The sequence below is a fragment of the Dasypus novemcinctus genome, chromosome 1 (genome assembly GCF_030445035.2).
Source record: "Dasypus novemcinctus isolate mDasNov1 chromosome 1, mDasNov1.1.hap2, whole genome shotgun sequence".
Lineage (NCBI taxonomy): Eukaryota > Metazoa > Chordata > Mammalia > Cingulata > Dasypodidae > Dasypus > Dasypus novemcinctus.
In genome coordinates, this window is record NC_080673.1 from 50,492,948 (window position 1) to 50,565,036 (window position 72,089).

The following is a 72,089-nucleotide window of genomic DNA, read 5'->3' on the forward strand; positions in this document are numbered from 1 at the left end:
CCTTCTTAGATTTCACTGAGTTATTGGATTTTCTTTCTTTTTTTTAAAGATTTACTTATTTACTTATTTTTCCACCTTCTCCTCCTCCCATTCTGATGTTTATGCTGTCTGTGTTGTATTCTCTTCTCATTTTCTCTCCTCTAGGATTCACTGGGATTTGATCCTGGAGACCACTGATTTGGAGAGAGGTTCCCTGTCAATTGTGCCACCTCACATCCTGGTTTCTGCTGCGCTTCACCTTGATTCTCCCCCTTGTCTCTCTTTTGATGAGTCATCATCTTGCTGTGTGACTCACTTGCATGGGGACTGGCTCACCACACAGGCACTCATGTGGGCACTGGCTCACCACATGGACACTAGCGTGAGCACTGGCTCACCACACGGGCACTCACACTCACCACACATGGGCACTTGTTCACCATGTGGGCCCTCATGCTCACCACATGGGCACTTGCACATGTACTGGCTTGCTGCACAAGCAGACTTTCTCTTCTTTTTCACCAGGAGGTTGCAGGGTCCTCCCATATGGTAGGCAAAAGCGCTATTACTTGAGCCACATCTGCTTCCTTGGATTTTCCATTTCTCTCTTCATTGTGTTCATGTTTTTCTTTACATTCTTTGTAAATGTGAATTTCATCATTTCCATAATTTCTAGATTTTTTTCTATTGATTGGTTTTTCTACAGGGTATGAGTTATATTTTTCTCCTTCTTTAAATGCCAAATAATTTTTTATTGGATAGGACACATTGTGAATTTTACTTTCTTCAGTGCTGGGTTCACTCCTTTAAAAAGTGTTAGACTTTGCCCTGCATGTAGTTAAAAGTTTTATAAATGGATTTGATCCTTCCAAGCCTTGCTTCTAAGATTTTTAGGGGTGGTTCAAGATTAGCCTTTAATCTAGGGCTAATTTAGGTCCACTACTAAGCCACAGCCCTTTAAGGACTCTTTCCAATAATCTACTTCCTGTGAGATCCCTTCAGTCAGCCTGGAGTGAATGTGAGCTATTCCCAGCTCCGTGGGATCTCTTGGAATTGTCTGGACCCCTGCTTTCTGAAGGCTATTTTCCCTGCCTTACAGATTTTTACCTCACACATGTACAGATAAATCCTCAGTTAAAGACTTAAGAGAATCCTACACTCTGCAGTTCTCCAGCTCTCTACCTTTCCCTTCTCTCCCTCTGTCTTTATTTTTGCAGTTTCTTCCACTCAGGCACTCTGTCATACAAATTCCAGTCACCTCAATTTCCCTAAACCCTAATCTCTCTCTCCTCAACTGGTGAAACTGCCAGGCTCTGTTTGGGTTTCCTTGTCTGTGCTGTGGGCTGGAAATTGTCTTCAGGCAGTAAGCTTAGTTAATCATAAAGCCCACAGAGTTTGTTTTATTTCTTCTGGGGATAACTTTTCTGCAGTATATCTTGTTGATTGTTGAAACATTTGTTTCATATACTTTATCTAGTTTTCTAGTTGTTTAAAGTAAGAAAAAAATTCCCATCATAGTTATTCTTTTGTGGGAGGAAGCAGATCTCTTTTTATGATTTTCTTTGTGTTTATTCTGCTTTGGGTTCACTGAGTTTATTGGGCCTGTGGATTTATAAATGTCATCAAATTTGGAAACTATTTGGCCATATTTTCTTTAAAAATTTTAAAATTAATTTTAAGTTTTATTGAGATATAATTCACATATAAAAAATGTCATTGCTGTATTCAATGGTTTTAAAATATATTCACAGATATGTACAAACATTACCAGAGTTGATATTAGAACAGTCCCATCTCAAGAAGAAATCCATATTATTTAGCTATCATCCTTCTGCATCCATTCCTCTTCCTCCCAGCTCTAAGCAACCACTAATCTACTTTATGTCTTTATAGCTTTCTTTCTTTTGGAGTTTCATATGAGTGGAATCATACAGTATTTGGTCTTTTGTGACTGGCGTCTTTCACTTAGCATAATGTTTTCAAGGTTCATCCATGCAGTAGCATGTCTTTTTATGGTTGAATAATAATAATTATATCACATTTTATTTAGCTATTCATCCACTGATAGACATTTGGGTTCTTACCACCTTTTGGCTGCTACAAATATTTTGAATGCACGTTTCTGTGTGGACATGTGTTTTCACTTCTCTTGAGTATATGCTTAAGAGTAGAATTGCTGGCTCGTATGGTAACTCTATGTTTAGTCACTGCAGCACCTGCCAGACTGGTTTCCAAAGTGGTTGCATCATTGTACAATCCTACAGTGTACAAGGGTTCAGGTTCTATGTTCTCACCCTCACTTCTTTTCTGTCTCTGATTCTAGCCATCCTAGTGGGTATGAAGTGGTTATCTCACTGTGGTTTTGATTTGCATTTCCCTTAAGATTAATCACGTTGAGAAAATTTCCATGTGCTTATTGGCCATTTGCATATTTTCTTAGGAGAAGCATCTATTCAGATCCTTTATGAATTTAAAAATTGGTTATTTGCCCTTTTATTATTGAGTTGTGTTCTTTATGTATTCTATATATAAGAAATATAACTTTGTTGTCAAATACTTGCAAGCATTTTCTCCCATTCTGTGGTTTGTCTTTTCATTTTCTTGATGGTATCTTTTGAAACACAATGTGAAGTTAAGGCTTAAAATGTAGAGTTCCTATTTGAAAAGTGGAAATGTTTTGGTAATGGATGGTGGTGATGGCAGCCCAACATTGTGGACATAAGTAACAGCTTTGAAATATATATCTGAATGTGGTTAAAAGAGGAAATGTTAGGTTGTAAATATGGTAACAGAAAAAACTTTTTAAAAAAATCCATGGAAATGCACTACATAAACAGTGAACCCTAAGTCAAACTATTGACTATAGTTAATAGTACAATTATAAAAATGTGCTTTCAGCAATTGTAACAAAGGTAGCACACTAATGCAAGGTATTAGTAATAGGGTGGTATATGGGAAGCCTATATTTTATGCATGATTTTTCTATAAAACTACATCTTCTTTAATTAAAAAATGTTCAATTTTGATGAAGTCCAACTTAGATATCTATTTTTTTCTTTTGTACTTGTGCTTTGGATACAGCTAATAATTCTTGACAAATTAAAGTCATGAAGATTTACCTCTATGTTTTCTTCTAACACATTCATAATATTTGTTCTTCATTTAGGTCACTGTGACAGTTTCAGATTGTTTATGAATCCCCCAAATAGAAAGATTATGTTTGTAAACTAATCTCTTCCTCTGGGTGTGATATCCTTTGATTTTATTAAATTCAGTGAGGGGCTGAGAGCTGAGACTAATATAGGAAGTCAGAGAGGAAGGCTACAATGTGGCAGAGATTGTCCACCATCTTGCTTCAACAGGTAACAGCTGACTTTGGTGAGAAGTATCTCTTATGGTACCTTGAGTTGACTTTGCACAGCCTTGGGACTGTAAGGTTTGACCCCAAATAAATACCCTTTATAAAAGCCAGTAGATTTCTGGTACTTTGCAACAGCACACCTTTGGCAGACTAATACAACTAGTAACTTTTGATTGAATGATGGATATTATGATTTTATGTTACTGAGTTTCACATTTGCTCTCTTTCTTTAAAATGTGTTGAATATATATTTTTTTGAAGGCTAAGTAACTTGCAGATCATCTTTTCTTTTTCATCTTGATTCTTTTTAAGGCTTGTTGTTAAGCTTTGTTAGAGAAGGGTTAGAGTAGTTTTTATTCTTGGACTAGTTGAGCCATTCTATTAAGGCATGACCTTTCCATTAGAGTTCGATGATGTCTCTCTACTCTGTCCTTGCTTTGCCTGTATTTTGGGAATTGTTAGCTTATAGCTCCCTGATAGTTATTCTTTTTATGGTAATTGTTCTTTCTGCCACTGAGTATTTACATGATTTTTTTTTTTAAACACAGAAATAGCTATCACATGCTCTCTGCACTGACATATTCTGCAGAGATGCTGATCATCTTGACATCCCATAGAATGCCACTCTTGTCCACTACATTGATTACATTATGTAGATTGGACCTGATAAGCAGAAGTAGCTAGTACTATAGATACCTTAGTAAGATACTTGTGATAAAAATCCCCAAAAATTCAGAGCCTGCTAACTTAGAGAATTTCTAGTGTCTTAGAGCATGTTAGGGTATTTATACCAAGATGAAAGACAAGTTGCTACTTGTACAATGTTTGGTAACGCTTTTTTAAAAAAAAATTTTTCAGGCAACACATACCCCATTTGATTGTGCTACTCCAACCTTTACCAAGCCTGTAAAGCTGCCAATTTTGAGTAAGGTTCAAAGCAAGAAAGGGCTATGCAGCAAGACTAAATAGCAGTTAAAATTGCTTTGCCTCTTGGGCCTTATGACCCAAAAGATCCATTCATATTCAGAGTGTCTGTGGCAAATAATGATGCTGTATGAACATCTGGCAGTCTTCAGTAAGAGAATTACCGAGCAATAATGTACTTTTCTAAAAATAATTATTCTCTTTTTGAGAAAAGCTTTTGGTTTGCTCCTAGGCATTGATAGGGACTAAATGCTTGATTATGGTATCCAAGTGACTATGTGACCTGAACTGCTCATCCTGGATTTGGTATTATCCAAGTGCAGCAGTAATCCAATATCAAATGGACATGTGGGAGGCCAAGTTTGAAGAGGTCCAGAGGGCACAATTACTTTGTGTGTATAGGTGACTCATACTCCTTTGATCTCTCTCTGCGTCATCACATTTGGTTTCCTGGGGGGTGAGGGGGTTTCTTTTGGCATTTAACCAAAGAGGAAAAATCTTGGCCCTGATTTACAGAAGGTTTTATCACCAACTGGCAATGAACTGCTGCAGTATTGTAACTCCCAGTGGGCAGAACTTTGAGCAATTCATTTGACTGAGAAATAACCCAAAGATAACCCAATCTGGATTATGGGCCCTAGGCAATTGTTTGGGGTATGATAAGGATTGGAATATTGGTAACAAGGCCATCTGAGGAAGAGGTAGGTGAATGAATCTCTCTGAAAATGGGCACAGAGTATAAAGATAATTGAATCCTTTATGAATGCTCAACAAAGATCATCCTTTATAGAGAAGGATTTCAATACCCAGATGGATCAAAAACAGAAAAAGATGTCACAAGAACACTATGGACCAATAACTCTTATTAATATGAATGGAAACATCCTCAAGAACACTAGCAAACCATATACAACAACATATAAACCCACAGGAATGGATTAGCTTTAAAGACATGATCTTTTCTGGGATCCAAAAAAGCTTCAAATTGTCACATGGAAAGACACAATAATAATTATTTGGTAATGCTAAGATGAACTGTGCTGCTTTCATATTTCCCAAAACTTGAGGGTTATTATAATACGCAATTGTTTTAATTTTGTATTTTTTCATCCTTTTACTTAAAACAATAGCTACTAATTTGATGTCTGTTTATAACATGAAAAAACAAAGAGAGAATGGACAAAGAGGAGAAAAATGACTACTTAAAACATGGAAAAACTGAACAATATTTATACCTGAAATTCACCTCAAAAGTAATAAGCATAATTAAAAGTTTATTTTTTAACCTTCAAGATTAGGATGTTAGCTGATTTCAAAACTCTACTCTAATTTTTAAAATTGTATTGTGTATGGGAGCAGATGTGGCTCCTGCTTCCCACATAGGAGGACCAAGGTTTGGTTCCTGGTGCTTCCTAACAACAACAACAAAAACAAACCAAACAAAAAACAAACAAGCAAATGATAAAACCAACCAAGGGGAGCTGTTGTGGCTCAATGGCTGAGTGCCAAGCTTCGTACACACGAGATCCTGGGTTCAATCCCAGCCCCAGTACTTTATATGTGGAAGCAGGCATATGATTGTGTACAAGGGAAGAGGATGCCTAAAGAAAAGTTTTCATGATCTTTCCTTGTCCTTGGTCCTAATTTTGTCAGCAGTCAATGCCTACCTGGACTACTGGGTCTATCAGGGTGAGCAAAAATAATTCCCTAAAATTTAGGAAATAATGAGGACTTAGATGACATAAAGGAAGACTAATCAGTTTGGGAGGTTAGTATGAGAAGACTTGAACTTACTAAAAGGTGAGCAGGATTAGTCAAATGAAAGTTGGGAGGGGAAAGTGGGGTGAGGGAACTAGGTTTTTCTGAGGTCTGCATGTGCAAGTGCCTAGAGATGGAAAGTACATGATGTTAGCTAAGTAACAACTATGCAAGGTACAGTATAGCTGACGGAGGACAGAAATGAAAGAATGGAAGAGATGAGGCTAGTAATCAGACTAGATAAGTGCAGCAAATACATTTTCTAAAAGCACGTCTCACCTTTTTTTAGGATGCATGTTCGAATTGCTGAAGAATAAGCAAAACAGAATTTTCATAAAATTTATTGCAATTATGTAATTTCCTTAAACCTTTTGCTCACATTTTCCTCCTATTTGTTACTTTCCTTCCATTAAAGCATTGATTTGGAGTTCTGAAGACTTGGGTTAAAATCCCAGTTGATTTTACTAGTTGCATGATTTTAAGCAAGTTCTTTAACCTGAGTCTTTACTATTTTTTTATCCATAAAGTGGCGAGGGAGGGGATGGGTGTGAGCCACTTACAAGGCTGGTACAAGTTAAAACATAAAAATCTATCATTGTCTGGCATATGGTCAACACAACATTGCTAGTCTCCTTGGATAAAAACCCTTGAAAACAAAAGGTTTCCTTTTTAACCCAGAAGTTCTCAATCTAGGCTGCACATTAAAATCACCTGAAGCACTTCAAAACCTATTGCTGCCCAGTCCCCATTCACTTTAACTGCTCTTCAGTGGTGCCTGTAAAAAAAAAAAAAAAAAAATATATATATATATATTTAAAGCTCTCCAAGTGATTTTAATGTGAATTCAAGGTTGAGATACACTGATCTAGCCAGAGAATGCTAACCTCTCGTCTCTTTGAAGTCAAAATGTGTGTATGTGTGTGTCTAGGACATAAAGGCTAATATGAGGACACAAGATCGACAAAGAGAATAACAACTGCAGACCATAACACAGACACTGCAACATAGCTGGCAACCTACTTGGCTGACTTCTTACATTCTATTTTTAATGTTAAATCCACACTGATTATGTAACATTGGGGCTAAAGGTTTTATATAACAGCCTCCTTTTAATTTGTAAAACCAGATTGTTGATTTTATAAAAATTTTGATTCTCATTTCCTTAAAAAATTATTTTCATGGCAATTTCATTTGGAAATGATGCAGTTTACCAGTATAAATCAGCTTTTTTTTTAAAAACACTGTTTACTTTATATTCTTATTATGTTTAGCCCCCATTTAGAGGTTCACTCACTTCCAAAGAGGATTCTATCAGAAAATTAACTTAGTGAAATGAAATAAGGTCAACATTATGAAGATATGATAGTTTGTTAAATGCTTAAGAATACTTATATGGAAAAGCTTATATTTTAGACTTATTTTTTAAGCTTCATTGGGATGACTTTCATTCAAATTTCCTTGCTGTTGCACTTTAACCTCTTAGTTACAGGGTCATATTATTCAAGGCTTAGCCTCATTCCTCCAGATGATGTTACTAATAGCAGTCAGAAAACATTTCCTAATTAAGTGTGTACAAAATGTGAATAACATACCCATCCCCACGTCAAGGATATTTTGTTTTAGAAACCTAAATTCATTCAAAATAGAGGATGAAAGGGTATACAGAGTATAGCATACTTATAAGAAAAGATGCTATATATAAATGTACAGTATTATTTCCTCTGAAATATTCATTTAAAAAGCTCTTGGTATAGACTGTAATCATATCACCCCCATGACTCTCTTGTCTGTTTGCTCATTGTCTGCTCACTGCCTTTTCTTTTTTCTTTAGGAAGCATGGGGAACTGAACCTGGGACCTCCCATGTGGGAGGCAGGCACTCAACTGCTTGAGCCACATCTGCTCCCTGCTCATTTTTTGTTTTTGCTCATCTGCTTGTTGTTTGTCTTCTTTAGGAGGCATCAGAAACTAACTCAGGACCTCCCATGTGGGAGGTCATTTTGAAACAAATATGAAAAGAAGGTAACTACTTCTGTAAGTAACATTACCAGAAAAACAGAACTAAATAAGAAAAGAACATTATAGAATTTGAATTCAATATTTAGTTTTGAACTTGTGTTTTCTGGACTTGAATTAATATTATAGGCTTTTTCAAACTGTCACAAGGACTCCCAGTACCTCTAGGCATCATGAGGGATCTTGATTGCTACAGCCAAAGGATTCTGCTAGCATCTTAAGGTATTGAGACAAAAGTCAGGGATTTCTAGTTTAATGCTGCCCTGCTTCTCCAATTATTCAGCTAGAAAAGAGGCAGTACAAAGACACTAGAATGGAGAATGAGCTAGATTCTCTACTCCAACACGAGATATTGTAAATGTCACAAGTTGTAGTTGCACAGACACCTATTTAGTGGATAGGTTACTAGAGCCTGTATGACCATGTCACATAATTGCCTTCTTCATATATCTCTCTGAAAAAATTCTACTTTTCTCATTGTGCCAATAATGATCTTTGAAAGGAACAGACTTAAATTTATAGTTTTTCACTTCTGTTAACCAGTGAAGATAATGCACCTTTTTTTTAAAGTAGTGAGAACTTCATTTAAAATAATCACTTTGGCCTGAACTAAAGAGAAATAGTAATAGCACTCTATTACTATAGTCATAGACTATTACTATAGTAATAGTCAGCCTTAGCTCAGAAGACCTCATAACATTTGCAAGAGGCAAAGGAAAGTACTAAGGTTAGGAATCTGAGAGGAAAAAAGAGATCTAATATAACAATGAAATAAAGCTATAAACAAGTAAAAGGATGCTAATTATTAAGGAAAAAAATGGATCAGACTAATTGTTAGGTACTACCTTATTTTAAAAATTCAGTTGAATGAGTTCTGAATAAAGCTACTGATTACTCAGGTTTCAAGTCTTTCCTAGGTATAAATACTTTAAATTCATCAAATACTTAATACTACTATATTTTTTTATCTTAAAAGGTAGTTTTTAATTTCAAATTTTTGGTATTGGTAGCAAATTATAATTTAAAAAGTCTCAGTATTATTATGTAACTATAACTTAATCATTTTATCATTCTGAAAATTCAACACATATTACCTTGACATGTAAATCCTTGAATGACTTGATATTCATAATATAACTGTGTAAGTTTAATTGCCTTTAAGGAAGTTCCCAGTAGCATCTTAGCCTATTATCAATCCATTAAGTATTAAATGAATTCACCAATTTCAATAAATGCTAAAACTGATATAATCTGCTTAGAAATCATTATATAGCCAGTAGATAACTGGGTACATAGGGTAGCTTAGAAATTCACCATTAGGACAAAGAAAACAAAGCGTGCTAAAAAAATCCTTCTGTTTAATTCATTTATAAAGAAGACTCTTGATTAATTCTGCAAAGAATTCTCAGCTTTTAACTAATCCAATCAGTTTTTCTAATCTTTCTTAACCTGGAAACAGGTTAGGGAGTGGGAGGTGGTGGTGGAATGAAGGTGAAGAGTTCTGGTTTTAATCACCATCATAAAAGCTTGGGAAAAAGATAAACCCCAAATCACCAAAGAACATTCTTTCCTTAAAATGTTTTTAAAATAAATAGGAGACCAATTTTCAAAACAATGCATTGACCAAGGATAAGTTAAGACCTTTAGGAAAAAGGAAAATTGGGATAACTCCTGAATACTGTGTAATCAAGTCTCAGGAGAAATGACATGTTTCCAGTTTCCTGGCAAAAGAAAGAAAATAATGAATGGTAGGTCTGGTATTTTAACATTTTATCTAAAACTATGAAATAGAAACAACAGCGCAACACGTACGACTCAAACACACAAAAAAACAATGTACAAGTCTAAAAATATGCAGTCAATGTTTAATATTCTGAGGACTGTTTAACAAAATCAAAACGGGTTTTTACTCGACTGGGTTCATTTTCTCTGAATTTTTTTAAAGAGTTAAAAACGAACTATCACACTTATTGATATAGAACCATCAGATTTTACTTCTGGAAAATCTAATACCTTTCAAAAAGTTATAGTTAACACAAAAAAATTACCTCATAACATTTCGTTTTTAAAAAACTTTTCCACAGCCAAAAATTCCTATTTTTGAATTACAGTACTGCAAGGCACATACAGAACTCACCTCCTTCAAAACACAGAAAAGATATACTCCCTGAAATAGAATTTTAAAATTCTTAAACAATTAGAAATACTACAAAGTTAGCAATTTTTAGGTAAAAATGTTGCTCCTAAGGATCATGCACCTTTCTTAAAATCAAGTCAGCATATATGTATAAATAATCCTTTTTAAAAAAAATCATTTGTACTTGAAATGCAGATACAGTGATGCTGAAGACAGCACTAAACAAAAACCTGAAAATGACTATAGCTTGATACATTTTATATTATTGCCTTCATTAGAGACTGTATCACCTCTAGGTTTTTAAAAGATTTTAATTTAATAGTGGGGCAACTACACAGGAAAGAGGTTTTTCTTTTTTTTAAACAACATTTACCTTACCTTTAGCATCGATTCTTTTATAAAAGAATGCTAAATGAATTATATTTTTTGTTCATTAAAATTGAGGACAGACCATTTAAATGCCTCAACTAAATTTAATGCAGCTTAATTAGGGACCAGTACATATTTTCCTCTGAAAATGTTTTGGTCAAGCAAGTCTAACCATAAAACAAATGGAATTTTAAGAGGTAGATTTTTTTTCCCATGATGCATTTTGTTAATAAATGTATTTTCAAGAAAATAAAACAAACACTGAGTGTGTTTTCTTAAAGTGTAAGGGTCTAATAAAAAGAAAAATAAAGGATATTTGTTACAGCCTGACATTTTAACAGTCATCGTATCAGATGTTTGTGATCAGTGCATTTTGGACTCTCTCAGGATCAAAATACGAGTCTGCCAACTGTATTAAATCCTCCTCCACCCCCTCCACCAGTTGGTCCGCAGCTTCCTGGGGGGTCATTGTCATCAAATCCATTGGGCCGAAATGAACAGGAGGCAGATGCTGCTTGTAGAGCCCGGGCTCGAGCATTCAACTCTTGTTCCTAAAATTAAGAATAATTTTCATGAAATTACAATATTAATTAAAGTATGATGGGTAGAATACTTGTAAAGTATTTCTTAAACTGCCCCAATCTTAATAAGCATCCTTAAATTTCAGTAACTTTAAAAATGTTGACCACTCAAATCTACCAAATCCTACTAAGGTGTGTAAACAGAGATGGAGTTACTAGGTAGAGATCAAAATCCTAGTATAACTGTACAGAATGGTAGATCCTAAAAGCCATTTTGGTTCAGTATTCTCACTTTACACATGAGGAAACTGAAGCTTCTCCAAATCATAAAATTTCTCTATGGAAAATGTTACAGTTTCTGCAACATTCACCAATACATAAAGAATGGATTTCTTTTCTAATATTCATATTAAAATGTTATTCTTCCATCTATAAAATTAAAGAATTATACATGTTTTATAGATGGGAAATACAAGCAATAGATACATTAGAAGCAGATACAAAAATAAGAAATCAAATTCCTCATTGCTCATGCTCTACAGCCTATTACACTATTGAAACAAGCAAAGAAAATACAAATCTGTACTTAGAAACAAAATTTGGTTTCAGGTATAGATGATGTTCCTCAATGAGTTAAAACTGAATAAATATGCAAGGAGGAGTTCAAGAAGTTCTGCTCCCAAGAGATATGACAGGAATTTTGTCTGGACTTGTTATAAAGTGATTTCCTCCAGGAGCCATACTGAAGGATAGACAAAATACTTTTAAGTTAATAACTTCATTGCTTCTGAGAATCAAGGCAGAAAACTCTCCAAGAAAGTAATATTCTTCTTTTGCTTTATTACCAATTTATATAACTATATGACTGACAGAAAAAAATTATAACATTAAAATTTGTGGTTCTTAAAGCATATCTAATTTTTATCAAGTATTAAAATTAATTTTTCTTGGGCCCCAGATGGCTCCCTTGTCTCTTTGTTCTTTGTTGGTGGGTTTTTGCTCGTTATCTGCTTGTTTTTTCTTTAGGAGGCCTAGAAACCAAACCCAGGACCTTCCATGTGGGAGGTGGGTACTCAACTGCTCAATTCACAGCTGCTTCCTGCTTGTTTTTGCTCATTGTCTTGCTTGCCGTTTTTGCTTGTTGTCTGCTCATTGTTTGTTTGTCTTCTTTAGGAGGTACCAGGAACGGAACCTGGGACCTCCCATGTGGGAGGTGGGTGCTCAACTGCTTGAACCACATTGCTCCTAGTTTTTCTTTTAATAGTATTCTATAGCTCATCTACAGAAAGGAATTACTGGTGTTCTGGGACATATAACTCTTCAGTATATTTAGATCTCTCACCCAAGTAAAACTGTTAACATAAATCAATCTTTTATTTTTCTTTAAACTGCACAAATTTATTTTATATGAATGTATTCTCTTTATAAGTATAAAGGGAAAAAATTAAGAATTAAACTATCACTCTACTCCCCTTGTCCCAAAAAAAACAAAAAAAAAGAAACCAAGTAAGTAAGTTAACTAAGAAGAAAGGATAGAAACTGCTGTCCGTTGTTGATGTAGGACAGATGGTTAGGCAGCAACTTTCACAGAGCTATGGTGGGGGTACTTACACTATCTTTCACTCACTGGATCCTAATGAAAGGCATAGTTTTTGTAGTATGGACACTAAGACAATGGACTGATGGCAAAGAGTTATATAAGGAGAAAAGTCTGTTCTAAAACTTACTCTAAGATTTACAATTTTGTTATTCTCCTATGTGTTGATTATGATAAATAGATTAGAAAACTGTTTGCCAGGTTTTTTTCCTAGGCTTTTCAAAACTGTTTGTGCCAATATTAGAAGAGCAAGTTTCTTTCTCTCTAACAATTGCAAATCTAGTTGTGACTTTAGCAACATTTAAAAATGGAATCCTGGAGTGGATGTGGCTCCAGCAATTGGGTGCCCACCTCCCAAATGGGAGGTCCCAGGTTCAGTTCCTGGTGCCTCCTAAAGAAGACAAGCTGATGCAATGAGCAGGGAGCGGATGTAGCTCAAGTGGTTGGGTGCCTACCTCTCATATAGGAGGTGCTGGGTTTGGTTCCTGGTGCCTCCTAAAGAAGACAAGCAGGCACAACAAGCAGACACAGTGAGGAACACAATGAGCAGACAATGAGTGCAAACAGCAAGCAGAAACAGTGAGCAGACAGACTAGGGAGACATCTTGGGGGGGAAGGAAAGGAATCCTAAGAAGTTTCCTAAAATTGGTCATAAAAAATGAGTTTCTAATGTGATTATAAAGCAAGTATTAAAAAAGTATGAAAAAAGAAAAAACATTACTATAATGCTATTACTTAAAGCTAAAGTTATTTTGTAGACATGAATATACTATGCAATGGACATATATTTTGAACTGTGCCTTTGGGATAGGTGTAATAACAAAAATTGGAATAAGAACAAAAACACACTCAAACGTATGCACACATACAAGTTCCATATGTTCAAAACTATTGAATGATAGCCAAAACAGCTGTGTGACGAGTCTCAACCCCATACTTTTGCACAGTTTGGCAATTATAAAAATATGTTTATCTTCATTAAAAGAAGAAAAAATATAGTATAGTCTCTAAACAAACTTAAAACACCAGATTTCATTAGATAGTGTGAGAAATTTCACAATTCAAGATACATTATTGGGTTTAAAAGTAATATACAACCTAAACATATTTAAGTTTCTAATTAAGAGTTAATTATTTAATTTGCTTTAAAAAGGCACTTTGATAATGAAGCTTTGACTTAATAGCCAGTCTTAATACAGGTAGGTAAATACCTCAGTATAAAAACTGGCGGTATGTTTTTTGCACTAAACAACTTGCCAACATGAGATTTAAGATGAATGGTTGCATAACAGCTAAAAACTGAATTCGCAAAATATATAATAGTTTTCTTTTATCGTGATATAAGGGCCTTAAAACAGTAACACACCGAGTGGCTCCTTATGTACAAATACTGTATAATCAGGATAAAATGGGGTAAATGGCAAGATGTTTAAGCTGGAAAATCATTTAGAAGTAGGTTGTAATACAAGTAGTTCTTATGGTTATAAGAGCATCTGGCCTTCTGATTACTCAAATTAGAGTAGTTTCTCAGTTTTTCAAAATCCACTATCAAACTCTCCTTTAATAAATATAATACTTCATCTAATCACTAACAGGCAGATAATGTCCTCAAGATTGCAGTGACTCTTATTTTATATACTTTATATTATAGAATTTCTGCTCTTCTATTTTCAAGAATCATGGCAATTAATATGATGTGCTTACTGGATATTGAGTAAGAAGGACATAGTTGAATACATTTTATTTCCATTACCTTGATCTTATAAGCAATCTGCCTGGATGTTTGAGGCTTTGGTAGTGTATCAGTTCTAACAAACATTGTGAATTTTTTTTTTTCCCTGCAAACTTTGTTTTTATGTGTTCCTTTAGGAACACTACTGAGCTCCTTTATAGTCTCTCTTAAAGATCAGTACTATAGTGGTCCATTTCTTGTTCTATCCATATCTTTTAGAAATTTTATGACTTTCAAACAAAAGTTTTAGAAACGTAAACTCATAAAAGCACTTGGGATACCCAATTAACATAATTTCTTTTCCTACAATATCACCTACAAATTATTGCTAATCCTTTATAAGAGAGTTGACAGGTTCCAAAGAATAATTTCATCAAGATCTTTATTAAAGTAATAAATCATTAATTCCTTATAAAAAGTATGAGTGAATTCATCTCATATGAAATTGTTTTTCCATGGTTTTTACTTACTAATTGTTCTATTAGCTCCTTGGTTTTATTTACCAGATCTTCAAAGAATTCAAACATCTTTTCTGTATATATACTTCCTTTTAGCATCCTTCATCTTAATACACCTGAATGCCAATAAATAGTCTTTTATACAAAATATCTAGAAGGAATTAATGCCAAATTTAGTAGTTGTCTCCCTTGGTGGGTGGGAATGGGGGAAAGAGGGAGTATAGTTCCACTTTTTAAAAACTTTCCATATTTCTATATTGAATAATTTTAGAAGGAGCACATCTTTTCTAATTAAATCAAAAATTTTTATATTGCATTTAACTGCCATTTTTCATTGTTTACTTCATAACATTAGAAAGTAAAGCAATTATATAGGTTTAGCCCATTTCATTCCACATTCAAATTTTAGAATAACCACTTTGGAAATTCCTCAAAAATGCAGAAGTTAAGTTGGATTTCACTTAATCACCTGCCAATTGTTTAAATGCTTTCTACAAACTTACCTGTAAATATAGTTTGTTATCTTTTGTTATAGCATCCATAAGTTCTTTCTGTAGAGGTGGGTCTCCATTTACCCAGAGTCCATTGGTTGTATTATTACCATTTAGACCATTAGTGCTGTTCTGTTTTTTATACAAAAGCACATAAGCAGTGTCCTTTGGAAACCTACTAGTAATTTTCTGGACTGACTGAAATGAAGTAAATGTCACTCTGCTGTCATTAAATAAAAACCATTCTTTCGACATTTCCTTATTTTCCAAGTCCTGTTCAATTATTGCAGTGGGACTATCTCTCCCCAGTAAATGACTCTGGGAAGATGCTAAAGCCAAAGTTTCAGACTGGTGGCACATCTGGTATGAAGACTCTGTACCTGTGATGTTTCTGGCATAAGAATAGTAATGACCACTTTCAGAGGATATGCCAGAGTGAACAACAACAGAACTTAATAGATAGGACACCAATTTTGGGCAGCAAGTTTCTTCAGTCCCAGAAGGCTTTAATTTTTTAGCTAGGTTCTCACTAATATCAGTTAAATCAACATCTATAGACCAACTTTCTGACAATGAGGAGAGAGTAGTAGTTCTTTTAACTGGCAACTCCAAAATCAGTGGTAGTGACACATTGTCTAAAATTTTTCTTCTCACATGATACTTCTGATCATATGAAAATCTCAGAAGAGTAAGAATAAGGTATTCAGGTTCCTCTGTAATATGCATAGTTTTCTCAGCATTCTGCAGGGAGGCACAGTTTTCACAATAATATTGGTTGTCACCAGTAAGAATCTCTGGAGCCAAAAAATAATTTAGTAAGTCAGTTACTGAAGGTGGAGTTTCACTTCCTGATTTCTGGGATACACCTTTATTAATAATAATCTTGCTAGTTTCATTAGGGACAGAAGTGTTTTCAGTAGAGTGAAGCTCATCAGGAAGACTGCCTATAGTTCTTTCATTCACAGTTGTATCACAGACAAAGGCAGTTGTTGCTGGATTATAAACTATTGGTTCTTCTGTAGGATCAGGTACACTGGCTTGCATTAGAACACCATCCTGAACATTAAGTGATGATGTTGGATCTTGAAAAGACAAGTTTTCCATAGAAGAGGAAGGACAAAAGGCAAGTGAAAGATCTGTAAAGGCTTCCACTTTTTGTGAGGTACTCCTGCAGTTCAAACAACATATATGAGTTCGTAGTTTTCCTCCAAACATTTTTTCTATTAAAGTCTTTTCACTGTCACTTGTGTAAGAGGTCTCTGTTAGTAGAGCTGTGTTACTGGTTACTTCATGTAATGAAGTTTCACTATATCTCAGACTCTCAGAAGGTTTGTGTGAAGACTGAGCTTTCAAGATCTTTTCTTCTTCATGGAGTCTGCAGGAAAATATATCATTATATAATAATTACTTCACATAAGTTTAAATGCAATTTCTATTTAAAGGTATGATAAGCTTATATAAACAGTTAAATTATTTAAGTTAAATTATTTTCCTCATTCTTTAATTTAAAAAACTCAGGGAAGTGGACTTGGCCCAGTGGTTAGGGCATCCGTCTACCACATGGGAGGTCCGCGTTCAAACCCCAGGCCTCCTTGACCCATGTGCAGCTGGCCCACGCGCAGTGCTCATGCGTGCAAGGAGTGCCGTGCCGGTCCACGCAGGGGTGTCCCCGCATGGGGAAGCTCCACCCTCAAGGAGTGTACCCTGTAAGGAGAGACGCCTAGTGCGAAAGAAAGTGCAACGTGCCCAGGAATGGCGCTGCACACACGGAGAGCTGACACAACAAAAAAAGAAACACAGATTCCTGGTGCTGCTGACAACAACAGAAGCGGACAAAGAAAAACACGCAGCAAATAGACGCAGAGAACAGAAAACTGGGACGGCGAAGAAGGGGAGAGAAATAAATAAATAAAATCTTAAAAAAAACAAAACAAAAAAAAACCCTTCAAATTTCCCCTCTTTTAACAAAAGGAATAATGAAGTTTTCAAGAATGTAGAGACCTATCATTATCCTATGTTCTCATTATACTTTTTTCATGCTGCTATTTTATAGCACTTATATTATAGTTAATTATATAAGTCTGTTAACTGTCTTATATAGAGATATAGAGACCCTGGCACAAAGAAGCCATGCAATACATCCTTAACATTGAAAGGAAGGAAGGCCGCACATATGGAGCCCGCTAACTTTACTAGTCATTCATACAACAGAAGACAACAGGAAAATAAAAGACAACAGGTTTTAGTTATTAAGTGATAAGGAGATACTAAAGTATACTGAACCATCCAGTGATGAACAAGTCTAAGCAGAAGCTCTTTAAACTTTGGTCTTGGGACCACCTTTATACTCTTAAAGGGAAGCGGACTTGGCCCAGTGGTGAGGGCGTCTGTCTACCACATGGGAGGTCCGTGGTTCAAACCCCGGGCCTCCCTGACCTGTGTGGAGCTGGCCCATGCGCAGTGCTGATGCGCGCAAGGAGTGCTGTGCCACGCCGGGGTGTCCCCCGCATAGGGGAGCCCCATGCGCAAGGAGTGTGCCCCGTAAGGAGAGCCGCCCAGCGCGAAAGAAAGTGCAGCCTGCCTAGGAATGGGGCCACAACAAGATGACGCAGCAAAAAGAAAAAGATTCCCGTGCTGCTGACAGCAACAGAAGCAAACAAAGAAGAACACGCAGCGAACAGACACAGAGAACAGACAACGGGGGGCGGGGGGGGGGGGAGGGGAGAGAAAGAAAAAAAAAAATAATCGAGTAATCCAAGAGCTTTTGTTGATATAGGTTATAACTATCGATATTTATTGTATTTGAAAACTGAGATATTTAAATAATAATGCATTTTATAACGATAATAAACCCATTACATGTTAATATGTAAGTAACATTTTAAAATAATACTTTCTAAAACCAAAAAAAAATTAATGAGCATAGTAACACTGTTCTACATTTTGTGAATATTTTAAATATCTGGTTTAACAGAGGACAGCTGGAGCCTCATATCTGCTTCTGCATTCACTCTATTATGATATGTTGGTTCTAGATGAAGTAAATAAGAAAAATATGGTCTCACACAGATATGTAGTGGGAAAAGGGAGGCTCTCTCAGAGCCCCTAAAAGTGTTTGGGAACTCTCAGGGGTCCTGTGCCACATTTTTCAGAATGGTTGCTTTAAAGTAAGACAACCAAAAAAAAAAAAAAACAAAAAAAAACCAAGGAATCAAAACTATACACAAAAGAAAAATTTCAAAACATACAACAAATACAAGCTATTTTAAAGAATAACACTAATAGTTTTTTTTTAAAGTAAAAACAGTATTCAATTAAAAAAATTACTGTTATGAAAGGTCACAATTTGTATTATAACACTAAAAATACTTTTTTACCGGTCCAGCAGAAACCTGAGGTATTCAGAACAGTCTTGCTGGGATCTAGGAGTAAACCATGGAGGTCTGGAGGCCTCAAAGAATATCCGAGGTGCATATGCTTCCCTCTGTTGGGAGCAAGAGGAAAAAGAGAAAGTGATTCTCACACCATGAACCAAATAACTTAAACCATAATACATAGTGCTTAAAAAAGATTAAAATTACATTGTGTTCAACCTCTACTAAAAAGTGCCAAACATGGAAGGAAATTGAAAGGCAGAAAAAATTAGTTGAAAATAAATTTAGGTACCTTTGGTCATAATTTCTCACTCTGCAGATAACTGGTTTTCTAGAGAAGCTATGTGATTTGCCCAAGGTCATACAGCTAGGTTAGTGGCAGAGGAAAGTACATTAGAAACCAGGTCTCTCTAACTTTTAATACAGTGCTCCTGGCATTGTCCCTCTCTCACAGTCATGTGCTTGATTCCATGATTGTTTTGAGAAACCTTATATGAAAAAGACTTGTTAAAAATAGATATTTGGATAAAGTTATAAGGGGACTACTTTACAGAGCTAAGCATACCTCCTTTAGGTAGAATTTTCCTTGACTGAGTGTGCACATGTTACAAATGCTCAAACTGAGCACATCTGGGTAGTAATTTACTCATATATATTTTTTTAGTGGGAAGGCAGTTTAGTGGTTGATTATGGACTCTTGGGCAATCTAAGTTCAAACCCTAGATTGTGTCACAACAACAACAAAAATGGAAAAGATGCCATTATCACATGAAAATGTAGAATTCTTCTGATGTTTTGAACTTTTGTGGTATATAAGATTAGAATCCTCAGTTAAAGCAGCAGCTGAGGATACTCAATGGGCATGGGCTTCAAAACCATTAGCTTTCATATCCCAATCCTGCCACTTGTTTATATGATCCCGAGCAGGTAACTTAACCCGTTTCTTCATCTGCAAAAATGGCGATACTACCTTATTATGCCATAGATTTGAGGATTAAGAGATAATACATGAAAAAAAGAGAGAAATACATGTAAAAGCAATTAGCACAGAAAATTTTAAAAGTTCAATAAATGTAGACTTAATAAGAAAAAATAAAAGAAAATATGGCATTGGTGTGGAGAAAGTGGCCATGGTGGCTGCTGGGGGTAGGGAGTGGGAGGAAGAGATGAGATGTGGAGGTGTTTTTGGGACTTGGAGTTGTCCTGGGTGGTGCTGCAGGGACAGTTACCAGACATTGTATGTCCTCCCATGGCCCACTGTGTGGAACGTGGGAGAGTGTGAGCTATGATGTGGACCATTGACCATGAGGTGCAGCAGTGCTCAGAGATGCATTCACCAAATGCGATGAATGTCTCATGATGATGGAGGAGATTGTTATGGGGGGAGGAGTAGGGTGAGGGGGGTGGGGGGTATATGGGGACCTCATATTTTTTTAATGTAAAATAAAAAAAAAAAGACAAAAAAAAAAAAAGAAAAAAATAACTTTTTTACTTACAGAGGGAAATCTACCTACCTAAAACAATCCTTGCAGATCTGCTATCAGACAATGTCTCAACTATGATAGAACTTTAAGATGGTTCTCTTGTTAATTTCTTTCTCCTTTTTTGGGGGGAGCAGGAAAATCTCCTATGGTTTTTCTCCTAGTAGTTTTGATTTAGTAAGTTAACAAATATTGACTAGTGTTAAAGCAAGTGTAGAAATCAATCTACTAGATAATAATGTTGGGGGAAGGGGTGGTGGTGGTACATGGTTTCCACTGTTTTCATTTCCCTTGGTTCTGAGACATTAAATTTATCTGTGAACATATTTCCCCCAGAGAGGGAAAAAAATAACTGACTTGGGAGTGGATGTGGCTCAAGTGGTTAGGTGCCTGCTTCCTAAATGGGAGGTCCCGGGTTTCGTTCCCGGTGCCTCCTAAAAACAAAAAAAACAAATGAAAGGGCTGGTTCAGGGGAGCTGATGTGGCTCGGCAGTTGGGCATCGGCTTCCCACGTATTAGGTCTGGGGTTCGATCCCTGTCCTGGCACCTCAAAATCAAAAATAGAAACAAAAAAACCTCACTATGTTACTACTCACAGGCTATTACTATCATTTCATATGTCGACCCTGTCTTGATTCTTTCCATTTAAGAAGTTATACTAGAGATATTTCTCAGCTTCTCAATAGGAAACAAGGTATTCTTATCAACCCAATCCCATCCATAGTGAATCTATCTTTTCTTCTGGTCCTAACTACTTACTCCTTTAGACTGCTATGAAACTAAGGCAATCAGAATAAAATCAGAAAATAATGACAGATCTTATTTACAAATGATATACAATATTCATATGCATATACTTAAAACCTAAACTGTTGGTTCCTTAAGGGTAGGAATTTATCTTTGAATGCTTATCATAGCCTGCAAATAGCATCTCTCAACAAATACGTATTGAATGAATGAATCTTTACTCTATCTGACTTTGTCATTAGCATAAATTCATTTCCTTGGATTTGTGAATCTAAAAGATCATCACAAGATTTTAAGCTCTAGAACTTAATTAAATAAGTAAAACTAGAGAGATCTTTAGCCATAATGGAAGTGTAAACATAACAAAAATGAAGAAAAAAGAAGGCAATGCATTACAAAATTATTTTAATTTTTCACTGTTGTACAAATCCATCAATTTAGCTTCAACACTATTAAAGATACATTTAAAATGATTTCTTCATGAAAGAGCTTATTTATTGTATTGGAAATCAGATTGTATCTGTAATAATCAGAATAACGTGCTAGCATTACATTCATCTAAAAAATGGGAGGTAGGGGAAAGAAACAGAAACTTAGGGCATATCCTGATGCTCAGATATTTTAGGCAGTATCTCCTTAGCATTTTTAAATGGCTTTGTTGTGTTGGGCTGGATATATATTATTTCATCATTTATAAAGGTTCACCAAGTTTGTTATAACGTGAAGTTTAAAGAGTATTATCAATGTAGTTAACATACACATAATACACATACATACACTCACCTGTGTATGAGCCAAAAAGGCAAAAAGATGCTGTAATTTTTTCATTAATGAATTGCATCCATTTAGATTTAAGGATAATACTTGTCTCCTAAAACTGAAAGAGAAGGAAATATAGTATTTATGTAAACATGTGTTCACACACACACATAGCCCTTTTCAAAATTAAGATCTAAAAGCTAAAAGGAAGTTAGTTCAAGAACTTATGATCCTAAAAGTAACTTAACTTACCCGTTGCCCTTTATCTAGTAAAATTACCTATGTATTACATAGTGAAGAAGGAAAGGAAGAATGATAATAAATGAACACTTACTATTTGCCTGCTACTGACCTATGTGCTAGCGCATATTATTCTTATCTGGATTAGCAAACAGAAACTCAAAGTGAAGATCAGATATATACTACACCAAAGTTCATACTCTTTTCCTTGCTAAGCCCTTTGCTGATTCAACAAGGAAAGATATCCCCAAGTCCACATATGGAAAAACATGTATTTTATTCATAAGATAGTAAAATCTGAAGTTTATAAGGATAATGAGTCACCAAATGTTATAAAAAATTATGTTTGGTATCTCCTTTAAGAAGACAGAGAATGTGTAAATAACATTCTTGACTATAAAAGTTCTTAACTAAAACCTCTTTCACTTTTGTAGCCAAGAGGGTAGGTTATTTATATAACTCTTTCTTAATACATAGCCAATTTTAGAACAAAATACATATTAAAATAAGGTGAAGAAAAGTATAGCCATACACAGAATCTAGAATTTGTGTATACATGCATGCAGGCAGAAAGCTGTTCAGGTTAAGTTGCTAATTTATAACCTAAGTAAGCAGCTTTTAAAATTCTTTTAAATGGTATGAAAGGAAAAAGTTGCTGTAAGCTAAACATATTATAAAACTAAATAGTTCAAACAGTGTTGTGCTAGTATAGAATGGGAAAAAGACAAACTACTCAAAATACAGTTTCAGAACAACTGGGTGTATATTTGGAAAAAAAAATGCAATTAGTTAAGATTTCAATCACCACAAAGGCTACATAGGAGTAATGACCAAATGTAAAATAAAAACTTCTAAAGTATTTAAAAGAAAAAAGAGGAAATTGGATGGGGAAAGTTTTCCTAAGTCCAGACACTATAAATGAAAAATGGCAGATTTGACTGCATAAAATTAAAAATTGTAAATATAACACTTCACTAAGTTGAATCAGGATTATCATCTATAGTATATATATATATACACACACACACACACACACAAATCAACATAAAAAAGAAAAATATCCAACAAAAAGATGTACGACATAAAGAAGTTATTCAGGAAAGAAATACGAATGGATGAAGAAAAACAGAGGAGAAAAAACCCTCTGTAATGGTCAACAATATGCAATTTACAACAAAAAGATACTTTTGTGTGGAATGAAAAACAATTCAAAAGGCTGATTATATCAAGTTCAACGGACGGTATGGGGTCAGAGATACAATCATTAATTAGTCTGTGAGTTCAAAATGTTACAGACAGCTTTTTCGGAGAGCACTTAAGCATACCCTATTAAAAGAATCTGCTCTATACCTTCATGTGGGCAGAAAAATGTTAACCACATGAGCAAAACAATCTAATACTCATTAATAGGACAGTTAAGTAAATTGTGATACACCCATTTATTCAGAATGACATAGATGTGTTTTGCCCTAACATGAAAATATTTCCAATACGAATTATTAAATAATTACCTAGGAAATAAAATATGCTGTCTTCCTATTCTGAGATAGTATTACCGGCCACTGCACAACAGATGTGCTCTTTGCATTCCTGTTGCCAATTACAATTGTTTTGGGTGGCTGCTTTCTCTCTTATCTGTAAAATGAGATGGCCCTACTAGATGACCTCTGGTGGTGATACATGGATGATTTCAGTCTTATGCCTCATATCACTTGTATCTAAATGTATATATTTTCTTAAAACCAAAGAACACCACCACAAACAAACTAAATCAAAACAGAAAACCAAGCCAAGAAAAAAAAGACCTTCATTCTCATAGTATAATCTGGTCCAGAAAATAAAATAAAGCTAAATCCACAAATTACAAAGGCTTGGAACTCAATTTATAGTCCCTTTGGTAAAGGTCCATGAATACTTTGATGGCACTAAATAGAGAAAATTCAACCATGTTTTTGCCTTTAGGAAAAGTTAATCACTACACAGATAAAATTCTAAAGTACTGTAACCAAATCAGTAATCAAATTAATATTTGATTTGCAGTATTTTTCATAAAATGTACACAGGAAAAATACCTTAAAATCAGTTAAATTCTTTCAAAAGAACTAGGTTTGAAAGTGTTAGAAAAATTATCTTGTGTATAATACACATAAAATTTTAAATATATACATACTCTGTATACACTTATTTTAGGAAAATTTACCAATTATTCAGTTTTTTTTTTAACCACTGCTTAGATGATAAAGGCAAAGCAACAATTCAAGTTCTTCATAGTTCAAAGTGTTTGTGTGATTGCACTTATGTTTATCCTTGAAATTTACTTTTCCCTCTTATCACTGGTATTTACTCCCTTTTCTGATCTTTCTAAGGATGTAGGTTAGCCAATTTCCATTGGTCATATAGTAAGATACAGAGTTTACATGAATACAATAGTTTATCAACTTTATACTTCACAGGAGAAATTTATTTATATTTTTGTTTAGTGAGTGATATAATCTAGGCTGTGCTTTCTCTGTAAATCTTTTTTCTCTGTAAACACTTTAGAATTCTTATTGGCTTAGTTTTTTATCTATCTTTATCTTCCTATTTACTAAAATCTCATAATTCATTTGGCTCTGAATACTAAGACATACTGATTCTTTACTGAGTGCTAATCTTAAACTGAATGTATAATATTTCAGTTCACTGACTTCATTCTTTATTTTGAATAGAAACCTAATTTATGAAAAGATCTTTTAGTCTCCAACATGAAGAATGGGTATATTTTCCTAAAAAATAAATCCAGAACGCTACAACCCATGGGAGTTTTCTAGTTGGATTTGAGGGAGTTGGTGTCACAAAGTAGGAAATAAGAATCTCTCTTATTTGATGCTTCCTGTAGATGTTAACAACCTCTGATTTCCTATTTGCTTTGCTACAAAAGAAAAATGATCTGAAAGTAAATTCTTCAGAGGAAAAGGAACATGTCTGTTTATATGCATGTTCAATATCTATGATCTTGAGATGGGGATCAGAGTTCACTTTTAAACGCAACAAAGAAGGTATTGATCTGATAAATAGTAAAATACCTACAATAAGAAAAAACTAAACATGCTCCCCCCAAAAGATATATAGGTTTAAAGAAGAAAATATACTGTCATGGAATAATAAAGTACTCCACTGTTAAAACTAATAAATATTAAATCAAAATAATCAAAAAGTGACATTCTAAATGCAATGCATATTATAAATAACAAAACAGACTTTATAGAAGTTAACCTGTTAATAGTTCCCGAGCACTAACAGCAGTTTCATTCTGAATAAGGCAATTATATGAAAATATTAATATTTCTGCTATTTATAAATAATGTGAAGACAATTCCACTCTCTTACATTACATCAGAATGCATCAATTTCCACAATTAAAACAAAAACAATTCAACTTAAAACTTACTCTGTGGCCATAAACAATGCCTGTATAACACTGTTCATATAACATGTATTTCCTAAGTTAATTAGACCAGTTTTCCCAGTTTCAGATTTTCCAGAAAGTCTAGACAAGCAAGATGCCAACGAATTGGATTGAGAAGTCCAGGCACTTTGATTGAGAATCAACTTAATCTTCTCTTCACTGGGCTTAGGAAAATCCTATAGATCATAAAGAGGAAAAACATGTTTAAAGTAAAATATAATATTTTTATTATCAAATTAAGTAACACCATACAGGATTCTCCCACTGACATTTAAGGTTTCTTTTCTCCCACTTGGTTTTGAAATCACTAAAAATACTAAGCCAGTCATCAAAAAATCAAATTATACTGCACAGCAGAAATAAGTATCTTCTGCTAAAGGCAGAGTTTGTCACGCTGAAGAATACTGAAGAACCAGAAATTCAAGTCATATTTGAACTATTTTATCTCCCCTATTTTCCAGCAAAATGCTTACAAAATAAAACTTTGGTATCAGAGAGTATACTGTAGTGTTTTGAAGGTAGCAGAATGAGGTCTTAAACTAGCACACAACGGGATAAGCTAAGCAATCTGCTTTTAAAACCTATAAGGAAAATAGGAAATGGGGTCTTTTCATTCACTACAAATATTTACTTAGTATTAACTCTTTACAAATATGAACCCAAAGTGATCAGGGGATGAAGATGAAATCATTTAAGCACAGTGACTTGATTTTGAAAAATAAAACTGAAATGTTTTAACAATATAGAAAATTAATTCAACACACAAATTTTTAGGTGTAAATTTTTTAGGTAATACTGTTAAGCATAACTAGAGCAATGGAGAATAAGAAGAGGTGGTAAAATCATTTAGGCTTTTCTGGATTATTACTATCTAGTATTTAGACCTTAGAAAAGGAAAATTTTCTGAAGGAATTTGAATCTCATTTTTTTGTTGACAACTAATAGAAAGTGCTTTCACTGGACTAAGAGTGAGCCTCCTGCTTCTTCTGAGCCTACCTGAATAATAGGAATTTTCAATAAGAAGAGCACTAAAGAACTCTAAAATGGCAATCAATTAAGAACAGCAACAGCTTTCATCTATGGACATGGACAATTCAGGAAGAGATTAACACTGCTGTCAAATCCACGGAAAAAGCGCCTAGATATATTTCTGAAGTGTCAAAGTATTATATCAGCTTTGACATGTTAATTACTGAACAGTCTTGTTCTTTGGGCTCAATCAAAAATCGATTTTATTTAACTAACTATAAACTAAAAAGAACATGCTTTTCTGATCTATTTCAAATACAGAAGTAAAGGTAATGACACCTTTATATTATAGACTTAAAAATGCAAAGTTAATAAAACTGATTGATTTCTAATAACTTCTGATTAAGTCTGGATGAGCCAAGTTCTCCTATTCTTTTGCTATACACTATATATGCAGAAAATTTACTGAGGAAACTGTATGTATTATGACCCATTCTTAATCATGAACAGTGTTGTTTTGCTTACTATTTATGCCAAGTTGAAAAACAGGGTAAATCTACAAACAATTTAAGTAAAAACTCTATGAAATACGGTAATTCATAAACAATCCACAGTAAAATGGAATAAAAGGTAAGGAACCAAAGTCAAATATTTCATTAAACTGCATGTCCTTGATTCTAAGATGTATTTTACATATTTTAACACTTCTGAAATTGGGATGCAACTTTTATGAATGTATTCACTTAATACAGCATTTCTTTTTTAACAGGTATTTCCTAATGCTATTATAAATTCAAAGATATGACTCAGAGTTGATGGCATTGTAGAACTGAATAAATATGGTTATTCATTTAGAATAGCTATAGCAAAAAGATTATTCCCTAAATAATAATGAAACCTATTCCAACTGCATTTTTCAAAGAAAAAGCTTAGTACAATAAAGTAGTACATTTTTTCATAAGATTGTTTCACCACATTCATCTACCATAACTTGGTCTGCAGCTCCACAAATACAGGTGCACCTATCATCATACCTTTATTGCCTCCAGAATAGGTTCATAGAGATCTGGAAATCCAGAATAATGGTACATCATACAGTGTATCAGTTCTGTTAACTGCACTAAAAAGGCTGTACTGGAAGGCAGACCATCAGTTTTGAAAGAGTGAACCAAATTAACCACATGAGGAACAATCTGAAGAGAAAAAAAGACAAACATTTCCTTGACAAAAAATTCTCCAGCCTGCAAATGGAATGCAAATGTTAAACAATTAGCAAATACTTTTCTGTATGTTCAGTCACAGCTTTTCTTCTAAAGAAGTTTTAAGGTTAAAACTTTCTAGAACTTCAAGGTAAATTTAGTTTTCAAAGCCACATATAAATGTAATTCTCTATAAGACCCTTCCATATACTCCATCCAAAACAAATGAAGACACAAAGTAAAACCCTTAGCCATTGCTGTTTTTCTAAAAAAATGCCTTAAAAGTGAAAAATGCTAAGGCTATTAAAATATTTATCAGATCATTCAATGAGAAACATTTAAAAGATAAACCTAGGGGAGTGGGTGTAGCTCAGCCTCCCATATATGAGGTCCTATGTTCAATCCCCTGTATCTCCTAAAAAAAGAAAAAAAGGAAAAACCTAAAAGTAGCTTAATAGCTCCATCTAGTGTGAATATAATTTTTAAATTTTTTTACTTAAATTTTACATACTTTGCACATTAAAGTCTACTTCAAAAGTCTTGGAAATACATTTTGCATATAACTAAAATTACAGTTAACAGAATTACTTTTCTATTAGATAAACACAGGAGCTTGTCTTTTGGTGGAGTGGTTACCTATACCAACTATCCCTACTTTCCACTCCAATAAAGAAGAGAGATGGTTCTAAGAATAAAAGGAATCTATTTTAGGAGGTACCCAGGGATTGAACCTGGGACCTTGTACATGGGAAGTAGCAAGCGCTCAACCACTGAGCTATACTCCTATTTATTTTTAAGGAACTGGGGCTAAAAATAAATAAAAGGAAAATCTAAAATGTTCATTTCTCATAAACACATAAAAATATGTTTGCACTGATACTGAGCAAAACCACGTTTTTTCATTATAGAATTAGACTGAAAAGTTCTCTAATATAGAGTCAATCATATAGTTAAGAGGTATTTATAAAATGAAACAATTCATTTTTTTGTAAAAATGTCTCATTCTTTTAGCACTGCACTGTACTTGTCTCAACCAATTATTAATTATAATCTGGTATTACCTACTTACACTTTCTAATGTAAAAAGGGATCTGATTATGTTCGATTTGCAGCTCGTTATTTTGGTTGTTAACGCATGGTAAAAACAAAGCTATAGGTCCATGGTTATATCATCAAATAGCAATTACACAATTATTTTAATATCCCAATCAACCCCCTTTCTTTTTCCCTAAACATAATCACATCCTTAAATTAACACTGCTATTCCCATTTTGTCTGGGTCTACGCTTATGTTTAAGTCTTAAATCACATTTCAGGTTTTGTGCAACTTTCTTTAATCTCACCTCCATCAAGGGTATTGATCTGACTATAAAACTTCCAGTTGCTAGTGAGTTCATTTTATTTCTGTCATCTCTAGATTTCAAAGCAAATCAGAATGATAATTCTGACCCTTGAAATCACATCGATCAGATACTCTCTTCCTAGCTAAGATATTCAGAAATCCAAACTTTTTTTCACTCTTCGAGAGAGGGAGGGGGGATGAGGGTGAAGAAGCTGGAGAGAGATGAAGGAGAAGAGGAAAGAATTTTAAAAATTATTCAGTTTACAATTCCAAATTTCCTAAAAGCTTTTTGTGTAGCTTTGGCCTTTGCAATCAGATTACATGGTTATACACTGCTATATTCTAAATGGCCAATATTATCAGTGACACAGAAATTAGCCTAAGTTCTTCAAAGTCTTATAGATCCACTGTCAAAAAGGCGTTACCTTCCAAATGGTTGAAAGTTGATTTTCTAAACTATGAATTTAAAATGTTTCTGGACGTTATTGTAAATACCGATTGAACTTTTGTTACTATTTCAGGGAATGTGTATAATTTATTTAATTAGAAACTTTGGTATTTCCTTTAGTTCTCATTTGGAACTATCTGCCGTAGCTTCTGTTTAAAACAATTTTTTTCCATTTACAAAAAGCATTGTAAAAGTAACTTGGCTCACAAAAACATGCATTATAACACCAATCATTGTTTGCTCTAAAATACTCTATAAACATATAATAAATAATGATGCTGGTGAGTCCATATTATTGCTCAGCAACTTCTTTGCTGAGTTATTTGGAGTTACAGGTGATTTAATTACCACACGATCTACTACAAGGTGCCCGAATTAATTTTAATTGAGTAGCAGGTCAGGCTATACACAGTATTTAGGCAGTAAACAAGTATTTGTTTTTTAGGCTTTACTAAGATCATAATTTTCTATTTCAGATCTGTTCTTTAGAGTAATGATTTAATACTTGTTTATTTCAATAAGCCAATTATTTTCAAGTCAACCATTTACTATTACAACTAATGATATACATATAAAAAGCAATGCATGTGTTGTCTGACTCCATTTATATAAACTGTAAATATGAATAGATTTGTAGAGACGGATTTGGATTGGCAGATATATATGGCAGGAAACGGATATAGTGATTAAGAGGTGACTGCTGGAGTAGTGGGATTTTCTTTTTGGAGTGATGAAAATGCTCTAATATTGATTGTGGTGATGAATGCACCACTTTGTGATTACACCAAACGCCAATGAATGTACACTTTAGATGGATTGTATGGTATGTGAATATTTCTCAATAAAATTGCTTTAAAAAAAGCAATGCATGGAAAGATAATATCTTTCATCTTTTAAAAACTGTGAGCAAAGAAACAGGTTTAGAGTATAGCATAAGTGACTAATCAGATTTTAAAGAATGTGTGAAAAGTGATAGACATTAGAATGGATGGTTAGGTTGTTAGAGAATCTCTTTCATGAAATTCTGAAAATAAGTCATTATTCTCCAATGTTCTACATCTGATTGTGCCTGAAGACAGGGACAAATGGTTGACGTTTTTTCCCTTGGAAGACTGTTAGTATATCTGGTATATTAGTTTGAGTTTTGTTTGTATAAAGGGGTGAAATAAGCTACCTTGCAAATAAGGTTCACCAAGTTCACAAAAATTAGGGCAATTAACTACAGAAATCACTCATCCTATGTGATAATGTATAATTTAATTACCTGTTAATAAGGTTTGTTTACTATAAAACCTACATATTTTCATTCAGTGGAAATGAGGCAATGAACAGCTTATAAAAATACCTGTTTCTCCTAGGCTGGTTATATTTCTAATTAAAAATCAACAATTGGAATTGTGCACTTCTTTATCAGTCTCCTCTGAAATTTGTTGTGGTGAATCAATATCCCTAAGATTTTTATATTATGAGTGTATTAGTAAAGAATTTCTAGTCCTGTAAAATTGAGGATTAGACTCTGGAGGTAACCACACTAAGACAATGCCTTCCTAAGATGCTTTAGATAGACAAATGGACAGGCTCCCTAAATAGCACTTAGGTAACAAGTAGGTATTCCTAACTTTGGGGTTATAACATAAGGGCTGATACTGTCATGCTTTTGGAATGAACTATAAAGTAGTCAGTAGTTTTCAACCATTTTTCCTCTTTTTTATTGTTCACATGTGCAATAGACACCCATCAATGACATCTCCATGTAGAACAATAATTTTCATTTGATGGTAGTGGTTGGGACAGGTGGGGCAGGTTTAGTGAAACATAAAAATTGCTGAAATACATGAATGGAGAGAAATCCCACGATCTCTATTTTCTAATAAACCATAAAGCTACATGAAAATAGATGGATTTAGGTTGAACCTATAGTCTTTTCACTATACACAAAGGTAAATCAAAACAAATTTTTTTTTTAAAAAAGCTTTTTCAATGTAGAAAGCTTGTGTCATAACTTACCAAATGGAAAGCCTCTGGAGAATGCTGAAAACTAAGCAGCATGTGAGAAAGAACTGCAAGAGCACCAGGTCTCACAAGAGGAAACCAAAGTCGATTAAAAACCTTAAAATAAGACAAAACACCCATCTTACAGTTTGCACAGAAATGATTAATAATCAGTAGTTATTTTTCTAGGGTTACAAATTATTCATGTGTATGTCCCCGCTTCCTGGAAAGTTCTATCATAACATATGTTATTAAATCTTGAAGGAGAAAATTGGGGAATAAGAACATGACAGAGATCAGAGGGAATAAAATGGCCTAACCAACCCTTAAACCCACCTGATCAAATGAAAATCTGTCAAACCACATTTGTAAGGTGAGAACTCCCTGATTCACTACTCATTCAACAAATTTTATTGAGCATGTACTATTGCTGGGCATTGCTCTAGACACTGGGGGTTCAATAGTGGATCAAAAAAAAAAGTCTCTGATCTCACAGGGCTTAGCTACTATTGGGAGACAAGAAAAAGTAACATATGATGATGAGTGCTATGAAGAAATACAAAGAAGGGTATGAGGAATAGGGAATGCTAGGTGCAGAGGGGTTGGTGATTTTATAATGCCTCATGAAAAAGGTGACATCTGAGTATAAATCTTAAGGAAGTGAGAGTAAGCCTGGAAGATACTAGGGGGAAGAGCATTATAAGCAGGGCAAACAGCAGTGCAAAGGCCCCAAGGCTTCCAGCTTGGTATGCTGGAGATATAGCAAGGAGAAGAGTGTAAATGAATCACTGAGACTGAGGCAAGAATAGTGTGAGATGGGATCCAAGAGTCAGATCACACAGGATATCGTGTGCCACTTAAAGACTTGTAGGAGGGAACAATGGTAGAAACAGGGAAACTACTGCATTCAATGGCAAGAGAGGATGGTGACTTTGAACCAGGTTGGTAGCAATGTAGTTGGTGAACAGTGGTGAGACTGTGGATGTTATTTTAAAGGTGGAGTCTCAATAGGATTTATTGGATATGGGCTGAGAGGGAATAAAGAGAGACAAAGTTGGCTCCAAGGGTTTTGGCCTGAGCAAATGGAAGGATGGGTGATATATATAAGGTATTTATTAAGATGGGGATGATCAGATTTGGGAGGTAAAAATCAGGAGAGTTAGATATTGGATAAGTTGAATGTGAGATCTAAGTATAGATATACAAGGATAGGTAGTTACATATTTTAGTATGGAGTAAAAGAGAAGAGTGATGGACTAGAAATATGAATCTGGTAGTTATCGACTTAAGAGAAATTATTTAAAACCATGGGACACTTATTCAGTGAGTTTAGATTGAGAATAAAGTGGTCCAAAGCCTGAACTCTAAGGCACTATAAAGTTAGAAAGATTCAATACAGAAGACTGAGATTTCAGTGAATTAGAACAAAAACCAGGAGAGTATAGTATCCTGGAAACCAGTGGAGGAAAGAGTTTCAAGAGAGAGTGATGGGAAGCAGATGTGGCTCAAGCAGTTGAGTGCCCACCTCCCACATGGGAGGTCCTGGGTTCAGTTCCTTGTGCCTCCTGAAAAACAAAAAAACAAACAACAAGCAAAACAAACCGAAAAAAAAAACAACTTAGGGAAGCTGATGTGGCTCAGTGGTTGAGCGACAGCTTCTCACATACCAGGTCCCAGGTTCAATCCCCAGTACCATTAAAAAAAAAAAAGAGAGAGCATAATCAGCTGTGTCAAATGCTGTTGATACGTTAAGTGAGAGAAGGCTGAGAAATGATCCTGGGTTTAGTAACTTTGGTGATCACGCCTGTCAACTGTAGTTTTCGAAGACTGATGGTGGTGAAAGCTTTATTAAGGTCCATTTACTCCCACGAGGGAGAAGTATGTTTTTATATTAGGTATGTGCAAACAGAGCAAAATTATTTTAATTATCTAAACTTAAATGGCATTTTTCCCTCAAACCTATTATTCAAAACAAAACAAGAACATATTCAGAATTAGATGTATACTTTTAAAGGGGACAACCCAAACATAAAAAGCTTGATTACAAGAGCCTATATAGCCTAATAGATTTATTACCCCCAACTTACCAGTTCTATTTTCAGCAAAGTGACATCTATCAAAATAGTAAACTTCTGGACAGCTGCCAGTCCTCTTAAGAGTGCAATCACCCATGTTTCCACATGCTGAGCCAATGGCCAGGAGAGCCAGTCAATCATTCTGAAAATCGAAAACAAACAAAATATAATATTGAAAATATTTTCAGCATTATTTATTAATAGTTAGGAATAACATAAGCTATTGTACAGAAACACTCATTTTATGACTCAATATTTACTGAGCTTGTTTATAAAAGGCACTGTCCAAATGCAAACATGAATGTGATGGGTGCTTATTCTCAAGGAGTTTCCTATCTTGTTAGCTGACAGTTTCTTATACTTAACGTATTTCCATAAAACGAAGTTCTGATAAATTAACATTTTGCAGAAATGCAAATTTTAAATTTATGATATATAATGATATCAAGAATTTATGTGGCAAATTTACTCTAAGAAATGCAGTTCAAGTATAGATATGTGAAGTAATATATATGGATAAGAAGCTAGATTTCTCATTCCTAGTGATTAGTCTATTATGAAATGAACTCTTAAATAAGATTGTATTTTCAATCATAAAACAGGTCTTTGCATCCCTTTCAAAATCCTACTATACAAAGACAGACGGTAAACTGCAAACAGCTAAAGGGCACCATGTGTGTAAATATCTTACTGGTTTCATTTTACATTAATACAATTTTTTCTCCTTTAATATCAACCCAGTTTAACTGAAGAAAGACAAAGTATGGGGTTTGACAGAGACTGTGGCTAATCTTAGACATCTACCATACTGAGGACTAGCATAATACTTGGGAAGCAATTGGAGCAAATATTCGTATTACTTAATCCAGTAATCCAAATTTTGGGATTATATAAATAGTAGGGGAATAAAGTGTAGATATTAGAAGTCAGAGTGGTATGGTTTTAAAATCTCAATTCATCATTTATTACCTTGTGACCCTAAATACCTTACACAAGTTATTTTACTTCTCTATATCTCATTTTCCTCATCTGTAGATCACATCTAAGCACGCTTATTTTACAGTGCTATTGTGATTAAGTGAGTGAATATATAACACTGGAAGTACTCATTATCATTTCTTCTTTTCCAAATACTAACACATGTGACAATAATTAAATGCCTTAATTGTACAAAATTTCAAATATCAAGTACGTAGTATGCTGTAACTACAATGTCAGAAGAACTGACTTCTAAATTGATAAGGTTATTTTCACAACAGCTTTAAGTTTCTACATTAACACTACAGTGTTATCTTTATTCAGGTTTTTGCTTTTAAGATTAAAATGTTCCATCAAATGTTTAGAATGATTCCAAAGTCCAAATGCATGTGAACTACAATTCCTCTGTATGTTCCTTCCATTCCCTACACAAATTTTACTTCTCTCCTTGTTTTTTCTGGCTATCTTCTTCCAACAAATGATGGTTATAAGTCATTGAAGAAGGCTCTGATAGCTGTTCTCTATTTTCCAACTATTGTTAGTCTGAGTCTCATCAAAGTTTGCGGCCACTGTATAAACATGGAGTAAGAAAGCAGAGATATGCTTATGTTTGTGTATTCACTATTGCTCTGCCTGTGATATGGAAAAACTGCAAATAATGTAAGTGTTCAGCAAAAAGGAAAGGGCTAAATATACCATAATACTGCTACTATGATATATTGGAACACTACATAGAAGTTTTAGATAACGAACTATATCTATGCATCTATCCACAGAAACAGAACATGGAAAGATCTGAGATATTGATGAATTTAAAAAGACAACAAATCCACTAAGTTTTGTGTAAGCTTAAAAGAAAATCATCTAAGAGTATATATATATATACTTTTTGTATATAAACATACATACCTAAAAAGGATGTGGTGGACATATGTCTTTACTCTTGCATACTCTTTCTAGTGGCACTGCCAGAGTAGGGCCAGACTTGGCCCTCTAGAACACAGCACCTGAGGCAGTAACCCTGTTTTGCTTAGGTCTAAGGGCAGAACTGGTAAAGGGTAAATGTGGGCAGAGTAGAAAATCTGTTTGGCTACGGCTCTTAATTTTCTCTCATCACTCAGTACCCTTTTCTTCTCTGCTATTTCCAGCTCTCCATCTCATAAGACTCCATTCTTTAACTAATGTCATGGATACTCAATCTTAAGATGACCCTAAAGAAAATTCAAGTCAGAGATAACACACTAGGAGCTATTCACACAACAATATTTGAGTGTACACTTGGTACTGTGTTAGGGACTGGGAATATAATATTGAGATATGACTTTTGCCCTCAAATTGGTAAGAAAGTTTAGGATATTTGTCAACAGACACACAATTAACAAATAATGGCACTGGTATTTGAACTAAGCTCTGGGCGCAAGCAATGCAATGGTTTTTGCTACATTTCATATTCCAGTTCTGTTTTAATTTGATTGGACTTGCATATGCCTAAAACTTCTAAGGTACAGGCATTTTAGGATGAGTTATTCCTAAAATGGTTATTGACAATAATCTTATCCACCATGTATTGATTCCTATTCGTACGTGTTCTAAAGACACTTTACTTAACCCTGATATACTGATTTAATTTCTTACTATTTAAAGAACATTTAACTGCAGTTGTAATTTTTCTATTACTACTTAAGACTTGTCATCTCCATTAGATTGTGAACTCAAGAGCAGAGATCTTGTTGCTGTCAATGTTGTTTTTTAATGCTATGTATTTTTAGATTCTAGTACTTAGCATACTTCTTGGCATTGAGTAGGGGCTCAAATTTGTTGAATAAGTGAAATAGTTTTTCCTATCATTAATTTTAAAACCTTAACATTAAAATTGGTAATATTAAAAAGGACACAAGAGAGATTTAATCTTAATTTAAATCAGTTTATACTTTTGGATAGCAGCTTGAGGATCGGATTCAGCCCATAGTTTTATTTATCCCAATGTTTTAAATATTGGACAATTTCACACAGAAAATGTTCAGGCTTATTTTTAAAAATCAGATCAAGCTAGACTGCTCAAATTTCCCTGTGGCAACAGACAACTGGATTTGAGTATCAGCTTTCCTTTTTATAGGAGCTTGGGTACTTCAGTTAAACATATTCTCCACTATTCCCATTCTCTACTATTTCACTTATAGTTGGCCTATTTCATTCTTTAATGTTATCTGCCTGGACCTGGTATTGTATTTGCATTTGTATCCTTTGGATTACAGTACAAGGAGAAAAACAATTAATCAAAGCAAATGGATCAATTAATCAAAGTAAAATAAGATAACTGCTATGCCTAGGGAATTAGAGTAAGAGGAAGTACAAGTTAGGAATATGGTAAAAATAAGTATCACTATTATGTAACAGTAATACCCCTTTTGTTTACATTTTCCATAAAAGAATAATTACTATAGGTAGATGATAGGTTAAAGTGGATTATGTTGGTTAAATTGAAAAATGCAATATATTTTCTATGCAACTTCCCTTTAAAACAAATAGGTAAAAATTAATTCCCAGATACATTTTGAAAACAAATAAATTCTTAAGTTTTAAAAATGATAGCTTTTTAAATGGTTGAAAAATCAAGACTCTTTAAAGAGTGCTGTTGCCAAGTAGAATCCACTCTGGAACCAGACCTCCATTCTAATACCAAGTCCATCATTTACTACCCGTGTAATGTTGGATAAGTTATTTAACCTCTTAGTTTGCTAAAGTAATAAATGGGGTCATTTACAATATCTACCTCAAAAGACTTGGTGAGTATTAAATGACTTACAGCATGGAAGGGAAATGCTAGCTATTATTACCTGTGGTAGTAGCTCTGAAATCTATACTACTCTGAATAATCCTACTTTCTATTTTTATTCATAAAAATATTCATCCCAAAAAGAAAGAAATTTTAACACTGTTGCAGTCATACCTACAAAGTAGGGATGCTGCTAAACAGAACATATAAGAAGTTTTATTATCGGAAGATGGATGAGATAAGAGTGTCTTACAAGTAAGTGAATGAGAACTTTATAGGCTTGGAAATCAACCACATACTGATCAGTATGGATAAAGTGATAAGACTAAAAGGAAGGAGTAAAAATAAAAGAACAGACGTAGAACGAAAATCCTAAACAGCATAGTGTCATGGGACTTCTAGAATTCCAAGAATAAATACAAAGACATATCTTCAAAAAAATACAATTGACAAAAATGATGGGGTAGGGGCATGGGGAGTGGGGCATATGGGAACCTATTATGTTTTTTATGTTTTTTTATGTTTTTAAATATAATGTTCTTTAAAAAAAGTGTTAAAAATAAGAAAAATAAAAGTAAAAAAAAGAAATACAAAGTATCAAGAAGACAACAATAAAAAAATAGGCCACCAAGTATGACAAGATCACTATATATTCAAAGTGGTAAGGACAGCAGCCATAGCAGGAACAATAAAACCTATTAATACAGTCTTTACTCCAATATACAAAGCACTTTCACAAATCTTTGTTCAAGAGGGGGTGAGCAAAAAGAAACTGGAAGTAAAAGTTAGAAGAAAATTAACTCATGTAATACATGTAATACATGTAATAGCAAAATGAAGAAGAAAAAAGAAAAGCTAGAAAAGCCTTTTAAAACACCAGAGCTAAAAGGCGAAGGTGAGAAATTCAAAGTCCCTAGAGTTTGTATTACAGAGAGATCATTAAACATTGAGGTTTCTGAGGACCCAATATAAATATCTAATTTTATACGTTATTAATGACTATAATTTTGTAACTGGTACACAGAAATCATTTTGTTCCAAAACCTTCCATCTTTTTAAGAGTGCATAATACTCATGAAAAAAAATGTTAAAAATGCAAAACAAAAATAGGCAGATATGAAACAAGGACTGTTAAACAAGAAAAGCTCAATTACAAAAACATAGCCATTGAAATAAAGAAACCCAAAGGGTGGAATACGCTCTACAGATGGGCATCTTTGAAGAGAAAATTAATACATTTTAAGACTGTGCTGATGCTTTTCCCCTGCAGATATCCAAAGAGTTTGTTCCCTCACTTCCTTCATGTTTTTACTTTATGGTCACCTTTCTCAGTGAGAACTCCCTCAACTACCTTATTTAAATTGCAAACAACTCCCATACTTCACGTCCATCTTCTCATCTACTTTTTCCCAAAAATATTCATTACTGTTACGTAATATACCACACATTGTTTAATTAAATCTACAACAGCATTTCCACATTTTAATATATTTGAAAACAGGATGTATCTTGGAATCAATGAAATTTGTTGTTCATGTACTGTCTGCCTTCCCTAACTAGAAAGCCCACAAGCTCAGATACTTTTATCTGTTTGTTCAAGAATGTTTTGAACATGGTCTGGTGCTCATGATAAGTGCTCAGTAAATGTGATCTGAATAGAGGCTGAGAAGGATAAATAATATTAAGTTTACAAATATGACAAAAAACTGTAAAACACCAGGATGAAGAGAAAAACATAAATGTTACCAGAAAAGCCTGACAACAAACAAAACAATGAAATTCATACTGACAGCAGACTTTGCATCAACAATAAATGTTAGAAGAAAATGAAGTATTATTTTCAAAATGCTAAGAGAAAGTTAATGATAAAACTAGAATCCTGTACCTTTCTGAGTCATCTATTTGTGTCTAAGGAAAAACAAAAAGACATTGCAAAAAGACAGTGGCTAAGAGTATATTATCTATAGATCCTGACTGAAAGTTAAAGTAAGGTACATAGCAAAAACAAAGAAACAAAAAGTGAACCCAGAGGGAATGAATGAGTTGCAGGAAACAATAATGAGCAAAGAAAGTAGTAAAATATGTTGATTATCCAATTGTCTCCTGACTATAGTAGTGACTGTGTATATGTTTTAAAATTTAAAAAGAAAAAGAAAAGCTAAATAGGAAATGGATTTGTGAATTACTGGGATGCTTGTCAGAGCTAAGGTAAACAATTTAGTTCAATTGATTTGGAGAGTTCTTACATATCCTTTTATACTTGATTCCATGATTTCAAGTTTAAACAATTCTCTAAGTCTTTCATTATCCACAAAATACAACCAAAAATATCTCTTCCTTTCAAAACTGCAATTACCATCCACAGTGTCATGAAGAATTACCTGCAAAGAGCTTGGGTCATACTTGCATCTTTTACATTTGGATCCGTAGTAAGGCTCCTGATGAGAACTGTAATCATCTGTAGAGGAATATGTTGCACAAGGCTTGCCAATGCTACAGAAGGTTCAAACGATGCATCTGGGTTTTTTTTGTTGTTGTTTTAATTAAAAAGAAAAAATATGGCAAGAAGGTTCAAGTGAAATATTTAGAGATTTAGAGAAACTTTACAAAAAAAATTTAATTGCAGCAGAAGTGTTACCTTAGAAAACAGCTGTTAATGCTACACTTCATGGACAGACTAACTTATACAAAGAACGTAAACTTACAGAAATGCTAGATTAAAAATGAGTAGCAATTATCGCTCATTCTATGGAAGGAGCTACTGCAATATAAATATTCCCATATTTAGTGCATGTTACTTTATTTTTTGCCTTCTTCAGTATTAAGTTATCATTGTGCTAAACAGTTCATCCATAAAGCAACAGTCAGAAAAGAAATTCAAGGTATTTCAATTCCCACTTTAGAGCTTCCAAAGTAACTTGTAACTATTAATTACCATAATCGGATTATATTACTCTAAGGAAAAGGTTTTAAAATCTCTTAAAAAATAGAAACTAGGGTGAATAATTTTTGGGACTTTGCTTTAATTACATAAAAATTTAGCAAATCCAAGAGATCTTTACTGCTACAGTAAATCTAATAGCTATGGCAACACAGGTGACCCAAGAAAAATTATCAAAAAAAAACCCCAACTGATTTATATTCCATTATCTTTGGTACTTTGGTAATTCTTTTTTTTTTTTCTCTCTGAGGTACCAGGGTCAGGGATTGGACTGAGATCCGGACTTTGTACAAGGGAAGCCGGTGCTCAACCACTGAGCTACACTTGCTCCCCCAGTTGGTTTTGTCGTTTGCTTGTTTAGTTTTTTTTGTTTTTAGAAGGTACCAAGGATCGAATCTGGGACCTTGTATGTGGGAAGCAGGTGCTCAACCACTTGAGCTACATCTGCTCCCCTTTGGTAATTCTTTAATAAACATATTAATCAAATAATGCATGGAGCTTATTAGAACTTCACCTGTATTTGTTAAGATAGACGGACACCTCCCTTCACAAGTTCAATTTCCAACAGCCAGGGAGTCCCTACCGGTGGTATAATTAGGGAAATTGGTTGTACCAAGTAGAGAGGAGGTGGACAGCTTTATACCTATTATTTCACAACCTACAGACTTGGAATCTCTGAAGCAGAACAAGAAATGTAGACTCACAGATAAAAATTCCTAAGTGCAAAAGCATTTTATTGATGTATCACTTGACATTCCCAGGCTCTTTTCTGACGATGCAATTCTTGGCCTATATCCTGAGCACAAAATCACCTATTTAAGCTCTCATTCTCTTTCCCTCATTCTACCTGAATTCCCTCTCACACACACTATTATAGAAAGAAAACATCAATTTTCAAAAACTACACTAACTGGGACAATCCAGTAATAAAACAAACTACATGCAGGGAGTGGATGTAGCTGAAGTAGTAGAGTGCCTGCTTCCCATGTAGGAGATCCTGGATTGGATCCCCCATACCTCCTAAAAAAACCCAACCAACCAACCAACTGAAAAAAACTAACTCACTGGGAAGCAGATATAGCTTGGTGGCTGAGCGCCTGCTTCCCATGATCAAATCCTGGTACCTTCTAAAAACAAAAACAAAAACAAAAACTACATGGTGCATTGAATTTAAAAAGGGGGGAATTCAAAAATAGGAAAAACTCATAAGACGGTAGAGTCGGGTAGAATAATAACATGGTAAACATTATTATGCTACTATTAGTCACTAAGCTTTATATAGTAGCTGTCATCCTCAAAGCATTCCACAACTTGAGCAGAGGCTGAATAATTAAGCAACTTGTTTAAAGCCAACGTCTTTGACCTAGACATTCTCAATCTTTAAAATAGGAATTCTGCCTGTTTTTAACGTATAAAGTGATAGCCTATATAGGGTAGTAAATGAGAATAAAATTTTGGATGAAGGTATTAGGGATTTGCCTCCAACAAGAATATTTTCAGGGCAGAGAAGCAAAACTAGTGTGTACGTATGGAAGAGAGACACATAGCGAATTTTCAAGAGATTCTCTTGATACATAATGACCCTTACCTGTGGAAGAGATGCTTGCAAAAACTTCTTGTAGGGAAGGCAGGAGTGTGGAGGGCTCGGCCTTCCAGATGTTCTGCAGCAAGTTACTCACTTTTGTCACTTGAGATACATATTCACGAAGCTCTTTCTCCTGCGTGGACACGCACTGGAAGTGGCCTATAGTCCGAACGAGCTGCTGACAGAAGGTGATGGACAATTTTCCCTTGGGGATGCATTGCACGAAGTCGGTCAGGAGGTCGCTCAGTCGGGCACAGAGCTGCGGCTCCGGCCTCTCACACACCATCCGTAACACCTCCACCTGCAGCAGGCTGAAGAGGTCCAGCACCGACGGGCAGCTTATGATCAGCTTCAGGCCGTTGTGAATATAGTCTAGGATGGCCGCGTCCTTCCTGTCCAGCGAGTGGTAGCCCTGCTGAAGGAGGCCCAACACGAAGCTCTTGCTGAAGAAGGACTCGAACTCTGGCCGGTGGTAGCGTGCGTAGGCCTCCAGCACCTGGTGCCCCACCTGGCGCTGGAAGGGGTCCTGGCCCTCCAGAATGAGCCGGGTCGTCAGGTCAAACATGGCCTCGCACTGCGCCTCATCTAGCCAATTCTCCGCGGATTCGACCACCTTCCGCACAATCACCCGCTTTAGGGGCAGCGGGTGAGAAGAACTCACCAGGCCCTCCAGGATCTTGTCCATTGTCGCCGCGCGGCAAGGCCAGGGCCAGGGGGCGAGGGGCGGAACGCGGCAGACGCGCGGACGAGCAGGAGAGCCCCGGCGTGGAGGTTAACTGGGAGTTCAGCAGCAGCGGGACCGGCCACCGCCACCGCCGCCGCAGCAGCCACATTTATCGGGCAGGAGGGCCCATGCACGCCCAGGCGGAAGCTGGCGAGCCCGGCGACCTTAAGACCCGACACCACTCGTGGCGGGTCTAAGGAGTCAGCGGCCCACACTCCGCCGCGGCCCCGAGCCCGCGGTCGCTGTCAGCATCTGCGCGGAGGGCCCAACGAGATACCCTGGGGCGGCCGGCGCTCGGGACCCAGAGTTGCTAGCCGGCAGATGGAGGAAAAGATCCTCCGCGTTCGGGTATAGGTGTAGGCGTCCGGAGAAAAACAGGTAGTGACAAGAAACCCTCCCTGCGCTAAGTCGAAAGCCGCTGTCACGGAGGGTGCCGGGAACAGCCGGGTGGACGACAGGGAGGCTACCACCCTTGACCCGGATTCAGAAGCTCCAGCAAACAGGAAGTGAAGCTCTTAGGAGCCCCTGGAAAGGGTCGTCCCCTCTCGGTGCAGGTGTCATTCCCTCCCCAACCGCCCTCTTCCTCCGCCACACTTCCCCCTCCCCGCCTCTGACTTTCCTCCTTCTTTTTACCCCTCCTCCACCCCACCTCGCCCACTCCCTCCCAGCAGCTCTCAGCCCCACCCCGCGCCCCTCCCTTTCGCTGCCGCGCAGGCGTGACCGCCTCCGGTCGAGCAGCGCAGCGACGCTCGCGTAGTTAGGCAGCGAGTGTCGAGTCACAGGCGGGCCTCCTGTCGGAGTGGCCGCGCGCGGGTGTGGGATTCCGGCCGGCTGAACTTTGCTGCTTCAGTATGGGACCGATTACTCTTGAAAGCCCGAGGAAGTCTTACCCATGTAACATCTTGTGAATATGAAAGTTTTGGAAACGCGAGAAGAGCATCTGGGGAGAAAGTAAGGAAAAGAACTCGAACTATTGTTGAGGAGAAACTCTATTCATGTCCCCGGTTTTTGACCAAGAAATGCACAAGGTTTTTTATTTGTATTTTTTTTAGAGCTAATAAATGCGAGTGCCTTTCTTCAACGTTGTGATTATTACAGTAAGGACAGTACAAGCGGCGGCATACATTTAATTTCTCGACGATCAGCATCAGTGGAGGTTTGCTTCGTCAGATGTGTAAAAAATTAGTGAGCCTTTGTATCATATCAAAAATTTATAAGTTCTCCAAAAAATGGGAGAGTAAGGAAAATGGCAGATGAGAACGAATGGAAGGAGTATATATTTATACTTGTGTCGTATAGAAACAGTACTTTCAAAATAGAAAACCACTTGAAAATATTACAAGATGTAATTTTTGTGTAAGGTAACCTTAAAGATGGTTTATAGTAAGGAAGAACAGATGTAGTGATCATACTTGAAAGTTAAATTCCAAATGTTCACAAGGAAGAATTTAAGCTTTAATCAGAGGCTTTCTTGGTTAATTATAGACGCCTGGATTGATGGGAGTTAAAGTTCAGGCTTGAATAATATGTTGTGGAAATGGACATTAGTAGCCTGTAATATGGACAAAATTCTCGTTTATCTGAAATGTCTGCTGGAAGTTGAACAGAACTGTAAATTAATTTGCTAAATAGCGTTACAGTTTTTATGTAATTGCAAATATGATTACACCAATATATTTAACACATCATTTAGGGTAATTTTGAGGAATGAATAGAAATTTAGAGGAGATAGGAGAATAGAGGAAAACTTGAGACTGAGGTGGTTTGTAGGAAGAGAGTTGTTAAAATAAAATATGGGAGACCATTAGATTGGGGACTAGCGTTGGCCAATCCCTGACCCACGAACCATGTGAAAATGTAAAAAGATAGGAATACAGGAGAGGCACCCTCCCCCCCAGCCCCAAGCCTATTGTGCTAGAAGGTGGAGTCTTAATACCAGTCGAGCAGAAATAGACATCTTAGGAAGGGGCTTTCCACTAGAAAATGCTTGAATAAGTAAATGCAGCTTAAATATCCAATTCCTCCCTAGCTTCTGTTTACCCTGTAATAGCTTTCCCTTTCCGCTCCCTTAGAGGAGCTCCTTACCCCTTTGGTTTGGCACTACTTTATTCATGAATCGTTTCTTTCCTATAACATTGATAAAATTTTAATTTTTATACATTGGAGTTCAAAGGCAAGGGGTAATGAATAGATCTAAAAAGCAATCATGCTACAGCGCAGGATGTGGTGAGTTTTGGACTTTCCTTTTTCAAATGGGAAGAAGGTAAAACGAAGAAAGTTTCACTTTACTAGGAAAGACAAAAATATGTAGAAAATGAAGTCATAAGAGGAGGGAATGGTAGGAATGTGGATTTGAGGAAGAATGGAGAATATTTGGAATTAGCTTTTGTGGGGGATATGTTTGGGAGCCAACTGAGAATGAATGCAGATTGTCAATGAAGAGAATATTCCAAAGCAGACAGGAAAAAAAATTGGTTAATTAAAAGTTTGACAAGTAAATTACTTTGAATCATCCATAACATTTTTTTATTATTCTTGCTAATCAAAAGGGAAAAGAAACTAACAAGGCATCAGGGAAAAGAAGAAAGCCTCTCCCGGATGCTAACCAAATGATGATGTATTCGACTCTCCCCTTATCCCCATGGTGCCACCTCCTCTATCCCTTCTCTATGAGGGAGCAGTTCCCTGAGGAGGACAGTTCAGATACTTCTGAAATGGTCTCTCCCACACACACCAAAGGGGTACCCAATTTGGACAGAAAACATCTCCCTCAGTAGGGTGATTCCCCTTGAAGCACTTGTCCTCAGGCATTGTTGACTGGGGCAGACCAAGAGGCTACTTACATTTCATACCCCACTTGCGACCTCTGACTTGTAATTGGAAAGATTGAGTCTCTGGTTATTGGGATGGCCCCAAGAAATTGGAAAACTCCATCTTTGCCACTTATAACCTGAACTGGGCCAACTGTTAAACCCTGCTAAATGTGCTAGGAGAGACAGATGGTTTTAGGAAAGGCACAAGTCCAGACTGACATTCTAAGTAACAGTAACCCAACTGGCTTGATCCATGTCCCCAGAGATCAAGCAGTCCCTCAGCTTGAGCCAAATTGTAACCCAAATGATCAGAACAACCAGGCTAAGCTTGATCATTATAAAGTCCATATTATATTAATAGAAGGACTCAGAAAAGGGATGCCAAAACCAAAAAGCCTCAGGAAAATCCAGGAAATAGTTCAGGATACAACTGAAAATCCATTCACTTTCTTAGAGAGACTCTTTGATGCATATGGGCAGTACACTGACCTGGATCCTGACAACCTGCTCATTATGAAGATGGCTTTTATCAGCCAGAGTGCACCAGACAAAAGAAAGAAACTCCAAAAACTAGGGGGAGGACTAGGCATGCCTATGTTACAATTAATTGAAATTGCTTTCAAGGTTCACTAGCAGAGAATCCATTCTCAAAAAACAGCAGAAAAAGCAAGCCACCTATAAAGCCAGCCACATATGAGCCGCCATAAGTCAGAACTTTGGAGGTCCATGGACTCCAAGGTGAAGCAGCAATAGAGATACTCTACAAAGGGTAAGACCTCCAGGCTGCATTATTGGGACTGACAAACAACTGGACAGCTTAGCATACCTGAAAATATACAACAGATGGTGCCAACAGAGGAATGGCCACTGGAAGGTGGCCAGGATGAGCCAATGATGCTCAAGCAGTCAAGGTCCACCATATCTAAAGCAGTACCTGTTCCAGCAGGAAGCCAAAGAGGGAATCTCATCCTTAATAGATAAGTTTCTGACCTGGGAATTGCTTAAGCCTTGCCAGTCTGATTACAGCACCCTGATCTTGCCAGCACTCAAACCAGGCATCCAGAAATACAGATTTGCACAAGACTTGAGAGCCATCAACTAAATTATAGAAGACATACACCTGGTAGTACCCAACCATTATACCCTCCTAATCAACAACACTGCAGAAGATTATACTTGGTTCACAGTTTTGGACTTGAAGGATACCTTTTCCTGAATCCTCTTGACCAAGGGTCTCAACACATTTGCTTTTGAATATAAATACCCCAAAATAGGAAGGAAACAGCAGTACTGTTCGGCAGTACTACCACAGGGGTTTATAAATGCTCCGACACTCTTTGGTCAAGCTCTATCAAAAGATCTGCAGGGTTTACAGCTCAAGGACAGCATATTTTTGCAATATGTAGATGACATTCTTATTGCCGGTAAAACTAAGGGAGTGTCAGATGTGAACACAGTCCTTATGCTAAAAGGATTGGCTGAAAAGGTTTATAATGTCTCCCAAAAGAAGGCTTAGGTCTCAAACTCAAGTATCAGTCTTCAAACTCTCAGAGGGACAGTGAGCCCTCCTGCCCAGTAGAAAAGAAGTCTTGTGTTGGGTGTCAGAGCCTAAAAACAGGAAAGAAGATTACTGGTATGCAGGGTTTTGTAGAATATATTCAATTTTGGGCCCATAGCAAAGCCACTATCTGAGGCTTTTAAAGAAAATGATAAAGAACCTCTAGAATGGCACCTGAATGTAGGCTTGCCTTCACAGAATTAAAATCTCATGACTGCCCCAACTCTAGGGCCCCTAGACCCTGCAAAAGAATTTCATATGTTCATACATGAGGGAGGATCACTCTTGGGGTCCTAAGCCAACCCCTTGGTAGAAACATCAGGCCAGTAGCTGGATCTTGTAGCAAAGGGGCTTGCCTGTCTGTTTAAGGGCAGTGGCTGTTACCTGTGACCTCCTCCAAGAAGCTGAAAAGTTCACCTTGGAACAACCTACACAGTCTTCACTCCCCATTATGTCCTAACATTGTTAAAACAAAACAGGGGCTTTGGCTAACCATGGGGTGACTGAGCATATACCAAGCTACCTTATTAAATAACCCAAATGTTGAGTTAAAGGTTATCACCAAGCTGAACCCTGGGACTCTTTTACCCGAACCACTGGGGATTGAATGGGCACAGTACAAGCACGATAGTTTGCAACTTATTGAGGATATATACTCCAGCAGGCCAGGACTTACTGATAGGCCTTTGACAGACCCAGATCTTGAGCTTTTTACAGATGGTAGCAACTACACGGACTATGGGAAGTACCATGTGGGATATGTTATAGTTCCTCTTAACGAAGTGATCAAAGCAGAAGCACTGCCTCTGGCACTTTGGCCCAACAAGTGAAGTTGCTCACCCTGTTCTGAGCACTTCTGATCAGTGCCAGTAGGAGAGTAAACATTTACATTGATTTCAGGCATGCTTTCGTCATTCTGTACACGCTTGGGGCTATATGGAGAGAAAGAACTATTGATGTCTGGCATAGAAACATAAAATATGTAGATCTTTTTTTTTTTTAAAGGTACCAGGGCTGAGGATTGAACTTCAGACCTCATGTGAGGGGAGCTGGTGCTCAACCATGGAGCCACATCTGCTTCCCCTGAGTTGTTTTTTTTTTTTTTTTTCTTGTTGTTGTTTTTTTTAACTAATCCACTGGAGAAAATTTTATCTCCAATCCACTGGAGAAAATTTTAGGAGGCACCTGGAACCAAACCTGGAACCTCCCATGTGGGAAGCTGGTGCTAAACTGTTTGAGCCACGTCTGCTCCCCTAGATATAATTTAAAAACTCTTAGAGGTGGTGTTCCTGTCCAGAGAATTAGCAGTAGTGACCTACCGAGGACACCAGAAAGCTGACACAAAACAACTGGAAATCATTAGCCGATTAGGCCACCAAAGCATCTGCTAGATGCCCCCCTGTCAACCTTGGACTCCTTAGTTGCAGCCTCTACTCCAGAACTAAATCTCCAATTGTTTGGAAACCCTAAATACTCTGAAAAAGATTTTCTGAGAACTGAAGAATGGGGATTTCCACAGCGAACAAAAGAGAGCTGGCTAAATAGTGAAGAACGGAAAATCCTCATTCCAGAAAATCTGATGAAAGCCATTATCAGATATTACCACGACAAAACTCATTATGGCTGAGAGACTATGTATCAGTGGCTATCCAGGTTTCTGATGGACCCTCAGTTGAGGAGGACTATAAAAACCTAGCTTGTGCAAAAATTATTCTTACATACAGGACCACTGATTTTAAACAAGTACAATATAGAGACCTGCACAGAGGAGAAGATTGGCAGATAGACTTCACTCTTACACCTAGGGCCTCAGGTGACTTTAAGTACCTACTGGTCTTTGTAGATTTTTTCACAGGATGGTAGAAGCTTCTCCCAGGATAACTGAAAAAGCTCAAGAAGTAGCACAGGCGTTATTTAAAGAAATGATCTCCAGATTTCAGCTCTCAGTTTCAGTCCAGAGTGATAACAGAACTGCCTTTGTTTCCAAGGCAACTAAAGAAGTCCTTGAAGACCCCAATCCACTGGAGAAACTGAGAGAATGAATCAGATCTTTAAAAAATACTGTAGGGGAGCAGATGTAGCTCAGGTGGTTGAGTGCCTGCTTCCCACGTATAAGGTTCTGTGTTTGATTTTCAATACCTCCTAAAAACAAACAAAAAACTCTCATTGGAGAGCAGATGGAGCTCAGTGGTTGAGTGCCTGCTTCCCATGAATAAGGTCCTACAGTCAATTTCTAGTACCTCCTTAAAAGAAAGAAAATTATAGCCAAAATATGCCTAGAAACCCATCTCAAGTGGGATAAGACCTTCCCTATTACCTGATTAAGAGCCCAGACAGTCCCCTGAGAGTCCAGATGGTCCTTATAAAATGATATATGAAAGACCATTTTTCAAAAATGAGCAAACCTGTAGTCATCCTGTTCCTTCTGAGATAGCATTTGTATAATATATCTCTGGGGACAAACTTAAATTCGAAGTTATGTTTCTAATACTCTTAAATTCCCTACAGATAATCCACTGTACAACATTAGTCCAGGAGATTGGGTGCTGTTGCGGACTTGGAAAGTCTCCCATCTAGACTCACAATTTATCACTAAATGGATGAGGCCCTATTTAGTATTGCTTGCTACTATTCTCTTAAGTTTCAGGGCATCCAGCCTTGGGCCCATCACACTCGTGTGAAGCTCCTGGAGCTCTAAAAAGGTAAGGATACTCCTTCCATTCAATGGAAAATGTTCAACTATCTGGACAGGATGCCACTGGTTGCCCAAAAATCCCTTTTGAAAACTTCAACCTGGGAGTGTTCTTGTGAACTCTTGTGAACCCTTAGGCTTAAAATCTTGTTTAGGAAAACCCACCCATGCTTGAAGGGATCCAGAGAAATAAGGAATATTTAACCTTGCTGGCCTTGTTTTCTCATAACCACTTGTTTAGACTTTCAGACCAATGATGCAATCTGCCAACATACTGTTTCTTCTAACTGTGCTCCTATGCCCCCAACTGTGGGTTAAACTTGTCCCTCCAGTTAAAACAGGTTGGGGAAATAATATTTGGACTCAGATATCATCTAGTATCGCCCAAGTCCATAAACTATCAAATTGCTGGATATGTCACCGACTGCTATCAGCCACTGGAGAATCTGACCAGCATCCGTGGTTAATAGGCTATTCTATAAATGAATCTTTCTGGTTAAACCATCCCATATTTGTGGCCAATAAGTCCTACCTGAACCCAGTTGTCTGTATTCGACTAACTAATGTGACCCATTATGGCACCTTGGTGTTGGTACCAGAGGTAGTCCTATCTGTCTAGCACCTCCTCCTTACTCAGAACCTCCAACTTAGACACCCAACTAAATGAGACCTGTTGTAACATCTCCACTTGTTAAAATAATTTCCAACAACAGATACTAGAGCTTACCCCTACTCTAGCAGGTGATAAGATATTCATAGCCTCCTTTTACCCAGGTTGCGAACACAATGAGAATAATGGTAAGGTTGCCGAGTATGACAAAGATGTTACAGGAGCCCCCTCCTCTGGAGACTATTGTGCACTGAAACAATCCTAGGAGAAAATTAAGAACCCCTCTTAAAATGGATCTCTAGAAATCACTCTTATCTGGGAGTTCCTAACCATCTATCTTACCTCAGAATGCTAAGTTTAGGAAAAGGGCTCATGTTTTTAGGAGTCAACAAATGTGGCCAAGGGATTGGAAGTCATTGTCTAGATACCAATACCACTATGGGAATATGGACAATTGGATATGTAGCCCCATCTCCCTCTCAAACTCAAAACTTCTCCCAAATAGCACAAACTTAAACTGAAATCCCAATCTCCTCACCAGGCATGAAAAGTAAGGACTTGGTCTAATGATTGCTGGAATCACACTTTTAGTCACTGCTTTGAGAGGCTTAAGAAGAGGCATCATTTACAATGCAGCTGTAGCCCAAAACATCACTGACACTATGGCAGACCTGGCCCAAGAAACTGACCAAGACTTTAATCTCTTCCAGCAGTCCTTAGATTCTCTAGCCAAAATGGAGCAAGGTGGGGTCTGTGCCCTAGCAAATACTTCATGTTTCTTTTACATCAATAATACTCACAAGGTAGAAATGAGTGCTGACAAAATCCATAAACATACTGTGTGGCTGAAAGAACAGCAAAGACCCAAGTTGCTGCAGATCTGTGAAACCAGATTAAAGGCTTTCTCCCTTGGCATTCTTAACTCTTTCATGGGCTCCCTGTGTCCTACAATAGCTCTCACACTCATTCTAATATTTCCCCCTGTGGTCCTGAAACTAATCACCTCCTTGCATCTCCAAATGCTTATAATCCACTGTATTCCTTGTAACCTCTCAGCCCTTGAGTGCTCATGACCCCAAAGGAGAACCAGACAATTCCTCCAAATGGATCTGCAGTTTCACCAACCTGGCCCTATCCAATGCTCATTGTTAGCAGGAGGCTGTTAGAGCAGTCATCATCCCTTGTACTGATGTAGGCTATGGGTGGGGGGGCTGTTCATCTCTTCATAGATAACCTGAGCTGTATGTGTCCTGAGCTGTGCATTTGGGACACTGAGAACTGCAGCCCTGCCCTTGGTAACCATGACAACAACTCCAGTCCCAGAAAAACAGTTTAGCAATGCAAATTCTATAAACTTTAAATATTCAGGGAAAATGCAAACCAAATGTGCTAAAAGCTTATCTAGAATGCATGAAGTCTATGCTAAAAGCTTACCTAGGATGTGGAAGATATATGTTAATTCAAGCTTATTGAGTACTGGAGTAAAGAACCATTTGACCCTTCCTCTGTATAAAAAGAACTCAAAAATCTTGTTTGGGGCTTGGATTTTGAATTAGAAGCTCTGAGCCCGGCCAGTCGTAAATAAATCCTTTTTCCTTCCCAAAATTATTCCTGAGTCCTGGCCTTCCTATATGCAAATAATTGAACCTCTCTCAACTTACACAACAGTACCAGTTTGATATGGTTATGAATGCCAAAAATAGATATTGGATTATGTTTGTAATCTGATCTGTACCTGGGCATGATTAAGTTATGATTAGGGTTTTGATTGGGCCATGTCATTAGGGCATTGAGTCCCCACCCCTTGGTGGGTGGGTGTCAAAATAGAAGTTATGGCAATGGCAGAGTTGAGGGTTTTTGATGTTGGAGTTTTGATGTTGGAGTGTGATGCTGAAGTCTTAACCTGAAACCCCAGGGAGAGAGACAGAGCCATTCATCTGATAGCCTATAGCTGACCTTGTGGAGAGAGGCAAAGCCTAGAGAGCCTCATAGGCTACTGCTAACCTTGTGGAGAAAACAGAGGAGCAGAGCCCAGAGGAGGAACCCAGGAAACCTGAACCCTGGCAGATGTCAGCAGTCATCTTGCTCCAACATGTGAAAATGGACTTTGGTGAGGGAAGTAGCTTATGCTTTATGGCCTGGTATCTGTAAGCTCCTATCCCAAATAAATATCCTTTATAAAAACCAACCAATTTCTGGTATTTTGCAAAATGCTGGAATGGTTTTATGAATAAGTATGAATAGGGATATTTTTTGGAGGAATTTTGAAATGCTTGATGGAAAAGGCCTAGATCATTTTGAAGAGATTGTTGATAGCAATATGAATGCTAAAGAGACTTTTTACAATGCCTTAGAAGTAAATGATGAAACTATTACTGGAAACCGGGGGAAAGGTGATTGGTATTTTAAAGTTGCAGAGAACTTAGCAAGATTAACTCCTGGTGTTTTATGGAAGGCAGAATTTGAAAATGGTGAGCCTGGGCATTTAGCTGAAGAAATTTCCAAAGTAAACCTGAAGAACATCACTTGGCTTCTGCTTGCAGTTTATAGCAAAATGCTAGATGAGAGAGATATACTGAGGACTGAATTGTCAGGCACAAAGAAAACAGAAATTAATTCTGGAAATCCAATCCTCTGGAAATCAAGCTCTCAGAAGAAAGAACTTAACTAAACTTGGAAATTGTAAATCAGGATTGAAGATGCAGCTATGTTGGAAAGACTTGTGGAAAGTCTTACAGTCTGATGGCTTGGACCCCTGCTTCTTGCATGCTAAACCAACAAGGTTTTTGAGAGAACTGTATGAACAAAACAACTGTCAGCCTTGAATAAAAGTGATGTAGAAAGGAGAGATTGAAGGGGAAACAACTTCAAGAGGAAGCTGAGATCTGGAATTAGGACATCACCTTGGGCCAAGAGAGGCACCCCACCCATGTATACAAAGAGAGTGAGTTTGCCACAGCAGTCGAAGCGGGTGGATGTTCCCACCCAATGTTCTGGGAGGGTTTTGCTGCCCAGGGTTCAGAGAGTGTGGAGCACATTCCCCAAGGATTATGGCGGTTAAGGTTAGTACCCCACAAGCCTGAGAGGATTGAACTTGCAAGCCAAAGGTTAGGGAAGGCCAGGTGGTCAACTTGTTGCTCTGAGAGGGTTGAGCCTGTATGCCGAAGGTTAAGTGGAATGTTGTCTTCACATCACTGTACTAGGGAGGCTAAGACTCTAACCCAAAGATTGGGTAAGGTGTGGCAAAATCACCCCAACACTCTTGGAGGGTGAGGTCTGGAGCTTGTTTGACACCCAGATGCTTGATGAGGGTCTAACCAAGAAAATGGCCATTGGACAAGCACGTGGAAAGGTTGGGTTCCCATAAGGCACCAAGGAGAAGAAACCATCATCTTAAGAATGACTCTCAGACTGAAATCAAATGGAGGATGCCCTGCAGGTTTACTGAACTGTAGAGGACCCATGAGTTATGTTTCTCTCCCAGTTTCTCCTTATTGTAATCAAAATGTTTATCCTTTGTACATTTGTGTATTGGAAACAGATAAATTGTTTTGTAAGTTTCAGAGGTCTGAGCAGACAGTACTTTGTCCGAAGACAAACTGTATTTCTTTAAATTGTTTGTGATTTGATTTAGTACTTGCAGTGTTAGTGATTTAAGTTTTTCTTTTTTTTTTTTTAAAGATTTATTTATTTTTTTTATTTCCCCCCCTCCCCCCCTCCCCTGTTGTCTGTTCTCTGTGTCCATTTGCTGCATGTTCTTCTTTGTCCGCTTCTGTTGTTGTCATGGGAATCTGTGTTTCTTTTTGTTGCATCATTTTGTTGTGTCAGCTCTCCATGTAAGTGGTGCCATTCTTGGGCAAGCTGCACTTTATTTTGCACTGGGCGGCTCTCTTTATGGGGCGCACTCCTTGTGTGTGGGGCTCCCCTACGTGGGGGACACCCCTGCGTGGCAGGGCACTCCTTGCACATGAGGCCTTCGCATGGGCCAGCTCCACACGGGTCAAGGAGGCTCAGGGTTTGAACCGTGGACCGCCCGTGTGGTAGACAGATGCCCTAATGACTGGGCCAAGTCCGCTTCCTGTTTTTCTTGAATATTGTAATGTCTTTTTGGAATTCAAAGGGTGGAGTGTAGCAGTTTCGTATGATTATGAATTCAGAAATTACATACTGGATTATGTTTGTAAGCCGATCTGTACCTGGGCATGATTAAGTGATGATTAGGGCCTTGATTGGGTCACATCATTAGGGTGGGTGGGGACTCATAGATAAAAGGCATGGGAAAGGATAGAGTTGAGGGTTTTGATGTTGGAATTTTGATGTTGGAGTATAATGTTGAAGTTTTAAGCCTGAGCCCCAGGGAGAGAGACAGAGCCTGATAGTCTATAGCTGATCTTGTGGAGAAAACAGAGGAGCTGAGCCCAGAGGAACCCAGGAAGCCTGAACCCTGGCAGACATCGCAGATGTCTTGCTCCAACACATGAAAATAAACTTTGGTGAGGGAAGTAGTTTATGCTTTATGGCATTGTATTTTTAAGCTCCTACCCCAAATAAATATCCTTTATAAAAACCAACCAATTTCTGGTATTTTGCATCAGCACCCCTTTGACTGACTAATACACCCCTTTTCCCAAGATTGGTGAAAGATCCTCAAAACTGCTCCCACCTGTTTCCTCTTTCCTACTTGCTAATGCTACCCTACTTAAAGGCCAGCTAATCAGGAGAAGGCCTAGGTAGTAGCTGTGGTCAGTAGCTGACCACAAAATAAAGGTAGTCACAGAATGGGACTTTCTTGCTTTTGCACAGACTCAGTTTAGCAGTAGCGTGAACTCAGCTGAATTTTCGCTCATTTTAACAGTAAAATCTCAGCCTCAGGTGGGATTTATACACCATTTTTTGAACATGTGATATATGACCAAGTACATTAGAGCATTTAATATGACAGCATGTGCGATTGTAGATCCTTCCCCGCATTTCTTTTTTTTTTAGATTTCTTTTTATTTCTTTCTCTCACCCTCGCCCCCCCCCCCCCGTTGTCTGTTCTCTGTGTCCATTTGCTGTGTGTTCTTCTTTGTCCACTTCTGTTGTTGTCAGCGGCACAGGAATCTGTGTTTCTTTTTGTTGCGTCATCTTGTTGTGTCAGCTTTCCATGTGAGCAGTGCCATTCTTGGGCAGGCTGCACTTTATTTTGCACTGAGTGGCTCTCCTTACAGGGTGCACTCCTTGCGCATGGGGCTCCTCTACATGGGGGACACCCCTGTGTGGCACGGCACCCCTTTTGCGCATCAGCACTGTGCATGGGCCAGCTCCACACGGGTCAAGGAGGCCCAGGGTTTGAATCGCGGACCTCCCATGTGGTAGACAGACGCCCTATTTATTGGGCCAAGTCCGCTTCCCCTCCCCCACATTTCAATCTCCTAACCCAACCTCCCAACTCCTCTCACACCCGCCAGTGTAATATAGCTACTCTCATTTTTTGGGGAGGCAGTTTTGAAACTTAGTCTCCTGACCACCATCAGCTGAATAAAGGTCTTTGCCTTGTGTGATCAATCTTGGTGTAGTCTTCTATTTTCTTCACTGGTCAAGACCTAGGAAACAGGACAGGGCCCTGCTTCAATTAGTGGAAAATAAAGCTGTTTTTTTTTTTCAACCTTGATTTATAAATGACTGGCACTTAAAATTAGGTGACTATATTCTACCCTATTTTATCTTATCCCCCAAAAGAAGCCAAAAAAATCCCACAAAATTTTAAAACTTTGTTTCTGAATTTTCAGAATCTGAATTCATAAGGCAAACAAAATCATGACTATGCATAGGCAGTGACCTGATATATGACTACTTGCTCCTATCTAATTAGATATAAATGAAAAACAAAGCATGGTGGCCAGAAATAGAGATTATTTATTTCTAGTCATTATAAAGTTCAAAAAGATAAGTTATGATTACCTATATACAAATTAGGTAGAGTTCATTATTATTCTGCAGACCATATTCAGCTGTGTCATACCCTAAGTTAGTTTTTCCCAGTGGACTACTTATATTTGAGGTAATTTTTGGACCTGTCCCCAGTCTTATTAATTAAAGTTTAAATGGGGCCAGGGCTCAGAATTCTTTATCTTTAGTAGCCCTTGATTAATCCTTATACTTAACCAGGTTTGAATATCATTGATCTAAGCTAACCCCCTCTCCCCCTTTTATATTATGGGTGAGAACATAAGTGTAGAAAGTTTAAACCACTAATTGATAGAACTGTAACTCTGCTAGGTCATTTAGTTTCTTGGCGTATAGTGAATGGCTCTGAAGGAATGGTCTAAAAAGAAACTCATTTTGAGAGAAGTTATAAAAGTCATTTTAGAATTCTGGGAAAAGCCAGGATTAAGGAGGCAAAGAAACTGGGATTTAAATTCAACCTTTGTAAATCTCTCTGAGTCTTAATTTCTGACTCTTAAATACTTTGTCTTAACCAGATCTGTGACTTGATTTCTGATATAATAAGCAATTTATATATAGTGATAATACCTATAAGATCTGTTCCAGATAGAATTAGTCAAATTGATTGGAATAGCATATTGTTTTTATTTATTTATCTATCTTCTTTATTTTCTTTTAAATGTTACATTAAAAAAATATGAGGTCCCCATATAACCCCCCCCATACCTCACTCCTCCCACATCAACAACTTCTTCCATCATCGTGGCACAATCACTGCACCTGGTGAATACATTTTGGAGCACTGCTGCATCACATGGACAGTGGTCTACATTGTAGTCTACACTCTCCCCCATTCCACCCAGTGGGCCATGACAGGATACACAATGTCCAGCATCTGTCCCTGCAGCACCACCCAGGACAACTCCAAATCCTAAAAATGCACCTACATCATATCTTTTCTTAAAAAAATTTCTTTTCACTTGCTGTTTGGCAACTTGACCTCCTATAGGAGTACATGGAGCTTATGTTCTTTGGGGATTGTGTTTGTTTTGATAATGAAGATTTTCAGGGTGATTGATAGCAGATCAATGAGGTTAAGTAAACATCCTGTAGTCCTGAATTTGAGTTGGAAGTATCAGTTTGAATTCAGAATGGGTTTTATTGAAAAAAGTCTATCTGTCTATCTAATCTGTCCTTTGAAATGTACTAGAAACAACAAAAACAAGGGTAAATTTGGTAGAAGTCACAATGTAGTCTCTAAATACTAGTTTTCACTAAAAGAACCTGGGATTATTTGGAGAAAGAGCTACCTCCATATGTGGACAGGGAATGTTCAAAATGAGCTCATAGCATCTTGTCTTACTAGGAGTCCAGAAGGCAATAAAGACTAGGGTTATGTCAAAAGGATTCAGAAGTCAGCCTGAATTACCTCCTTCTGTCCAATTATAGTACAATTTGAGCATCAATAAAATAAACTATGTTTACATCCATTAATTAATAATGATATGGAAGAGTTTATTTCTTTTATAGGATGTTAAGAAATCTCATTTTCCTCATAAATAGAGTCAAGCATTTATCCTGCCTTTCCTATAAAATGTTTACTTTAGGGTAAGCAAAGATAAGTAGGAGAAATCTGAAAATTATAGAAATAGTTCAGCTAACAAAGAAGGAATGATAGAATATCACTATGTTGAAACCTCAAGACAATGATAAAACTTTCAAAAATGAAAGACATTCAGATATTACATTCTTTCTGATTATAGTGCACCATACAACCCATGAAATAACCTTAGAAAAACAATAAATAAATAGAATTCTGAATCTGATCAAGCTTTTAGATCAGTATACCAACTTATATGACTTACAAGAGACAGAGAAACATAGTATAAGTTACATTATCAGCAAAACCCAAATGGGTAGGAAGTGGATGTGGCTCAAGTGATTGTGCTCCTGCCTACCACATAGGAGGTCCATGGTTTGGTTCCCAGTGCCTTCTAAAAAAGACAGCGAGCTGGCATGATGGGCAGGCACAGCAAGACACAACAAGATAATGCAGCTAGAGACACAAAAAGAAAAAACATAATGAGAGACTCAACAAAGCAGGGAACAGAGGTGGCTCAAGTGATTAGGTGCCTCCCTCCCACATTGGAGGTCTTGGGTTCAGTTCCTGGTTTCTCCAAAAGAAACAAGGAAGGCAAACAGATACTGCAAGTAGAAACAATGAGGGGTTGGGGAGAAATCAATAAAATAAATCTTGAAAAAAAAAAAACCCAAATAGGTAAACTACAAGCTAGTCTACTTTCTTCAGTGGAAAATGTGCAGGCAAAAAAAGGTAAAAAAACAAAAGGGAGAGGGGGAGTGGAGGGGGAAAAATACATTAAGAAATGTATTAACCAATCACAATGTATGGATCTTAACTGAATCCCAATTTTTTAAAATGTAAAAAATACTGTGTGACACCTGGGGAAATGTGAACCCTAGCTAGATAATTAATGAAGTTAAGAAATTATTATTTTTTCGGTGAAATAATGGTACTGTGATTATGTTACAGAGTCATTATCTTTTAGAGATACATACTGAAGTATTTACAGTTAAAATGATGTCATGGATTTGCTTCAGAATGATGATAGAATGGGAAGTAGGTTTTGATGAATGAAGATTCTCCTTGTGTTTAAAATTGCTGAAGACAGGTGATGGATATGCAATATAACAACAACAACAAAAAAAAACCCACAAAGAGGGAAGCAAATATAGCTCAAGCAATTGAGTTCCCACCTACCACATGGGAGGTCCTGGGTTCAGTTTCTGGTGCCTCCTAAAGAAGATGCGCAAGACAGTGAGTTGAGACAAGGGGCTGACACAACAAGGCGACACAACAAGATGATGCACAAGAGACACAGGAGGAAAACATAATGAGAGACACAACAAAGCAGGGAACAGCGGTGGCCCAAGCGATTAGGCACTTACCTGCCACATGGGAGACCTGGGTTTGGTTCCCGGTGCCTTTTGAAAGGAAGATGAGCACACAATGAACAGACAGTGAGTGCACATGAGGGAGTGGGGAGAAATAAATAAATAAAATAAATCTTAAAAAAAAAAAACCCACAAAGAATAATCAGGATCTTGTGTTAAGAAGACTTTAAGTGAGGTGGGGAGGAATACAGTAGAAACAGAGATCAGTAAAATGACTATTATAGTAATCCAGGAGAGAATTGATTGTGGCTTGGACCAGGATAGTAACAGTGGAGATAATGAGAAATAGTAAGATTCTGCATATATTTTGAAGGTAGCACTTACAAGATTTGCTAACATTGGATATGTGGTATGAGAGAAAGAGAAGTCAAGAATGACTCCAACATTTTCTTCTGTACATCTGGAAAGATAGAGTTGCCATTGACCATGAAAAGAATGCTAAAGAAGCAGGTTAGGGGACATCATACATTTGAGATAATTAGATGGTTGGATATATGAGTCCGATTTAGGGAAAAGGTTAAGACTGGAGATAAAATTTCAGAGTTGTCAGCCTAAAATGGTATCTCAGGCAAGGAGTGGTTAATATCACTAGGAGGAATAGAATAGATAGGAAAAGCAAAAGAGTTCTAAGTTAGGCACTCAAACATGAAAATATTTGGGAAATGAGGATGAAACAATAAAAGAGCCTGTTAAAAAGCTACCAGTGAGGTAAGAGAAAAGCCAGTAAAATAGTGAAATGTGATATGCTAGGAGCCATGTGAAGAAAGCAGTTAGCTGTATGAAATATTGCTGAAAGCTCAAACAAGATGAGGACTGAGAACTGACCACTGTCAGTTGTTAGGTATAACAACATAAAGATGAGCAGGTTGGATGAAGAGGTGAGTACTAAAACCTGATAATAGGCTCAAGAGAGAATGGGGAAAAATTGCTGACAGTAAGTATAAACAATCTTTCAAGGAGGTTTGCTAAAGAGAAGGGAAAAAATGAGGTGGTAGCTGTAGAGTGAAGGAGGATCAAGCAAAAGCTGTGTTGTTTCAAAAGAAAGAGCATATTTTTCCTTTCCTTTTTCTTTTTAAGGAGGTACCAGGGATTGAATCTATGACCTCATTCAAGCAAAGCATGCACTCAACCACTTGAGCTACACTCACTTCACAAGAAAGAGCATGTTTGTTGGCTGATGGAAAAAAAAATCTTTGAGGTAGGGGAAATTTATTGATGCTGGAGAGGGAAGAATTGCTTAGACAATGCTTTGAGTAGGTGAAAAAGGATGTAGTACACAAACGTAGGGGTTTCCCTTTGCTAAGAGCATAAGTTTGATCATAGTAACAAGAGAAGGCAGCTGCAGGTAAGTGAATGAATGTGGTGGTGGGATTTGCAGAAATTTTTGTTTTATTCTGTTTTCTCAGTGAAATAGAAAGCAAGATCACCATTTGAGAGTGAGAATGAAACAGGAAGAGTTGGAGACTTTATGAGAGATAAGAAGATAGAGAATAGTTATGCAGGAGAGTGGAAATACAGTAGATGATTCCTAGGAAGCACTCATATCCTGTCTGAAGTTAGAGATCTCAAATGTAAATGAAACCAATTTGTTTATATATTTTCTCCAGTCATGTTCACATGCACAGGTACAAGGGTGGATTAGGCAGAGAGTTGGACATAACCAGGGTTATTGTTTAGCCAAATACAGGGAAGCAAGAGAAAGGGAGTAGAGTTAAGAGTGTATGCAAGGTGTAGCATGGGGGCATTTTTGGGATGTTGGAGTTGTCCTTCATGGCATCACAATGTCAAATACAGGCCATTATACATTTTGTCAAAACCTATAAAATCATGCAGGACAGAGTATAAACTATAATGTAAACTATATTCCATGGTTAGTAGCAGTACTTCAATATGAGTTCATCAACATTATGTCGTTCATAAATGTACGACACTAATGAAAGATGTAAATGTGGGAAAGTGTGGAAGGGGGAGGGGTGGGGCAGATGGGACTTCCCTTTATATTTTATTTATTTATTTATTTACTTATTTATTTATTTATGTGGTTTTTCTTTTTATTCATCATCTGGGTCCTCTTTATTTTTGATACAATATCTATGTAATCTAAGGCTTCTTTAAAAATTTTTTTCAAAAAAAAAACCGTGTATACAAGGGGGTAATTACATTTGACCATGGAATTTAAGCTGGGTAAGGATGGAAGTAAGGACATGAGGGAGTGAAAGAAAATGAAAAGATGTTAGAATCAATGAATTGGAGGTTCCGGTGGGGTCATCAGATTGTTGGAATCCAGGAGCTATAGAAAATGAGCTGGAAGGATAGGAGATGGAGGTAAGAAAGTGGAATGCTTCGAACTAAGATGAGAGGATAGGCTATAGTTATTGGTAATAAGGACAGAGGTATTACCATAAGAATGGGTGGCTGCATAGGTAGAGGACAAAAATCATTGGAGGATGTGATCTTTGTCCACAAGCCTCTCCTGTTACTTTTACAGGATCTGTAGTTGGTGCTGGGGTTTAGTATATACCCAGGGGACCTAAATCTCTGGACTGACCATGTGATAGGCAGGCCCCGAGTCTCAATAGACTTACAACTCCTACACTCTGGTTTATTGGACTTACCCCACTCAGCTAACATGGAGGTGAAGAAGGTCAACCACCACACCAGGGAGCCAAGAGTGCCTACAAGTGAAAGCAGGAGAATTGCATCCATCATCCATGTGGAATCTAAGCCCCCTCTTGATATAGATGTGGAGTGGACACAACCATTCTAAGGTCCACAGGATGGAGGAATAGAGTATGGATTAGAGTGGCCTTACTGATATTCTACTCATGAACTATTGTGATTAGTAATTGAATAAAATGTGGCATTGGTGTGGAGAAAGTGGTCATGGTGGCTGCTGGGGGTAGGGAGTGGGAGGAAGAGATGTGATGTGGGGGCGTTTTCAGGACTTGGAGTTGTCCTGGGTGGTACTGCAGGGACAGTTACTACACGTTGTATGTCCTCCCATGGCCCACTGGGTGGACTGTGGGAGAGTGTGGGCTATGATGTGGACCATTGACCATGAGGTGCAGTGGTGCTCAGAGATGTATTCATCAAGTGCAATGAATATCTCATGATGATGGAGGAGGTAGTTGTTATGGGGGCAGGAATGGGGTGAGGGGGGTAGGGGGATATGGGGACCTCATATTTTTTGAATGTAACATTAAAAAAATAAATAAAGACAAAAAAATCACTGGAGGAGAGAAGGTCAAGACACTGAGCCAGAGAGGATTGGAAGGGTTATTCATGTGTGTGACAGTAGGCTAATGTGTCAACTCAGCCAGGTAATTGTGCCCAGTTGTTTGGTCAAGCAAGCACTGGCCTAACTATAATACAAGGACATTTATAGACTTTAGTCACCATTGGCTTTACTGCAGTAGTAAACCATAGACAGATGGTTATAATTACACCAGTCAGGGAGATTGCCATCAGCAATGAGTGACACTTTATCTAATCAGTCGAATGCCTTAAAAGGGGAAGTGATTCCAGCATTGAGAGAGAACTTCTCAGCTCATCTTTGGACAGCCAATATCTCCCAGAACTTGTCAAGAGCCTTCAGTGGACTTTCATTGCAGCCCCTGTTTGCAGACTGCCTGTGGAACCTGGACTTTTGCATCCCCACAACTGTGTGAGAGACTCTTATAGAATCGCATACTACTGACAGATATCTCCTGTTGATTCTGTTTCCCTAGAGAACACTGACTACTACAATGTGCATATTGAAGTCAATGGAGAATTATGACAGGAGTAGTATTTGAGACAGTGCCAGTGAGTCAGGAGCTAAAATCTTCAAGAAATGGGGTGGAGGGGATGTGACCTGAGGAACATTAGACCACTGCAACAGGAAAAGGTAGTTAGTGTTGTTGTTTGATGTTATAACATTTAAATGGGTGTTATAACATTTAAATGGGGAAGAGGGAGGTAGAATAGTCTGGAGAGAGCAACAAGGAGCAATACTATCATGTCCAGTAGTAGTGGAGTTTGAGAGAGAAAACATCTGCCTCTTGAGAGGGCTGCAGAGGAAAGGGCTGTGAGGTTGATCAAGTTTTAGAGTAAGAAGATGAAAGGAATATTCAGAGAAGGTGATTTTGCTGATGACTGAGTCTCAGAGGGCATAGCAGAAAGATATTAGGGGTTTGTCAGGATTGAGATATTGGGTCATTAAGAAGAGATGCTCAAAGTCTTATGGGAATTGGAATCCTGAGGATGAGAAGTTGAAAATGAGTTTATATGGCTATGAGTCTCCAAAAAGAGCTGGGAGGTTATCAGAGGGGTCGCCCTTATGCACACCTCAGCAGAGTCCCAGAGACAGATAAAGTAGATACAACCTCAGATATTGGTTCTTCTGAGGGCTACAGAGACCCACAGGTTCTATGGTCACGGCAAATGGAGTTCAGTGCCATGTCAGTTGGCCCTACTTTGGAGTTTGTGTTTCTGTGTGATGGAGCTGGACTCAGATGTGATCTTTGTTCACAAGCCTCCCCTGTTACGTTTACCAGATCTGTAGCAGGTGCTGGGGGGTTAGTGTATACCCAGGGGACCTGAATCTCTGACCAACCATGTGATGGCCAGGCCCTGAGCCTCAACAGACTTGCAACTCCTACACTCTGGTTTATTGGACTTACCCCACTCAGCTAACATGGAGGTGAAGAAGGTCAACCACCACACCAGGGAGCCAAAAACCTACAACTGAAAATAGGAGAATTGCACCCAGCATCCACATGGAATCTAAGCTCCCTCTTGAAATAGATGTGGAGTGGACACAACCATTCCAGGGTCCACAGGATGGAGGAATAGAGTATGGATTAGAGTGGGCTTACTGATAGTCTACTCATGAACTATTGTGATTAGTAATTGAAGAAAATGTGGCATTGGTGTGGAGAAAGTGGTCATGGTGGCTGCTGGGGGTAGGGAGTGGGAGGAAGAGATGTGATGTGGGGGCGTTTTCAGGACTTGGAGTTGTCCTGGGTGGTGCTGTGGGGACAGTTACTGGACATTGTATGTCCTCGCATAGCCCACTGGGTGGACTGTGGGAGAGTGTGGGCTATGGTGTGGACCACTGACCATGAGGTGCAGTGGTGCTCAGAGATGTATTCATCAAGTGCAATGAATGTCTCATGATGATGAAGGAGGTTGTTGTTATGGGGGGAGGAGTGGGGTGAAAGGGGTGGGGGGTTTATGGGGACCTCATTTTTTTTAATGTAACATTAAAAAATAAAGACAAAAAATAAAATAAAATCAACAAAAAAGGACATAATGAGATGAGTCTTGATGAAAGTCTTTGATAAAAGCTTTAAGTTCACATTTGAAACTAAATGCAACAAATGTGCAACCTCAATGCAGATTCAAGGACAAGTTTTTGCTTAGATTAATCATGAATGAAATGCCAGTTGGCAAAATCTGTCTTGTAAAGGTCATAGGGTGATAAATGAAGTTATGAGGGAATCTGAATACTTGAAGATCATCAAGGCTTATTTTACATTACCTTCAATTTTCATCATACAGCAATTATTGCTGCCATCTCAAAGTCTCTCATTATCATAAGAGGATCCTTCTCAAATGCTAGGTAATAGGAATTGCCTGACAGGAATTTGAATAGCAGTAGCATCTTGTTAATTCATAAATATTTTACCTATTGTTACAGCCAAATAAAATTTGATTTTAGGAAATTGCAAAAGAATGAAGCAGTCATAAGTGGCTGAACATGAATTCAAAATAAAGAAATGGGGGTGTGTGAGGAGGATGCCAAACCTAAAAATGGGCTTAAATGTTTATAGGCACATACAAAGTTGTAATGCTTCCCTCTATGCTGTCTAAAATAATCAACACATAAAGCGGGAAAAATGAATTTGTCCAATTCTTGTGTTATTTAACCCAGTTATCTTTTACATATAAGACTAGATCTATGTGTCTCCTTGTCAGTCTTTTGTAGTGGGAACTCAGAATGATTGTGGTTGCTGCTGATGTTCAGAGGTGAGCTATTTTCTGGTCAAGACAACTAGGACACTGACTGGGAGAGGGTCATGTAACCAAGAATGGTATAAGTTGGAGTGAGGTGGAGAGCTAAAAGAACTTCTGTTCCACAAGGTAGGTTGTAATGGCATAGTTGTAGTTTTTTACATATGTGATTGGGGTGTTTGCATAATAACCCAGGTTTGCTGAAACAGGAGGAGACAGCTGGAATGGGTAGTAGTATTATGCTTGTATACCGGTTTTGAAGAGTTAGTTGGAAGGTAAAACTGAGAGCTTTGTAATTTACTGTTTAGCTTCCTTTTTTCACTATACTGTGACATTTGGTGTGCAGTACACATGTATTAGTCAGCCAAAGGAGTGCTGATAAAAAGTACCAGAAATTGGTTGGTTTTTATAAAGGGTGTTTTTTCGGGATAAGAGCTTACAGATACCAGGCCATAAAACATAAATTACTTCCCTCACCAAAGTCTATTTTCATGTGTTGGAGCAAGATGGCTGCTGATGTCTGTGAGGGTTCAGGCTTCCTGGGTTCGTCTCTCCCTGGGGCTTGGTTCTCTTTCCTCTGTGTGCTTATTCCTCGGGCTCCAGTTTAAGGCTTCAGTATCGAACTCCAACATCAAAACTCCAACATCAAAAACCCTTGCACCAAAAGCTCCAATTCTGTCCCTTGCCATGCCTTTTATCTGTGAGTTCCCACCCCTTGGTCAATGCCCTAATGACATGGCCCAATGAAAGCCCTAATCATAACTTAATCACATGCAGTAATAGACCAGATTACAAACATAATCCAATATCTATTTTTGGAATTCATAACCATATCAAACTGCTATACTCCCATGGTAGCTGCTGAGGGTAGGGAGTGGGAAGAAGAGATGTGATGTGGGGGCATTTTCAACATTTGGAGTTGTCCTGGGTGGTACTGCAGGGACAGTTACTAGACATTGTTATGTCCTCCCATGGCCCCCTGGGTGGACTGAGGGAGAGTGTAAACTATAATGTGGACCACTGAACATGTGGTGCAGCAGTGCTCAGAGATGTATCCAACAAGTTCAATGAATGTCCCATTATGATGGAGGAGGTTGTTGTTATGGAAGGAGTGGGGTGAGGAGGGTGGGAGGTAGATGGGGACCTCATATTTGTTTAATGTAACATTAAAAAAATAAAGACAAAAAATACATTAGAGGCAAAAAAAAAGGACACTACAATATTAAAAAAAACTTAAATCAGTAACATTGCAAGTATTAAATCATATCACGGGAAGTGGACTTGGCCCAGTGGTTAGGGTGTCCGGCTACCACATGGGAGGTCCAGGGTTCAAACCCAGGGCCTCCTTGACCCATGTGGAGCTGGCCCATGCACAGTGCTGATGCATGCAAGGAGTGCCGTGCCACGCAGGGGTGTCCCCCGCATAGGGGAGCCCCATGCACAAGGAGTGTACCCTGCAAGGAGAGCCACTCTGTGGGAAAAAAGCACAGCCTGCCCAGGAGTGGTGCTGCACATACGGAGAGCTAACTCAGCAAGGAAGAGACACAGATTCCTGGTGCCACCAAGAATGCAAGCAGACACAGAAGAACACGCAGCAGATAGACACAGAGAGCAGACAATGGGGGAAGGGTAGAGAAATAAATAAAAAAATAAATCTTTAAAAAAAAATCATCACAATCAACTTGAAGAAATAGTTTGTCTTGTAGCAAAGTCCTGTCTGCTATAGACCTCTGAAACTTATAAAACAATTTATCTGTTTCCAGTACACAAATATACAGACAAAGGATAAACATTTTCATTATAATAAGGAGAAACTGGGAAGGAAATGTGAGTCACAGGTCCTCTAGAGTTCAGTAAACCTGCAGGGCATCCTCCATTTGATTTCAGTCTGAGAATCATTCTTAAGATGATGGTTTCTTCTCCTTGGTGCCTTAAGGGAACCCACCCTTTCCACATGCTTGCACAATGGACATTTTCTTGGTTCTACCCTCATCAAACATGTAGGTGTCAAACAAGCTCCAGACCTCACCCTCCAAGAGTGTTGGGGTAGTTGCCATAATGTACCCAATCTTTGGGTTAGAGTCTTAACCCACCTAGTACAGTGACGTGGAGTCAACATTCCCCTTAACTTTTGGCATACAGGCTCAACCCTCTCAGAGCAATGAATTGACCACCTGGTCTTCTCTACTCCATGGGGAACAGGTCCACCCCTCTCAGACCTATTGGGTGCTCACCTTAATCATCATAATCCTTGGGGAATGTGCTTCACACTCTCTGTACCCTGGGGTGGCAAAACTCTCAGAGAACATTGGGTGGGAAGATCCACCCTCTTCAACTGGTGGGGCAAACTCACCCTCTCTGTACATATGGGTGGAGTTCCTCTCTTGGCCCAAGGTAATGTCTTAATTCCAGATCTCAGCTTCCATGGTTTTCCTCTTAAAGCTGTATTTTCATCAGTCTCTCCTTTCCATGTCCCTTTTAGTCCAAACTGACAGTGGTTTTGTTCATACAGTGCCCTCAAAAACGTTTTGGTTTAGCATGCAAGAAGCAGGGGTCCAAGCCATCAGACAGTAAGACTTTCCATAAGTCTTTTCGACAGAGCTGCATCTTCAATCCTGATTTGTAAGTTCCAAGTTAAGTTAAGTCCTCCAGTGGGGCATTTTCATCCTGGAGGCTGATATCCAGAGGCTTAGAGTTCCAGAATTAGTTTCTCTTTTTTTTGTACCCGACAGTTCAGTCCTCAGTATATCTCTCTCGTCTAGCATTTTGCTATAAGCTACAAGGAGAAGTCAAGCTGCACTCTCTGGGTTTACTTTGGAAATTTCTTCAGCCCAGGCTCACCATTTTCAAATTCTGCCTTTCATAAAACACCAGGAGTTAATCTTGCTAAGTTCTCTGCAACTTTAAAACACAGATTGCCTCTTCAGTTTCCAATAATAGTTTCATCATTTACATCTAAGGCATTAAAAAAAGTCTCTTTAGCATCCATATTGCTATCAACAGTCTCTTCAAAGCATGTAGGTCTTTTCTTACAAGCATCTCACAATTCCTCCAAAAAATGTCCTTCACCCATTTATAAAACTGCTCCAGCATTTTGGTATTTGCAAAAGCACTTCCCCACTCCACGGTACCAAATTCTGTATTAGTCAGCCAAAGGGGTGCTGATACAAAGTACCAGAAATTGGTTGGTTTTTATAAAGGATATTTATTTGGGATAGGAGCTTACAGATACCAGGCCATAAGCATAAGTTACTTCCCTTACCAAAGTCTATTTTTATGTGTTGGAGCAAGATGGCCACTGATGTCTGTAAGGTTTCAGGCTTCCTGGGTTCCTCTCTTCCAGGGTCTTGCTTCTCTCTGGTTTCATGGTTCCTCATTTCCTGGGGCTTGCTTCTCTTTCCTCTGTGTGCTCACTCCCTGAGGTTCCAGTTTAAGGCTTCTGCATCAAACTCCAACATCAAAAACCATTGCATCAAAAGCTCCAATTCTATCCTTTGCCATGTCTTTTTTTCTGTGTGATGGGGACTCAACACCCTAATGACGTGGCCCAATCAAAGCCCTAATCATGACTTAATCATGCCCAATAATAGACCAATGCTGAGATCAGCTCAAGGATATGTTGGCTCAAAGGGAAGGTGACACAGAACTTTATGAAATAAGAGGACAGAGAGAAAGACATAAGAGAAGAGATAAAGATGGGACCAGGGGACTCACAGCTTCTGGAACTCAGAGCCTTGACCCTAGTTTCCATCTCGTATTTACTGGAAACTACCAAGCAGTTGTTTGCTATCAGAACTGCAGCATAATCTACAATGATAGGAAACAACTGCAACATCTACAATAAGACAACATCTACAATAGAACAGGTGTAACATTTAAAATGAACTGGTAAGCCAGTTTCCCACAACAGACCAGATGACAAACATAATCCAACATCTATTTTTGGAATTCTTAACCATATCAAACTGCTACAACATGTATTGGCACAGCAAATTATAGAGAGAAAATAACCTGGCCTGTAAATAACTACTTCAAAGTTTTGTTGTAAGAATAAATTAAAATATGCAAGGCACATAGCTCAGTGCTTAAGTTGCCTTTTCTTTCTTAAAAGTTTTCTGAGAACATAACCTATCAGTTTTTTAACTCTCTTTCAGAAATAAGGACAGTGCTAAATAATTTCTGGTAGCAATGAATCTCTCTAGCTATTTAGATAAACTCTTTAATGTGGTGCTAGGTGTATGCATAATTTTTTTCTTTTAAACCCAGTGAATCTGCCCTGTCGTGGTCCCTAGTCTCTAACCTCACTAACTCATTCTTTAAGACTCATCTTAAATGTCTTCTCTTCTGGGAAAGCCTTAACTTCACAGTATAGTTCAAATGTTCTGTCAGATATCTTCATTACATCCTATATTTCTCTTTAGCCTTTATCACAATTATGTTTGTATATATGTTTTTTTGTAATCAGTGTCTTTCTTTTATACTAGGCTGTAAGTTCATGTGGGCAGGGATCATATTCATCTTCCTTCTTGCTTATTACCCAGCACCCAACACAATATCTTATAATAGTCAGCCCTCAATAATTATTAAATAATTAACCTTGGTTTTAGTAATAATCCTTTTGGAGATATGCTGATTTGGAGTGTATTTCTTTTTGAGGAGAGATTTGACAGGAAATAGGTTCTTTAGTGGTATTATGAATCTTTAGGAATTATGCATCTTAACTTCCTTTACTATAACCAGAGAAATGCATATACATACATATATATATATTCATATATATGACTGTTGATGAATTTTCTTAAGTTATGTAACTTGTAGATTATTAATATTTCAAATAATTTTTATTGCCTTATATCTGAGGGTTTGTATGTCCCCTTTCTCAAAGATGTATCACCAGGGAGATTACTTTCCCAGATAAAACAAGGTGTAATAGTGTGTTTTAGGTTCCAATATAGGAAAATATATTCATATTTTTGGAACATGGAGCTTTAAGTTAGCTTCAGCTATAAAGCATTTCCATGTGAAGAGCTATTCAGAATGTTTATCTGAAGTGTTCCTTCTAGCTCTAAAATGTAGGCTGTCTTGGTGGCAAGCCAAGAATCATAGAATTGGGAGCAAATCAGGCCAAATTATCTAGGTTTTTTAATATGTTGTATACATTTTTACTTACCAATTTGCAGATTGGTGGAGAAAAACAGTATTTTTCAAAAGAAACCACACTAAATTGACTCTATCCCCTCTTTTATGTTGCATCCTTGGGCAAGTTATGTACTTGGACGTCGGCATTTTCATCTATAATTTGAGGACAGTACTACCTTATTCCTAGAAATGTTCTAAGAATTAAATAATTTAGTATATACAAAGTGACTGTTACATAATGGGCACACAGCAAGTATTTCTTTCCCTTCTTTTATCAGTTGATAGTTTGGCTGAATAAAAAGCAGCAATGTAAGATTTTATGGAACCATATTCTTTGAGTCTTCAGACCAGGCCTCTCTTTTCTTCCCATCTTCCCATCCCCTGCCCTCCCTCCTTCTCTCTTTCCCTCCTTTCCCCCTCCCTCCTTTCTCTTTTTTCTTCCTATATGAAAAGATGAAAATTTTAGAAAATTTATATAATTATATTCATTTTTGAAAAAAGTTTTCTCAGCATTATACTCTCAACCAAATACCTGACAATCTCCTATGTTCCCCCAACCTCCCGCTAATTTCTTGGGCAATATTACTCATCCTCCCATCAATACGGTCATTAGGGGCTGAGAAGAATAGAGGGCACATTCTCTCTCAACCATCCACATCTGGTTGGTTTAGAGAATTCAGAGAATTGGGCTGTTGTGCTAAGTTTATTGGAAAGGAGATTTCTAATAAAAGCATTTAAGAAAACAAAGCATTATTATTAAATTAAAAATACTTATTATTCTTGATGGCATAATATAGGTGTAAATGCTAATTAAAGAGCTTCTGTATTATCAAGGGGCCATGAAAGGACAGGGGTGGGATTGGTAGGAAAACTAGAAATAGTTTTTTTAGTTGTTTATTTTTTTGTTTGAGATAAAAACATGAGTCTTTCTCTTTTTTTAAAGCTTCTAATAGGAACTTTGAATATAATTCACAATTAAATCATCCTAAAACTAAAGAAAGCCTACTTCCTTTTAATGACATTTATAGGGTAAAATCAGTACTACTTAATTTATCTAGCCAAAACTTTTCTGTTTTAAAGTATCTCATAATTAGTTTCCATATTATGGTTCTGGTCAAATCATGTGGAAATGATGATCACAAGGATAAACAATCAGTTTAGTTTAGTTTACAGAAGATGCAGATTCTGGTAATTTAAATGATTCATTGATCTTACTCCAAGATAGTTTAGTTCTTACCAAAATATATGTACCACAGTAACATATAACTCCCTATTGATTATTGTAAGATTAATAAAAGACCTTCCTTACAGAGAGGAGTTTCAACTAATCAGTAGTCTTAGTCATTACCTAGTTAAGGTGTATTTTTATAGCTGCTTTCAAATGCTGGGTCAACCCAATAATTCAATTCTCCTACTCCAGTCCCCAGAGTGCTGAAATATTGTTGAATAAGTCACAAAACCAGGCTAACTGATTGCACTAATTCATGCTATCCCTCCTCACCTGTGTTCTCATTGCTGATAAGTTTTATATTCATCTGTATATAGTTCATATTTTCACAGCATCTGTGCATCCAGTAACACCGTCATTCTTACTCCATTGAAATGACAGGGCTATGACATCAACTTTCTCAATTTCCCTTCTCTTCAATGGGGAAAAAAAAAGTTTTGTATTTTAATACACACTTTTCATCTTCCAATTTCAGAGAGGAAAATCCCTTTTTCCTTTTTGTTAATGCTGATACCTATGCCTCTGATCCTTTCTCACCTTTTGTAATTTTTTGATTCATCAATTATATCTTTGTATAATAATCTTTTCCCTCCTTCTCATTTTCTCTCAACAGACAATCATGTTCAGCTCCTTAATCCTTTTATCATCTTATTTATTCATTCTTTAGGAGCTCACAGTATTTTAACATTTTACAGAGTAACAGGTACTTTACATTGTTTAAATTGTATGAAAAA

At 37.3% G+C, this 72,089-nt stretch overlaps 1 protein-coding gene across 1 annotated transcript; it reads right to left on the minus strand.

The window, feature by feature from the left end:
* Positions 1-9,882: 9,882 nt before the first annotated feature.
* USP38 (ubiquitin specific peptidase 38) lies at positions 9,883-43,360 on the minus strand. Its single transcript, XM_004471926.4, has 10 exons — positions 41,700-43,360; positions 39,552-39,687; positions 33,429-33,558; positions 31,357-31,458; positions 27,395-27,553; positions 25,374-25,567; positions 21,728-21,821; positions 18,720-18,826; positions 15,355-16,717; positions 9,883-11,094 (listed from the first exon to the last, which is right to left on the minus strand). Exons 1-10 carry the CDS (start codon positions 42,379-42,381, stop codon positions 10,933-10,935), a joined length of 3,129 nt encoding a protein of 1,042 aa, XP_004471983.2. The 5' UTR covers positions 42,382-43,360; the 3' UTR covers positions 9,883-10,932.
* Between the last annotated feature and the right edge of the window lie 28,729 nt (positions 43,361-72,089).

Coding starts and splice junctions, on each gene's coding strand:
- USP38 (XM_004471926.4), bottom strand. CDS start 42,381: ATGGACAAGATCCTGGAGGGCCTGGTGAGTTCTTCTCACCCGCTGCCC. Junction 27,554..31,356: donor CTCCAGAGGCTTTCCATTTG/GTAAGTTATGAC, acceptor TTTTCTCTTCAG/ATTGTTCCTCATGTGGTTAA. Junction 11,095..15,354: donor ATAACAAACTATATTTACAG/GTAAGTTTGTAG, acceptor TCTTAATTTTAG/GAACAAGAGTTGAATGCTCG.